This window comes from Ahaetulla prasina, chromosome 3 (assembly GCF_028640845.1).
Source record: "Ahaetulla prasina isolate Xishuangbanna chromosome 3, ASM2864084v1, whole genome shotgun sequence".
In the NCBI taxonomy this organism is placed as follows: domain Eukaryota; kingdom Metazoa; phylum Chordata; class Lepidosauria; order Squamata; family Colubridae; genus Ahaetulla; species Ahaetulla prasina.
In genome coordinates, this window is record NC_080541.1 from 104,436,016 (window position 1) to 104,504,306 (window position 68,291).

The following is a 68,291-nucleotide window of genomic DNA, read 5'->3' on the forward strand; positions in this document are numbered from 1 at the left end:
TAGGGATGTGACATCTTTTCTCTAAAGACTTTCAGGACAGATGGTAGAGCTATGAATTAATGCCTTTTTAGAAATATGGGTGAAACGTTTTTTAAAGTTCTAAATTACTGTGTTGTTTCCTTCTGATTCTTTCCACATAGTCTTTGACAAGTGTGTAGTAACAATACAAAGCAGTCTACAAAAGGATAGGCAACAGGTTGCATTTCCACCCGATTTCATGTATTTAGACTTCAAAATGTGCAAATAAGAAACTGGCACAATACAAAGTAAAATAACAGCTTCTTGCATTCTTTTCTATTTATAATAATAGCTCTCTGGAACACTTAGAAAGTAAATGTGGTAAATAGTTGTACTCCCATGCATTTCTGACAGTTTCTCCAGGGGGGAAAAAAAGGCAGAAGTGAGCCAGAATCATAGAAAGTAATGGGTGGGACAGCTAGAGAAATTTGTGGTAAAAAAAATAATAATCATCAATGCGTTTTCCAGTAAAGAGAAGTTTTGCAAATGGAAAGCCCCAATAACTAATGCATTGTGGTATTATTGCCAGTGTCTGTGGAATACCAGATTCCTAATTTTTTTCTCTTGGTTATTTTCTTTCATTCAGGGTCGCATCTGCAGAAAAGCTGGAAAATCTAAAAAGTCCTTTAGTCGTAAGGAAGCTGAAGCAACTTTTAAGAGCTTGGTGAAGACCCATGAAAAATATGGATGGGTCACTCCTCCCGTGTCTGACGGCTGATACAACTTGCAACCCACTCATCAGACGCTAAACAACACAACTCAACCACAAAAATGAAGTACTTTTTGACATTTTCTCGATGCTGTATACCACATCCATCCTTTTCTACTTCAGCTTCTGTTAAGTATCATGAATGTCATGGAGACATCCAAATTATTTATGAGCAGATCTGTTTACAAAGGAAAGGAAGGGAAATGCGTTAGAAGATTATATTTTGAAACTGGTGAATGATCGATGGATCATCTTACGTCACTTTAGTGCAGATGCTAAGATCACTTGCCCCTACAACCATGTCCCCCTTCTTCCATCTGAGCCACATTGTCACCTGCTTTTTCCCATGGCACAGCAACAGCAACTGGTGGTAGTGGAAATTCCATCCATTGATGCTTAATTCATTTAAATGTGAAATGAAGCCGTTAATATTTAATTAGGGAAGCAGTGCATTGAAGATCCATGTTTGCTGTGCTGTTTTTAATCTCTTTTTTCAAGCAGGTCAACCTACCTTGAAGATGTGTTTTCTGTGGAGCTGTGGTCTGCTGTGGCTGAATTTTAGACCTCATTTGTGCTCTGTAACATGACCTTATGTTCATTTTTTTTAAAAAAAAAGTCAGGATTCTAGCAAAGACACAGACCAGTATTTAAAACGAAAAACACTCCGTTGGTCAAAATGTGCTAGCTACGTGATATGTGGAGTGCAATTGTTCACCAGTAAAATCGGTCTGATCCCATGAAGGTCAGGTAGAAATTAGAGGAGCCCATAAGTGGGAGATTGCAAGGAACTGGTGGCCAAATAATTCTCATCTTCCCAGTAGGGTGAGCGTATTTTCCTGTTCACTTCTGCAATGGCCAAAAGTAGATTGCAGAAGGCTTAACCTTAAATGCATGGTATTCAGCTTGAAATGATAGACCTGTTACAAAAGCTAAGTCAGTTGTTTTTTTTTAAATGAGGCATCTTTAGAATTATTTGCATGCCTGGATTTCCTTTTGACAACATAAAAAACAAGTACATTTGAGTCCCGTGTCAGAAACGTATATAAATGTCCAGCAGGTACTAAGGATTCACATTCCTTCTTATATTAAACTGATTTTTAAGCCTTCCTATAGTGTTCTGAGGAATACAAAGGGTGAATCTGAAATGTGGAACCCAAATGGAAAATTGCATTGGACCCATTCTAAATAAAATCAGTTGAACCATTTGATTGTCTTGATATTTAAATCATTCTACCGTAAAGCATTATACTATAGTGTAATATTGGAAATGTTACAGCTATAATACTCCCTAATGAGTAAATTTCAGGCTGAGGCTTTTGTCTGCAAAAAACTGTTCATGTTACACAGTTTTTAGCAATGCGTATGTAAAAAAAGAAAGCTTATGGTTTAATACCATTGCTGCTGTTGATGATATTAATACTGAATATTATTTCTTTCTGCTTGAACACCTAATTTTTTTTTTATACTGGGAAAAGGTCTATAGCAAAGAAAAAAAAAATTTTTTTCACTGCTCTAAAAGATACGGAGAGTAATTTGCTGCCTGAAGGGAATTGTATCCACTTGGCTGATAGCCAGAAATCAAGAATTAACAAGCAAAGTGGGGGCAGGGAAACATCTGAAGAAATACTACCTCTCATCGAGCATGGAAGTAAACAGCATTGTGTGGTTGTGAAAGCTGGGTGACATACATACAAAAAACACTGCACATTACGGCATTTCAATTATACACTTTGATGTGAGCAACTTCAAAAGAAAAGAACAGAGTCTGCACATTATTGCACTCCTTTATATATCATAGGGTGGGCAATCTATAGCCTTCCCACGATGGTTTCCTCCAAACCCGTTAACCCAACATTTGACTTTAATTTGAAGTGGAGGATATGGCTCTGTGGGGCGGCATGTTTTGGGATAGGAATCAGAACATGAAACTTCTGTGAATTATAACACTCTCATCTCTGCTCTTAAATTCTCTCCATATCTCCAGACAAAGCCGTCTGTCAGGGCCGTGATAGCTCAGGCTGTAAGAAGCCTGTTATTAGAACACAGCAGCCTGCAATTACTGCAGGTTCAAGCCCGGCCCGAGGTTGACTCAGCCTTCCATCCTTTATAAGGTAGGTAAAATGAGGACCCAGATTGTTGGGGGGGCAATAAGTTGACTTTGTAAATATACAAATAGAATGAGACTATTGCCTTATACACTGTAAGCCGCCCTGAGTCTTCGGAGAAGGGTGGGATATAAATGTAAATTAAAAAAAAAAAGCAAACAATTATTCTGGAAATGTTCAACCTCACCTATTCAAGTGATAGTCCTGCATTGCATCACCAGAAAAATTGTTTCCAGTGATACTATGTGTCACCTGAAAATCTTTGGGTTGTCAACCAGACAAAAATCTATCTTGTGACCTCCAACACAGAATAAATGTAAATACCTAAAATAATAAAATCATATATTTTTTCAATGTATTATACACAGAAAATAAGGTATACAAAAACATACAGTATCAACTGTATTCCTCCACAGCACATTAGCTTTTTCATCCACACCACATTGGAGTCTGGGTTTGGATGAAATCCTATGGTTTTGGCTTGGCTCCAGCCTCGGATTCTGAGCCCTGAGGAAGCATTTCGTGTTCTTCTGAATAAATTCCTGACTTAGGAAGAGAGAAGGGGGGAATGTGTTGCTCCCTCCCCAGCTGATCCTCTTCAGATGCCCACAACCTCCTCTTTTGGTGCAGAAGATGAGGAGGAAAGGGAACAGCCTGGTAATAGCAAAGTTGCAATGCTGGGATGTGCTTGTTTAACAGGCAGCACTGCCGTCAGTAAGAAGAGCTACGCCAGATGTTTGTCCATTAACTCGTCTATCTCAGGCCAGCTGCTGCCAGGCAGAGTTACAAAGCAGCAGCTGAACATATTCATCTGCCTAACTATATGGAAAGACATGGGGAGGGAGGGGAGAGAGCATCAGCATAACCATTCTATAAGAGAGATGGAAGGGCCACAGTGGGTCAAACCATGTATGGGGGCAAGGGAACTGTATGTGCATAGATGGAGATCAATAGGGACTGTATATAGTTGGACTGGGGTAAGGTTTATGGATATTGATTGCTTTATTAAAGCAATACCCCGCTCCATCTGGTGTCTGTGGACAGGTTTGTAAGGATGCATTTGCATACAGTGAATAAATAATGGGAATAAATTTAAACACATATGGCTAAGATCAGGATGGCAAGCTTCAGTATAATTACAGAATTTACAGAAAAGGAGCTATTATGAACACAGCCTCTGGCTGTTTTTTGATTGAACTTTTTAATTGTAAGCTTCCCGGAATCATTCAGAAGTCAGGCAGCCTTGAAATTTGATAAATAAATTTGCATTTCGCTCAGTTATGTAAGAAATCCCCCCATGCATAACTTGCATAGATGTAGAATAAATGCAAAAAATAAGTTAAAGCAAAGTATTTAACTAAGAACTAATATGTGAAGCTTCATGTCCTACAAAAAAAAAAAAATCAAGTACAGGAAGCAGTTTTTTCCTATTCATACATACATCCCTGTTATGTACCGGTTTGTACAGCAAGAAATGAGAACGCTCCTTCTGAAGATATCTACGGCTGGGCAAAGGGAACTGGGGCAGAGGTGGGGCAAGCTAGTAGGGCCTTGCACATTTCACTTCATTGTGTGACCGGACGGATTCACAGAGCTAGTGTTGCTCATTTGTCATATGCTCCAGTTGGCTCTCTATTCTACTTCATTAAAAATATTTTGAATTGTTAAAGGCACTGACATTCGCCATGATTTTACTTCTTTAGCCTATGTTCCAGTAGTAGGAAGTCAAATCCTACTATAAAAAGCAGTGACTAATCTTGTTTCTGACCCACGGGCATACAAGTGACCACTACAGCATTGGGCCAGGAACAAGAAACTGCCCTTCCTCTACCTTCTCCCCTGCAGCACTTAAGACTTGGGGAAAACCTTTGCCTTGGAGCCAATGGGGAATTTTTTTTTCTTCATTTCTAATTACTGTTGAAGCTGATGGGGAGTCACAGCTGGAGAGGGTGGTACTCAACCTGCCAGTTTGCATACTGGCAAGGCTAATTTTGAACTGTTGATTATAAGTGTTGAGCCAAAAGTTTTCAGCAAATCTCAGTGGGCTGGAACAGAGAATAAAGGCAGAGAACCACCATCTCTTTAAAGGAGATCTTTTTACTCTTTAAAGGAGTAAAATGTAGCCATTTGAGCCCAGATGATGGAATTAATTTTTTTTATTGGTTTGTTAAAAGCTTTACTCTATATTCTGTGCAGGATAGATGACTTTGGAGACAAGCCTTTTTTTAATGTCTCTTTTTTATTCCTTGTGGAGCTGCATCTATATGCTATTTGTCCTTTTAAGTGTTTTATTTCAAATCAACCCACTATACCAGCCATCCTAGCTGGCAAAGCAATTTAGATGTTCTTTGATTTCTATATATTGGCTCTGCCCAATTTCTAATCCATGTTTCCCTCTTCGGTAAGCATTGCTTGCAGGTAATTCTGCAGTCCTCTGCTCATCCACTATCTCCTGCCTATTATAATATTGTGGTTTCTGGATCTTATGACAGTAAAAGAAGCTATCATTTGCCATAATATTTTAACAACAAGAATCCGTAAGGATATGAGGGTTCAAAGTTAATATGCTCAAAATTAGAGAATAGAGCCTCTCCCTTTTTCACCATCACCATACCAGCATAGAGGAATTCCCCCACCCCCTCAAATAGATGGATGTAGACATGTTCCAATGCCTCAAGGAATGCATCTATACTTTGCACTTCTGATATAAAGAGTTCTATTTCTATGGATTAGTCCCATTAGAACAAAAATAGAAATAGAAATTAAACAAGGGGTGATGACATTTGGATCTATCCCCTCCAGTCAAAATTAGCTGCATGGTCTATGCACACAATATTGTAGAAACAAAAAGAAGGAAGAAAAGCAAGAAAATTCAACGTGAGTGGCTTCCAGATAGGTGGGCTCTCAGAATTCTCAGTAGTGGCTCTGCATCTGGGAATTGTCAAGGTTGAGGAATCCTATTATAATTCTACAGTAGTATAATAAAGAGCCCTCCTTGGAATCCCAGTATTGTCTATTTCTTGACCCTGCCTACCTTGAAAGGCTGTCTTCAGTCTTGATAGCCTCTTTATGCATTTCTCTGCCTTATACTAAAGAAAATCAAGGTGGAATTATTTTGAGTTTCTTTTCCACACCGTACTCTTTCTCAGAACTGAGTAATTTTTTCTTAAAATTCCCTCTGAACAGTTCATTTGTTCCTTCTCTAGTCTGAAGTTAATGTACATTCTTTCACACCAGGACAAGACACACTAAGTTTAAGCAATAGCAGGCAGGTGCTATAATTGCCACTTGAACCAAATCACTTGGTCCCCTTGAAATCTGAAGTGTTGCACAGCTCTAGGAGAAGCATTATCAGTCACAAACTTTATTATCATTAAATATCAAAGAATTTGCAATTATCTCCCCAACTGTAAAACATAAGATCTGAAGGTTGTAAAAAGATTAAGTTATTGTATTCATACATATATAAACAACAATGGATTGTACCCTTGCAGAAGTATACATGCATACATCAATATTTACATTTTGAAATACTTTGATTTTTAATCATTTTCCACCTTGGAGAACAAGTTCTAAGTCAGCTCTTAAATAAAAATACAAACAAATAATATCAGCTAAATAAATTATTCATCAGCTATAATTGCCTTTTTATATTTGTCTTTTCCACAACAATTTAAGTGGAACTGGTACAGTTCATCAGTAACTAATTCACATTTAAAGCCAAATAATGGTTTGTTACATAAAACCCTTTGCTTGCTTCACTGGAAATCATTTCTGTAACAATAGCAGAGAAGGTATGGTGGATAGAAAAGATATTTTAAGTCCCCGTTTTCTGTTTTGTTTAGGATCCTCAGGGATGTTTTATCTAAATCAAAGTTAGTCATTAATCCACCTACATTTTAGGATTTTAAGAGAAGACAGCTTGGGGAGAAAAAACAATGGAAGAGACTTGCATTAAAAAGAAAGGCACAAATGAGTATTAATCCTAGGTTTAAAACGGTTTCTCCAATCTGCTGTGATTATTTCAGCTTGATCTGCTCCCTCACCTCTGCTGCCAACTGATCGATTCTGATGCTGTGTTCAGATAAAGGGCAAATGGAATAAATGGATTAGCCATTTATAATCGCAATTCCTCACATCAGTTCTGCAGATCTGAAGCTTTTAAATTAATAAGCTCCAATCCAGCCATTTTCTGTAGGGCAATTTTGAGATACATACATAGGAACCTCTGAATACAACTTCTTCTTGTCTTCATTCATGGTATGGCTCCACATGTTCTGCTTTTATCCATGTACAGGGAGGCTGTAGTTTAGAGAAATAATGCACACGTACACAGAATGTAGAAAGATTAGTCAACAAAAAAGCAAGTAGCACTGCCCAATAAGTACCTTTGCAGTAAACAACAGGGAAAGCTCTTTAAATCTCAGTTGATTTTGTCATCTGCCCTAGTACAATTCTATACTAACATTGCAATACATTTTATAATAATATGGTGTTCCCTCTCTCCCAAGTCTAAAAGAGATTGTTGGAGATTTTCAATTGTTGTTGTTCTTTTTGTGTGTCCAATCACACTTGGCCAATAAAAAAATTCTATTCTATTCTATTCTATTCTATTCTATTGCCACTACAGTTATATATGTCTTGTATGACTTAACCAGTGATAAGTCTTAAATTTAGAATGAGTGTGATAAAGGAATTTCATTCTTGTTGTCTATGTGACAGTGTAGAGCTGATTAATTCATTTTAAAAATGTAGATAAATATGTGTGCATTGCAAATATAAAATATTCTAGATGTCTTTCTAAAAATTATGGAAGAAATTGTACAAGTTCATTCAAAAAGATAAGCTTCAATACTTCATTTAGCCACTATAGCAGAACAAAAGGCAGAGTGAAGGGCCTTAATTCCTTATGCCCTTGAATTAAAATCACCTATCCTCATACTGAAAATTGGACGCCTACTGGTTAATTGATAGTAACTTTGGCTGATTAATTTATTAATTTAATCCTACGGCTAAACTCAATTAATTGTTGTATCTTAGAAGCATTAGAATCTGAAAGAACAGAATACAGAGAGATGCATTCGTATTTAGCTCTGAATGTCTAAATTTGTGTTTTAATCCCTGTGTGTGCAACCAGGCATATATACAACTCTTATTCAATAATACATTTTACTATTTGAAAGGAAGGGCAGGTTCACTTCCTTTTCCACAGTGGCACAAGATTTGATAAGTGAAATCTTATCTCAACACAGAGGAAAACACAACTTCCTCCTAAACTCTTGAGATCACCAAGTCCAGGGTACAGGGTAAGGAACAGGGTACATGGCAAATACAACTGAAAGAAAGACATCACAAAGCTTTACGTTTAGAAAGCTGTCTTTTATTTTAAAGGAGCTCAATTAGTATAGAAAAGTGTTAAACAGTTGATTGGTGTTTATTAGTCAGTCCTAAGGGTTATCACATCAGAGTTGCAAAAACCCAGGATGCAATTTTCATCTTCCTTTGCTGCTTCTTAAGGTTTGCAGGTTTACTATAGCCCTGGTATGCAACCAAGACAATCCTCTCAGTAATTGGATTTGATGGACCATTCCAATTCTATGATGTTATATAGTAATGGTTAAAAATATGCCGTACATTTTATGTTGAAGGCAACCTCTAAAACAAATATTGAATACTAATATGATCTCAGCCCCCTATGCATACTTAAGCCTTTTGTTCTTTTTTACTTATATAGCACCATGTTCAGCGATTATCCTTGTACTATTTCATTATACGGTAAAAAAAAATATGAATCCCCTGCTAAGGGAGTGAATTTTTGAGAGGAAGAACTTTCACAACAGCCAAGTGATGATTTACTTAGCAATGTATATTTTGCTTTACTTCTCCAAGGATTTCTGCAATTTTTCCTGTGCTGTACCATGATTAGCAATTTAATTTCAGCTTAGCCCCATGGAACATTTATGCAATCTTTGTTTGCAATAAAACATGTCACTGACATAAATTGCTGAAGCCCTACAAAAAAGATGAGAATGAGGTGATTATTAGTTGAGGGACTCAAAGAAGCTTTTAAATTAATAAGCTCCAATCCAGCCATTTTCTGTAGGGCAATTTTGAGATACATACATAGGAACCTCTGAATACAACTTCTTCTTGTCTTCATTCATGGTATGGCTCCACATGTTCTGCTTTTATCCATGTACAGGGAGGCTGTAGTTTAGAGAAATAATGCACACGTACACAGAATGTAGAAAGATTAGTCAACAAAAAAGCAAGTAGCACTGCCCAATAAGTACCTTTGCAGTAAACAACAGGGAAAGCTCTTTAAATCTCAGTTGATTTTGTCATCTGCCCTAGTACAATTCTATACTAACATTGCAATACATTTTATAATAATATGGTGTTCCCTCTCTCCCAAGTCTAAAAGAGATTGTTGGAGATTTTCAATTGTTGTTGTTCTTTTTGTGTGTCCAATCACACTTGGCCAATAAAAAAATTCTATTCTATTGCCACTACAGTTATATATGTCTTGTATGACTTAACCAGTGATAAGTCTTAAATTTAGAATGAGTGTGATAAAGGAATTTCATTCTTGTTGTCTATGTGACAGTGTAGAGCTGATTAATTCATTTTAAAAATGTAGATAAATATGTTAATACATTTTATAATAATATGGTGTTCCTCTCTCCCAAGTCTAAAAGAGATTGTTGGAGATTTTCAATTGTTGTTGTTCTTTTGTGTGTCCAATCACACTTGGCCAATAAAAATTCTATTCTATTGCCACTACAGTTATATATGTCTTGTATGACTTAACCAGTGATAAGTCTTAAATTTAGAATGAGTGTGATAAAGGAATTTCATTCTTGTTGTCTATGTGACAGTGTAGAGCTGATTAATTCATTTTAAAATGTAGATAAATATGTTAATACATTTTATAATAATATGGTGTTCCTCTCTCCCAAGTCTAAAAGAGATTGTTGGAGATTTTCAATTGTTGTTGTTCTTTTGTGTGTCCAATCACACTTGGCCAATAAAAATTCTATTCTATTGCCACTACAGTTATATATGTCTTGTATGACTTAACCAGTGATAAGTCTTAAATTTAGAATGAGTGTGATAAAGGAATTTCATTCTTGTTGTCTATGTGACAGTGTAGAGCTGATTAATTCATTTTAAAATGTAGATAAATATGTTAATACATTTTATAATAATATGGTGTTCCCTCTCTCCCAAGTCTAAAAGAGATTGTTGGAGATTTTCAATTGTTGTTGTTCTTTTTGTGTGTCCAATCACACTTGGCCAATAAAAAAATTCTATTCTATTCTATTCTATTCTATTCTATTCTATTCTATTGCCACTACAGTTATATATGTCTTGTATGACTTAACCAGTGATAAGTCTTAAATTTAGAATGAGTGTGATAAAGGAATTTCATTCTTGTTGTCTATGTGACAGTGTAGAGCTGATTAATTCATTTTAAAAATGTAGATAAATATGTTAATACATTTTACTATTTGAAAGAAAGGCACAAATGAGTATTAATCCTAGGTTTAAAACGGTTTCTCCAATCTGCTGTGATTATTTCAGCTTGATCTGCTCCCTCACCTCTGCTGCCAACTGATCGATTCTGATGCTGTGTTCAGATAAAGGGCAAATGGAATAAATGGATTAGCCATTTATAATCGCAATTCCTCACATCAGTTCTGCAGATCTGAAGCTTTTAATGAATTTTCCTGACCATTCACCAATTCTATGATGTTATATAGTAATGGTTAAAAATATGCCGTACATTTTATGTTGCAGGTCAGATATGTACACTTAAAAAATAATAATAAAGACATCTAAGTCTATGTATATCCTAACAGAACCAGCTACATTCTATTAACTTAAGCTTATATTCTTTTAGGACATTTAAGAAATCTTCCAAATACAATATAAGTGCATTAGAGAGAAAGCATGGATGTGGTTACACTTTGCTCAACTATAAACTATAAAGACATGAAGAATGAAATACAAGTTAGCCTCTTTAAGTTGAAAGTGAATCTATCATAGCAGGATATACAAAATGTGTCAAGGTGTTGGAGCACATGCATTCATAGGATTTGGTGGATTGGGGCCTTCAGACCCATTACAAGTCTCTAACCCTGTTACTTATTTTGATCTCTCTCTCTAGTTACTAAGTCTGCACTACTATTAATCTTCTCATCCTTCTTATCACCCATCGCCTCCCACTTATGACTGTATGACTGTAACCTTGTTTTTTTTTTGTTTACATTTATACCCCGCCCTTCTCCGAAGACTCAGGGCGGCTTACAATGTATAAGGCAATAGTCTCATTCTATTTGTATATTTTTTTTTACAAAGTCAACTTATTGCCCCCCCAACAATCTGGGTCCTCATTTTACCTACCTTATAAAGGGTGGAAGGCTGAGTCAACCTTGGGCCGGGCTCGAACCTGCAGTAATTGCAGGCTCTGTGTTCTAATAACAGGCTTCTCTATTGCCTGAGCTATCCCGGCCCTTGTTGCTGGTATCCTTAAGATTTATATTGACTGTTTCCCTGATTATCATTAAGTGTTGTACCTTATGATTCTTGATGAATGTATCTTTTCTTTTATGTAATCCGAGAGCATATGCACCAAGGCAAATTCCTTGTGTGTCCAGTCACACTTGGCCAATAAAAAATTCTATTCTATTCTATTCTATTCTATTCTATTCTATTCTATTCTATTCTATTCTATTGCCACTACAGTTATATATGTCTTGTATGACTTAACCAGTGATAAGTCTTAAATTTAGAATGAGTGTGATAAAGGAATTTCATTCTTGTTGTCTATGTGACAGTGTAGAGCTGATTAATTCATTTTAAAAATGTAGATAAATATGTTAATACATTTTACTATTTGAAAGAAAGGGCAGGTTCACTTCCTTTTCCACAGTGGCACAAGATTTGATAAGTGAAATCTTATCTCAACACAGAGGAAAACACAACTTCCTCCTAAACTCTTGAGATCACCAAGTCCAGGGTACAGGGTAAGGAACAGGGTACATGGCAAATACAACTGAAAGAAAGACATCACAAAGCTTTACGTTTAGAAAGCTGTCTTTTATTTTAAAGGAGCTCAATTAGTATAGAAAAGTGTTAAACAGTTGATTAGTGTTTATTAGTCAGTCCTAACGGTTATCACATCAGAGTTGCAAAAACCCAGGATGCAATTTTCATCTTCCTTTGCTGCTTCTTAAGGTTTGCAGGTTTACTATAGCCCTGGTATGCAACCAAGACAATCCTCTCAGTAATTGGATTTGATGGACCATTCCAATTCTATGATGTTATATAGTAATGGTTAAAAATATGCCGTACATTTTATGTTGAAGGCAACCTCTAAAACAAATATTGAATACTAATATGATCTAGGAATTATCTCCATTTTTAAGTGATGATTTACTTAGCAATGTATATTTTGCTTTACTTCTCCAAGGATTTCTGCAATTTTTCCTGTGCTGTGCCATGATTAGCAATTTAATTTCAGCTTAGCCCCATGGAACATTTATGCAATCTTTGTTTGCAATAAAACATGTCACTGACATAAATTGCTGAAGCCCTACAAAAAAGATGAGAATGAGGTGATTATTAGTTGAGGGACTCAAAGAAGCTTTTAATGAATTTTCCCTGACCATTCACCCTTACTCGTTTACTTACATATTATGCAGATTTATATGGATTCTGGGTGGCTAACAATACATAAAACAGAAACACACAGTAAATATCAAAACTATAGAAATAGATTTCTTGGAATGTCACTTTTATATCTTTAACTTCACCCATATTCCCTGGGTATGCTTCTGAAGCTCAAGGTCATTTGTTTGCAGGTTCGGGACAACTGAGCAGACAGCCAGTTTTCTTTGGTACATCCTGTGATGGAACACCAAAGCAATTATTTTTTTGGTCCAAAGCCTAGAAAGAGGGATTGTGGTTGCTGGAACTGGGGGTGAAATGGCTAAATTCTTGCAGGACACTAGACCAGAGCATTTCCCATGGATAAAGGTAAAGGTAAAGGTTCCCCTCGCACATATGTGCTAGTTGTTGCTGAATCTAGGGGGCGGTGCTCATCTCCGTTTCAAAGCCAAAGAGCCAGCGCTGTCCGAAGACGTCTCATGACGTGTCTCAAGACGTGGTCATGTGGCCGGCATGACTCAACGCCAAAGGCACACATTACACGTTACCTTCCCACCAAAGGTGGTCTCTATCTTTTCTACTTGCATTTTTACGTGCTTTCGAAACTGCTAGGTTGGCAGAAGCTGGGACAAGCAACGGGAGCTCACCCTGTTACACGGCAGCACTAGGGATTTGAACCGCTGAGCTGCCGACCTTTTGATCGACAAGCTCAATGTTTTAGCCCCTGAGCCACCACATCCCCTTTCCCACTACCAAAATATAAGTGCATTAGAGAGAAAGCATGGATGTGGTTACACTTTGCTCAACTATAAACTATAAAGACATGAAGAATGAAATACAAGTTAGCCTCTTTAAGTTGAAAGTGAATCTATCATAGCAGGATATACAAAATGTGTCAAGGTGTTGGGGCACATGCATTCATAGGATTTGGTGGATTGGGGCCTTCAGACCCATTACAAGTCTCTAACCCTGTTACTTATTTTGATCTCTCTCTCTAGTTACTAAGTCTGCACTACTATTAATCTTCTCATCCTTCTTATCACCCATCGCCTCCCACTTATGACTGTATGACTGTAACCTTGTTTTTTTTTTTGTTTACATTTATACCCCGCCCTTCTCTGAAGACTCAGGGCGGCTTACAGTGTATAAGGCAATAGTCTCATTCTATTTGTATATTTTTTTTTTTTTTACAAAGTCAACTTATTGCCCCCCCAACAATCTGGGTCCTCATTTTACCTACCTTATAAAGGGTGGAAGGCTGAGTCAACCTTGGGCCGGGCTCGAACCTGCAGTAATTGCAGGCTCTGTGTTCTAATAACAGGCTTCTCTATTGCCTGAGCTATCCCGGCCCTTGTTGCTGGTATCCTTAAGATTTATATTGACTGTTTCCCTGATTATCATTAAGTGTTGTACCTTATGATTCTTGATGAATGTATCTTTTCTTTTATGTAATCCGAGAGCATATGCACCAAGGCAAATTCCTTGTGTGTCCAGTCACACTTGGCCAATAAAAAATTCTATTCTATTCTATTCTATTCTATTCAATTCTGTTCTGTTCTATTCTATTCTATTCATCATGTACATTGTTTTCTCTATGTTCCTTAAGAAAATTGCATCAATAGCCCTAATTCCCAAATATGATCTAGGAATTATCTCCATTTTTTAAGGGATGTGCTAGACGATATTTTGTCTGATAATAATTTCTGTATCTGACAACAGATAAATTCAAATGGTTACATGAGTATTACTCATCAACTCAGTTACATGAATATTGCCCAGTTACACCCTATAGAACAGAGGTGTCAAACTCAAGGCCTGTGGGCTGGATCTGGCCTGCAGGATGCTTAGATCTGGCCCACGGAGCTGCCCTGGAAACAGTGAAGAACCAGCCCGCGGTGCCTCTGCCAGTGAAAACGGAGCTCAGGAGCTCTGCCAGTGTGTGCCCTCTCCACAAGCTCCAAATTCACTGGCAGGGGGCATACTGAGGCTGTCATGGCTGAAAATGGAGCTTGGGAGCCTATTTTTTTCTGGCAGAGCACTCAAACCAGGAGTTCAAACCAGATCCAATTCAAATTCCTACATCCTGTGGTGTCCATTGTATGCTATTGACGTGAAAGATGCAAAGAAAAGAAACATAAAAGCAAAATTTGTGCATGCTGGTGAGCACTGCAACTATCGCGCTATCCACATTTTTTTCCCCTTCGAATTACTCCCTAAACCTTTTTACCTGTAGCAAGCTTTGGACACCATTCCTCAGCACAGAAAGTGGGGAAACAGAAGCACTAGCAGTTTTATTATTCATTGTTCAAGCTAGATTGCCCCATCCATTTGGGCCCTAATTTGTACAGAGGAGGCAGGATCGGATAAAAATATGAAGAATTATGTTAGATATGTTAGTAAGCATGGATTGGCTTGCACGTCTCAAAATTACAGATGCCTATGGGCCAAAAACACTATAATAAACCTTCCATTTTGCCCCAAATGGCATCTGGTTCCTAAGATGTCATCACAACTTCAGGCCGATTTTTCCTTGGATCCCACTATTTTTTTCATTTAATTGCCATTTATAAATAGAATTTCTGTCAGTGTAAGACAAAAGATAATTAAAAGACTGTGCTATAATATTTCATGGCAAGACAGATTAAATCAGGGGTGTAAAAGTCAAGGTTCATGGGCCGGATCTGGCCCACGATGCTTAGATCTGGCCCATGGGGCCAGCCTGGAAACAGCAAAGTACAGGCCTGCAGTGTCTCTGATTTCAAGGGTGCGGGAGGCCCCACACTCACACCACCCGGAGCTCTATTTTTGCTGGCAGAGGGCTATCAAAACAAACTAAAAATAAAACAAAAGGAGAAATGTTTCCTCTTTTGCACTTGAGCATACAAGGGACAGGAAAGGGAAAGAGGAAAGACAAAGAAGGAAGGATGGGAAGAGAGTAAGGAAGGAAAAAGAAGGAAAGAGGGAAGGAAAAAGAAGGGAAGGAAGGAAGGAAGGAAAAAGAAGGGAGGGAGGAAGAGAGAGAGGGAAGAAGGAAGGATTATAATGAGAGTGAGGGAGTATCTCAGAGAAATCCTGCCTTAGCACTTGGCCACCACAGGTGCCCCTGACACGAGTCCCATGTCACACCCACCATGGCTACGCCCCATGCCCCCCCGGCCCTCCGAGGTCGAACATAACTCTGATGTGGCCCTCAATGAAATTGAGTTTGACACACATGGATTAGATAGATAGATAGACAGACAGACAGACAGATAATAGACTCTCTCACAAAGAAGACTAGGAAGGATGATCTATTGGGATGATTCATTTCCCTGTTTGTAAAAAAACTTGCATAACATTACACTGGAATACAGATATTCAATTAATCATACACTGGTCACATCTGGACAATGAAAATCCCAATTACTGCTACATGGCAGGAAACAGAACCTTCATTGGTGCCATCTTATGAGGCCTAGATTTTTTTACCCCTGATATTAGGATTATACTACATATTATTAAACATAGATATAATTTTGGCAAAAGACATTAGAGAAACCATCTTTCCATAAACAGCCACCGACTAACATACATTTCATTTTTGCATTTATTTCAGTTGTAAAATATATTGTATTTATGCATAACCAACTATCCAGTAAAGCCAGGGACGCTTTATATCAATACAGAATATGCTTCAAATGCAACAATTCCCAGTTTAAGCCCTCCCTGGTATTTTCAGGTAAAAAAGAATTCTTCACGGGCTTGTCAGAGATTTAGAGACTCTTAGTGGATTCAATAGCTGTCGCATGGCTTTGCTCTAAAGTGAGGTTTTTTATTTCTATGCTTTCTCCTCCATCACACTTAGTTTACTAATCAACATCTTGTATGTCATGGATTAATGATGTGAAGTTATAAGAAGGCTCATTCTAGTTGAATGGCTCATTTGGTTCATTTCTGTTTCATTTCCAAATAGTATAATAACAATGTAGGAAGATGATGAGCTTCATAAAAAGAGTGGAGTTAGGACAATCATTGTAGCAGCTACTTTTATGTGGATTTCAATCCTGTATGAAGCAACAAGAGGGCTGATACCCAGCAAAATCCCCTCCAATTCCGTGATTCTACAAAAAAACACAATTCTCTAAACTGAATACCATTTTCTCAGCCAAAATATTAAATGGCAAGATCAAAAGAACATACAGGCAAACTGTATGTTCTTGTTAATTACAACTTTCATCCCTAAAGTTGTGATTTGCGTGTTTCTCTCAATTCAGAGCAGCAGCTATACAGGACTTCATAATTTTTTTTTTTTTAAAAAAATCCTGACTTGTGTTATGCTGCCCTCTGCTGTCCTAATATATAATACTTTTAAGAATGATAAAAAAACCAAAGTTGTTTCTATATAGATGAAACAGCCTTCTGAAAAATCCCTGGATGTAGCCCACATTTCATTTCCAAGAGAAGGCTTGTTAGAACTAGAATTTTTAATCATGCTTTCCAATTATTATTTCTTGTAGTCCTAGATTACAAAAATTTATTAAAATTTTTATTAAATTTAATAAAAATATTTATTAAAAATTTAATAAATAAATAAATAAATAAATAAATAAATAAATAAATAAATAAATTACAAAAACTATTATAATTTGTACACTGAATTTACTGATTTGTCATTTTTAAATTATATCCAGATCTCTGATTCATCTATTTACTGTTGGGCAGATTGGCAATAGCAGATATAAATTAATTACAGTTTTCTTATTTTACCCTACCATCTTTTTACCCAATACGTATACCATCAAGTGGGCTGTAGGCAAAAAAAAAAAAAATAATCTGTCATAATAAAAATTCCAATCTTAGATTTTTATCTTATATTTACTTTTGTTTGCTTTGCTATAGCAAATAAGTTTGGTTCCCTTTTTGTAAATAAAAATCAACAGAAAGCAAGCAGTTTTATGAAAAATATTACATATCTTTTTCTTGATGCAATAGTGTTAAATTAGTCTACCAATTTAAACAAGTTAGCATAAACATTGATGGGTTTTATCAATGGCAGGATGATACTGGATTTTACCCACTAAAGCAAGGGTGTCAAACTCGATTTCATTGAGGGCTGCATCAGGGTTGTGTTTGACCTCGGAGGGGAGGGGCAGAGTGGGCTTGGCCAGGGTGGGCATGGCCAGCTCGACGTCACTCGAGTCGGGGGTCCTGTGTTGGCCCGAGCGCTCTGCCAGTGACAACAGGCTCCCAAGCTGTTTTCGGCTGCAACGGCCTCCGGCAACCCTCTGCCAGCAAAAACAGAGTTTGGGAGTACTGCCTGTGGCCCTCACAAGCTCAGTTTTCGGCTGCGATGGCCTCCTACAACTTCTGCCAGCGAAAATGGAGGGCCACACACAGCCCTCCTGAGCTCCGTTTTGCTGGCAGAGGCCCCGCAGGCCAGTCCTTCACTGTTTCCAGGGCGGACCTGCAGCCCAGATCTCAGCACCCCATGGGCCAGATCCGGCCTCCAGCCCTTGAGTTTGACACCCTTGCACTAGAGAATCATAACCCCTTCTCTTATATCTCCATTTTTCTCATGCCTAATTGCTGCCTAATCGGAGACTTCCCACTCCTCCCCATGAAAGAATAAACAATTAAGGCATTGACAGTCTCATGATGTTTGGGACATTCTGGGATGGGTACCTGTAAAAACCTTGGGGCAGTGTTACACATGGTCCCAGGTTCGACTTATGGTCTCTTACTCACAGCCCTGGTCAACAGTCACACTGAAATCACTTTCAACCAAACACTGAGGCACAACCTGTTCTTTGGAATACATGGGAGACCCAGTAAATTTAAAGTAACAGAAAAACTTTACTGGTTACTATGTACATTTGCTCTCTCTCGCACACACATGCATACACACAACACACACTCATCCAACTGTGAAGTCCTGATGAGCTATAAAATACCTCAAAACCAACATGGCCTGACCCCAAATAATCACCTACATTTCATTTGTAGTATTTTTTTTTTACCAAAGCCTTTTGTGTTTGATTCAACTACACTCCCAGAAAAGCTTATCACCAGTATAGAAATAATTTAATGCAGTGTAAATAGCACTTATTTGTTATCATTTACTTACTGGCAGTTTTGCTGTGATTGAGGATAAATGTGTGAATGGTTTTCCATTCAAATGAAGACACACAAAGAATTGATGACTGTTATTAAAATAAACCAGCAAACATTAAAACCTAAATGTCTAGAATGTTAATGTTAAGATACATAATTATTTGGAATGTACTTTAAACAACTACTTCCATTAACAATAGTGTAATGACATAGTGTAAGCCGCCCTGAGTCTTCGGAGAAGGGCGGGATATAAATAAATAATAATAATAATAATAAAAAAATATTCTAGAAGTCCAATCTGGAAAGAATGGATTTAGAAAATATGTCTGGTAATGTTGTTTCATTTAATGAACTAAATTGTTCAAGAAATGATATAATTCAAGATTTGGGGGGAGGTTATATTGTAGGCTGGAGGGGTTGAGGGGGAAGGAACCCTTAAATCCCAGAAATCAAAAGAACATGAAAAATAAGGTACCGTATATACTCGAGTATAAGCCGATCCGAATATAAGCCGAGGCACCTAATTTTACCACAAAAAACTGGGAAAAACTATTGACTCGAGTATAAGCCGAGGGTGGGAAATGAGGCAGCTACTGGTCAATGTAAAAAATAAAGATAGAGCCAAGTAAAATAACATGAATATTTATTTGAACGAAAAACAATAAAAGTGCAAAAGGGGGAAGGAGGATTCCCAGCTTTAGAAAATTTAGAACTACGCCGCCTTTGGTATGACCTGAGCATAGCTCATAAAATTATCTGCTACAATGTACTTCCTATCAATGACTACTTCAGCTTCAACCACAATACACGAGAACACAATAGATTCAAACTTAAAAGTGAACCTCTCCAATCTAGATTGCAGAAAATGTGACTTCAGTAACAGAGTTGTTAATGCCTGGAATGTGCTACCTGACTCTGTGGTCTCTTCCCAAAATCCCCAAAGCCTTAACCAAAGACTATCTAGTATTGACCTCACCCCATTCCTAAGAGGTCTGTAAGGCGTGCATAAGAGCACCAGCGTGCCTACCGTCCCTGTCCTAATGTTCCCTTTAGTTGTATTCCTTTTATGTATTCAATTCATGCTTATATTTATATAATTATTTAATATGTATTTGACAAAATAAAATGAATGAATGAATGAATAGAATAGAATAGAATAAATTTTTATTGGCTAAGTGTGATTGGACACCCAAGGAATGAATGAATGAATGAATGAATGAGTGAGTTACTTCAACAACATTGTCTCACAGAAATTGACAATACAACTGCAAGCATGAAAATGAGTCCTCCTTTAGCTTCCAAGGGACCAGGGTGCCTCTGAAGGTCAGTGCTCTAAGCACTAAGAACCCAACACAAATCTAAGCCTGTATGCACACCAATAGTGAAAATACCGTGCACAGTGTCTCTTGGCAGAAGGTTAATTTTCATAGGCGTTGGGGTGGCTCTTTTTTTTTTTGGCAGGGCAATAAGGGTCTCTAATATCATTAAACCCAAGTGTGAGGAAAAAGACAGCAGCTAAAATGTTAAGGCCAGTTGTGTGACCTTCTCCAATACAGTTGGCCTGGCTGTTTGCCAAAACTTAAAACACCCTCCATCCCCCTCCTGCTAAAGCTTCTTTCTTAAAACAATTGTGGTCTTTGCCTATCATGTCGCTCAACCTTTCACCTGCCAGGTTCCTAGCCCTTCACCCTTGACCCACTGCTGTGTTTGCTTAGCATTGTGCCAATCGACTTTAGAAGTCTGTGTGTGTGTGTGTGTGTGTGAGAGAGAGAGAGAGAGAGGAGGGAGGAGGGAGTGCAAAGGGAAGGAGGATTCCCAGCTCTAAACAAAGGAAATCCCGGAATGCCAGCCGAAAGGCGGTGCTCGCGTTCCTCCTCCCTTGCTCAAAAGCCCCAATAACCTTCACCAGCAAGGCAGACCCCCACGGGAAGGAAGGGGCAGGCTGACTCACGAGCATCTGGCTGAAGAGCAGCTGCTCCAGGTCGCCCAGCACGGTGACTACTAGCTGGGATCGACCTTCAGGAAAGCCTTCTCCTCCGTGGGGCCCCTTCGGCGGTTGAGTGGCCGTTTGGGGCGGCCGTTTGGGGCAGCGCCGCCGAAGAGAAGGAAGGGGACTAGGGCACACAGGCGCGCACACACACGCCCAGCTTCTGAAGCACGGAGGGAGAAGAAAGAATGAAAGAAGGGGAGGCGGCCCTCCTTTCTCTCTCTCTCTCTTCCAGCGCGGAAGAGAAGGGGACTAGGGCACGCACACACACGCCCAGCTTCTGAAGCACGGAGGGAGAAGAAAGAATGAAAGAAGGGGAGGAACGGCCCCTCCTTTCTCTCTCTCTCTCTCTTCCAGCGCCGCGGAAGAGAAGGGGACTAGGGCGCGCACACACACGCCCAGCTTCTGAAGCACGGAGGGAGAAGAAAGAATGAAAGAAGGGGAGGAACGGCCCCTCCTTTCTCTCTCTCTCTCTTCCAGCGCCCGAAGAGAAGGGACTAGGGCACACAGGCGCGCACACACGCCCAGCTTCTGAAGCACGGAGGAGAAGAAAGAATGAAAGAAGGAGGCGGCCCTCCTTTCTCTCTCTCTTTCTCTTCCAGCGCCGCGAAGAGAAGGAAGGGACTAGGGCACAGGCGCGCACACACGCCCAGCTTCTGAAGCACGGAGGGAGAAGAAAGAATGATAGAAGGGGAGGAACGGCCCCTCCTTTCTCTCTCTCTCTCTTCCAACGGGAAAACGCTCTTTTGCTTGCGGGGGAGAGGAGGGAGGGAGGGAGGGAGGTTGGCTTATTCAACCCTTCCCGGCTAGCCATCCAGCCCTTCCCAGGAGGCGAGGAGTTTTGGGCGGCGACCTTTTGCTAAGCGGCAGCGGCTGCCCGACACCACCAGTTGGGCGGGGCGGGTGAGCCGCAGTAACTCCCGCCAGGCTATGCATTGGCGCGGGAAGCCCTGGCGGTGCAGTCCTTCTCGGCTGAGGAGGAGGTTTCCCGACCCGAGCTTCGCCGCGCGAGAGCCACCCAAAGGCCAGAAGAAAGGTCATTCCATCGGAGTAATGGGCGAAGGCTCCTTCCTCTCCCGCCTTACCCATGCTGTGCGAGCCCGGCTGGGCTGCAACCCCGCCGCCGCGCTCCTTCCTCAGCCTCCGGGGCTCGCGCTCTAGCAGCCGCCAAGCTCAGGCGGACTCGGCAGCTCCCCATCAGCACTCGCCGCAGGCGCGATTCGGGCAGGAGGTCGGGCTCGCTCCGTGGCGGTGGCGGCGGCAGCGGCGGCGGCGGGCGCCACCGCCACAGGCGAGCCCGACTCCTCCTGCCGAATCGCGCCGTGCGAGTGCTGATGGGGAGCTGCGAGTCCGGCCTGAGCTTGGCGGCTGCTAGGCGAGCCGGGAGGCTGAGGAAGGGCGGCGGCGGGGTTGCAGCCCAGCCGGGCTCGCACAGCATGGGTAAGGCGAGGAAGGAGCCGCTCCATTACTCGATGGAATGACCTTTCTTCTGGCCTTTGGGTGGCTCGTGGCGGTGGCGGCGGCAGCGGCGGCGGGCGCCACCGCCACAGGCGAGCCCGGCTGGGCTGCAACCCCGCCGCCGCCGCTCCTTCCTCAGCCTCCCGGGGCTCGCGCTCTAGCAGCCGCCAAGTTTGCGCCGTCCGCCCACCAGACACGGGAATGGGGGCCGGCCTGGGGGCGACAAATCCCGCGAGACCTCGGCGGGCCCGCTCCCCGTCCCTCCCATGGGAGTCCGTTCGGTACCCCCTCCTGTGCGGGGTTCCCGAAGACGTAGACTCGAGTATAAGCCGAGGGGGCGCTTGTCAGCACAAAAAACGTGCTGAAAAACTCGGTTTATACTCGAGTATATACGGTAGTACAGCTATATTAATACAAAGAGGGATAAAAATACTATCAGATTAATCATTATTGTGGCTAAAAGAGGCCATTATTGTGGCTAGAAGAATTTGCCTGTATGGGCTAAAATCTGTATTTGATGGGACAATGCAATATTAAACTCTAGCTTAGGTTTTGGGGGAATATAGCAAGATTTGGGGTTTTAAGTACATCCCTCTGAACCGAGACATTTAATTGTAGTGGTACAAAATCCAGGCAATCATAGCATGAAGTGATACAAAACTAGTACACAACCTTAGCATTAATTTGGGTAAACAGAAAGATGTTATTTTAATATAAGTTGTATAACTCACTCTGGCAACCCAAAGTTAGTGGAAGAAATCTTTTTAAAAAATTGGCACAAATTTTGGATGAATATAGTGACATCAATTTTTCATATGTTTCTATGAATTCCAATCTAAAATCAATTATCAGGTGTAAAATCCAGATTTAGGGAAAAGAAAATGGTATAAAACTAATACATAAATTTTGAATGGAAACTGAAGTTTAGGACTTAAAATTACACAGCTCAAATCTAGGCTATTGTATACTGTCAACATAGTTCATTTTTATTGCAGGAATTCAGAGTAACAATAACAATTACTAAGAGTGTATGAAAGATAAAATTCTCTCCCAAAGATAGAAGAAAATCATAATCATATTTATAAATTATATCAATATATCAATAAAGCTATTTAATTTCTAGAATGACACATATCATTTTAGTGATTCAAAATCCATTGATAGAAACAATTTCACTGAAGTGATTGTAGTATGCTGTTCATTTAGTTAAAACAATTTATACTAAAAAGATTGGGGAAAAACTCTTATAAAATAATTGTGTACCACATTTCTCAATAACTGAAATACTTTCTTTATTAAAATTATTTTAAATGCTTTGCAGTACATAATTATAAAAAATGCACATAAAGTCAATGCAAATTGACTTTTTAGTCTTTTTTCCCCATAGGGAAAAAGCAACATTACTTTTGCTTTACATATTTTTGGTATTTTCATCTTTATCAGTGGAAGAAAGGTTTTCTGCTGTGCTGGCTTCCAATAATATTTTTTCATGCTGTCCATTCAATTCATCATCTACTATTGTTGGTAATTGATTGATGTTTTTGGTTTTACATTCAAGTTCCATTTCTTCTAGCATTTGCCCCGAAGTATCTATAGATGCTGCTTCCAACTGACCCTCTAAATTTTCTTCTTTCCTTTTTGCTTTGAATACCTCAAGTCCCATCATTCTCAGGTAATGCAATCTCTCATTCTTGGGCACGAAGGCACGAAGAGATGTCTTGCCAAGCCAACCACACAGCAAAACAGAGCATTGATGGGTATCTTGCTTGCTATAAATAGACAAATGCATACTCTGTTGATGCTTCAGTTTTACTTTCTTCAAAGGATTCATTAGTAATTTTAAACAATACTACTAGCTTGTTTGTTCTAAGATCCTAGAAATCAGTTTCTTGACAGCATTAAATTAATCCTTTTATGATTTCTGTTCAGTTTCTATTCAAAAGGATCTGTACATCTACATGCATATTTGCATAAAATGAACACAGAAGAGGTCACTTACCTTTGGTCTGGTTCATATTTCAAAACTATGCTCCCCATAGCTGAAACAAAGAGTGTAATGTTTTAAAGCAAGAGATTATTATAATACAAATGACATTAAGCTTTAGCAATCAAACCTATGACCCAGAGTTATTCTCCATAGAGTCTGCTGAACATTACCATCTTTTCAATCAAAGCAGATGTTGTTAGGAAATTATTAATATTCTTGAGCTGCTATTAAAAATGTTGGGATAGTGATCTTCACCAGATAGAGGAATCTTTAAATTTCACTAGCTCTTATTCATACGGTGAACTTGATTACTGGGTTATCTTTAGTCCCAAAAGTAAGTTTGGGCCAACATCAGTCTCTGAGGCATTTTTAGAAAATAAAAATTATGGATGGCAACAATCTACAAGTCATTTAGGTCAAGTGAAAACACAAACAGTAAAGATGGGATAGGAAAAAGGATTCCATAGAGGTTCAAGAGTTACCTTCTGACAAACGGGCATTTATAAATAGTGGCCATCAGCTTTGACCATTAATATAACAAAAGGTAACCAGCTGCAAATCAACTTCTCTAAAACTAAATAAACAATGTAAATCAAATCTTGAATCTCAAATAACTACTGGTACTAATTAGCAAGAATGCTCACTTACCCATTCCATTTAGTTGACTGCGTGATTCATTACTGAACCTGCTTAAGAATGGATTTTCTTCAGTTAACAAAATTTTAATATCTTCTATGCCAGCCTTAATAGTTCTGGCACTGATGAAAGGATGCAATGTATATATGCCCTGGAAGTGAAAGAAGTGATTTTTAAAATGCAGCCATTTCTTTCAAAATTCAAAACAGAAATCTATTTTTAAGGAAAGATTTTCAGCATCTGAATGGAATATAATAACAGACAAGAACTTTCAACACTTTCTGGCTGTGCAATACAATAGTATGAAACAAAATATACAGGCAATGTTGTGACCCAGGTTCCTGGACCCGGACTACTGGACTCGGAAGATTCAGAAAGTGAGGGAGAAGACCTGGCCAGCCCTGCTTCTCTTGAGCCCTTTCCCTCCCTGGCACCCACTCAAAGGGAGGAGGAGGGGCCGGCAAAGCCTGATTCCCTGGAGCCTTCTTCTGATTTGGCAACGCCCCAAGAACAGTTTTGGAGTGATGCAAGACTGCGCAGGCGTGACCAGCGTGCGCAGCAGCGGAAGAGTTGGGACAAAGCCAAGTCATAATTGTCATGCAGTGACATCTGCAGAAACTATAAATAGGAGGCGGGACTGCCTGGTTTTTTGTCTTGGACAAAGTAATGAATTTGCGCGGGCAAACTGTATCAACGGAGGGAAGAATATATTCGTGAGTAATTCTGGCCTTATCTGTAATTTCCTTGTTATCTCCAGAAACTTGGCAGGCCCGTGGGTAGACGTAGCCAGGACATTTATATATATGTAAATAAATCAGAAAAGGAGGCCTCTGACTGACTCTTTGCTGGGAGTATTGGGGGAAGGGAAACAGAACAGGCAATTAATTGAATACATCAACAGTACAGTCTTCTAACAAAACAGTGTGAATTAAAACATCAAACTTACTTTCATGTTAAACATATACATACATATATATATGCACGAACCTATGCAAAAATTTGCCTAGACAAGTCCCAGCAGTTTCCTGTCAAGATTTTTTTTCAGAAGCGTTTGGCACTGCTTTCTTCCTAGGGCTGAAATACAGTGATGGCCTAATGTCACCCAGTTAGCTTTACATCTAAATTAGGACTACAATTCACAGTCTTCTGGTTTCTAGCCTAATGTCATAAACACTGAAATGAAGATACTTTTAAAAATCTAATATAGAAACCTCAAGAGATTGCCATTCTATTCCAACAATCCTACTACCCCAATAAATATATACAGCAATTTAGGCAGAGATGGTATTCTCAATTAGCATGTACAGGTAATCCTCAATTTACAACAGTTCGTTTGATGACTGTTCAAACTTACAAAGGCACTAAAAAAAAATGACATACAACCATTGCAAACATCCCTAGGGCCACATGATCAAAATTAAACAGCTTAGCACCTGACTCATTTATGACAATTGCAGTGTCCCAGGATCATGTGATCATCTTTTGCAATCTGTGACAAGCAATGTCAATAGGGAAGCCAAATTCACTTAACAACCGTGTTACTAACTTAACAACTACAGTGATTCACTTAACAACTATGGCAAGAAAGATCATAAAACAGGGAAAATTCACTTAACAACAGCCTCGCTTGGCAACAGAAATTTTGGACCCAATTGTGATTGTAAACTGAGAGTATTTCTTCATGATGAAAGAAGCAATACTCTCCAGTGCCACTTAAACTTTAGTTCTGGTCTAACACTTTAAACAGAGAACTCAAGCATTGTTAACAGAGAGATCAATTCTACTACAAATCTATGTAAGATTTAACCCCATTGTATAGCACAAAACTGTTAATGCTGAAATAAATTTCCTAAATAAAATAAAAGAAAGAAATAAAACTTCTCTTTAAAAGGAAATCTTATTATGAAGTTCTCCTGCTATTTACTCCAAGGTACTGTTCCAGGAAACTTTTGATGGTTTCTAAAGTGGCATGGTGCAATAGTTAAGGAGGTGAACTAGCATAGTAGTAACTATATTTTAGGTCCATCCACACGAGCTCCCTGAGGAACTTTCACCCAGTTATTTTTTTCTCTGCCTAATTTACCCCACAGGATTGTTATTTTATATCTTTGACAAAAGGTATAATAATAAAATGAATGAACAAACGTTGCCATTTTTAAATCTTTAAATCTTAAGTCTATTCCATTTTTGTTTACTTATAAGTGTTTTTGTCTCAACCATTAATTTATTATAAGATAACTTAAAAAAAAAAAAACAACCCAGCACTTTGAAGCTGTTAAATAAAACTTCATCAGTAAACATGATAATATGTCTTTTAGGCCTAAAAATATTAAGAAGATTATGTTACTTATTTGTGACACTGTGAATGATTATTATACTTACCTTGAATACTTTTAAGTTTTACTTTAAATTGTTGAACTCCAAGGCTCTTTCATATGTGAGAAAAAGAAAGATATCTGCCAACTATCATGTGTTATGTTGCCCTAGGTTTCTTCAAAAGGGTGATGTACCAATAACGTAAGTAATAGTAAAAACAATCATAATGTAATGAAGTGAATATAAAAGCATATGCAGCAATAACACAGGACAAATCTAAATACTGCAAGTTGTTGATGTTGTTTCCAGGAGGAATATGGAAAAATAGAATGTAATAATAATACATTCATTCTTACCTCTTGTGCTAATCTGAAGGCACAACCATCTCCATCATTATTGCGGCACCACACTTTAATTCCTGTATTAATAACCTATATGGGGTTTTAAAAAGTAGGATATTTCAGCATACTTAAGCATTATTATACCAATTAGTAATTTGAAGCAGTTTGGCAGGAGTCAGCACCAATAATGATGGAACAATATACTAATATATATTGATAAAGTGAGATATGAGGTACAACCAGCATTTAATAGAGTTCCATTAATCACATAAGGATTATATTCAATTTGTATTCAATACTATATTAAATATAATAAATATTGAAATACACAGAGAAAGGTATGATGCCTCAAAGTAAAAACTCAAAGGAGCATAATTTACTGAAATATCTCATGAGGTAATTGGTACTAATGATCCATTTAGGGTCTAAATCTAGGAAGTTACTCAGAGCAAAAAGGACTCATTGAAGGCATGCAAACTAAATGCTAGCAGCTGCCCTCAAGAAATGTAAATCAAAAGCTCCATCAGGAGAAAGGGCTGCTGGGAGAAAAACTGCTCAAGTTTATTGCAAAGACTAGTTAGTCTGAGTGGAGTTCTGTAAATCTAAGAGAAGAACCTGATGTCATCTTCCATTTTACTGAGGAGGAAATGGACATTTTCAAATATTGTAAGCCTATTTTCCCACCTCCCACTGGTGGGATTCAGCCAGTTCTCACTGGTTGGGGAGAACCATTAGCTAACTTTCTGAGTAGTTTGGTGAACCAGCTGTTGGAAGAAACAGCCTTTTGTTTTTCCCACCTTACAGAGTTAATCCTGGAAGGAAGGAGACATTCTGGTGACTCTCTGTGTTGTTTCTAGCCTAATCCTCATCTTTATTGCCCTGCTTAAGTGTTTTCAGAAACTGCCTCTGTGGTTAAGCCTTGTTACATTGTAACAGCTAATAATTCTTGGCAGTACACCCAGTCTTTCTATAGCCTGAGCTGCTTCTCTGGAGTTGTTGTTGTTTTTTTTTTGCTGCTACTTTTATTAGGGGCTTGACTTTCTTAAAGGAGAAGGGTTGTTTTAAGCTTTTTACACTGCTTTACTGGTTCCTGGCATTGTCCTTTTGGGGTGTACTTCTAAGAGGCAGGATGCAAGCTTGGCATTCTGTCTGATTTTTTTACTGCCTTTCTGGGGGCATGTGATCTTTCCTTAAATGTGGATGATTTCCTTAATATATTTTGTGAGGTGAATGAGACAGCTGTTATCTTTAAGTGGTGCAAATGGATCTTGGGTAGGAAAGGGTGCTTTGTCAGTTCACTGAGAAAAGGAGACTCTTAGTCTATGGGGATTCGTCAGTCATCCAGATCATGGTTGTCAAAGGTGCTTTTTCCAAGAGGCAACTGGGCTTTCTTGGTTTCCAGAATTGTATCATTAAGTGTTAAAACTTTACCCTACGACTATCATTAAGTGTTGTAAGTGTTGTATCTTGATGAAGGTATCTTTTCTTTTATGTATACTGAGAGCATATGCACCAAGACAAATCCCTTGTGTGTGTCACACTTGGCTAATAAAATTCTGTTCTGTTCTGTTCCGTTCTGTTCTGTTCTATTCTATTCTATTCTATAGAATCTATCTGGGACTATTAGCAGTAGAGTGGGTGAAACTATTTCAAGATCGAAATTGTTGGTAAAAGTGCAACTGATGGCAGTGATTAATGAAAATTAATCAATTCAATGGCTGAAGTTATTATCACAATAGATATCAAAACCGTGCAATGATACGGCATTTATAGAGAACAATTGAAACTTGACAAAATACTATTAGAAACAGGGGAGAAAATGATTACCAAAATTTATAATTTTTTATTAAGATTTAAAATGGAAGAAGAAAATGTGAAAGACACAATGACCAGTTGGGTGAGAAATTTTGGACATTCTATTCAATTAGATCAATGGGATAAATTATGGGAGAGAAGCTACAAACTAACGATGTCAGCTCCTTAGAAGGAGAACCTCTATAAAATGTTTTACTGGTGGCATTTACCATCAGCCAGATTGGCCAAGATGTTCTCAAACCAATCGCCGGAGTGTTGGAAATGTCACTACAAGCAGGGAACGTTCTACCACATGTGGTGGACCTGCCCCAAGATTAAAAAATATTGGTGTAAGATAAGAAAGTGGCTGGAAGAGATAATCGAACAGAGGATCAAGTTGAGGCCGGAACTGTTTCTCCTGGGTATTTCGGATGGGAAAATGGGGAAATAATTGCAATATTTAATGTTACATATCTTAACCACAAATAGAATTGTTGTAGCACAGAATTGGAAACAGATATACCTCCAGACCAATTATAATAAGGAAAATTTATGAATGTGCAGAGATGGATAGACTGTCTATGGAAATGAAGGAGAGGGAAGAAACCGAGTACTATCAAATTTGGAATAGATGGTATTCCTGGCTTATTTATTTATTTATTTATTTTATTAGATTTTTATACCGCCCTTCTCCCAAAGGACTCAGGGCGGTGTACAGCCAAAATAGTAAAAACCCCATAATATACACATATTGAGAGTAAATGTAAAACTTAAGGTATAAGATGTAGAAGTATAATATATAAATGGTAAAATTTATAAGAAATATATGATATCGACTTGTGAAAAGATGTAACTATATCTTAAATAAGGATATAATTTAGGATAGTGATATATAGAAGTAGGATTTATGTAAATATGGCTGTTGCGAAAGCTATAAATACCAACATGGAAAAGCTGTTATAAGTGTAAATTTGTGTCTTGTGTTTTAAATGCTGGAAAATTCAATAAATATTATTTTTTTAAAAAGATATCAAAACTGTGGGAAAAATTAAATATCTAAAACATGCTACCTGAACATGCCTATGTACAGCCTTAACTGGTATTGATATTGCAACATCAGGTACTTGAAGAGCCTATTCCCAAACCAGAAATCAAAGCTGAGAGGAACTGAAGTGTGTCTATATGTGATAACATTTTAATAATAACAATACAACCTCCAAAGCACAAAAGACACAGCATCTGATTCAAAGGGGAAATTTATTCCTGCATTTGACACATTTTTCTAGCCTTCAAAATCATGACTATATGCCCAAAGTGTCTGAATGCTTTCGAACTGCTTAGCTGACAGGAGCTGGGGCAGGAATGGGAGCTCACCCCATCACACAATACTTGGGTCTCAAACCCAGGCTTTCAGTGTTGCAGCTGACATGCTCAGCATCTTTAACTGCTGAGCCATCACACCTCCCAAAATACCCAAAGGCATGCTAAATATGTAGCACTAAGATAACAGCATAGTTTTTATTGTAAACTCTAGCACAAAACAAAACAATGAAATATGCATTCAAATATAGACTCTATCTCAACAGAGAATGTTGTCTGAGATTCTATGCCACTTTACTGATAAAATAACATTTGACATAAATCGCATTAAGTCCTACTTATTTAATGTACCTATAACCTACTCCAAACCCAAACAACTGGATAACATATAAGAGTAAATAAAAATAAATATGCAAAAATGACTAAATACAAATCAATATTGAAATAAAAAATTAACATAAAAAGAAAGGCTAAGGTAAGTGCCCACATTCAGTCAGCTGGGACTGACAAGTTAGAATAAAGCAGATTTAACCTGATTATGAAATTCCAGCCAGGTGGGGTTACACACACTTCTCTGGAAAGTTTATAGTTTATAGGTGGAGAAACTGAGAAGACCTGCCCTCTGTTGAACATGCAGAGCAGAGAAGGCATTCTCTGTGCTCATTAATAAGCAACTCAGCCCTAAAAAAATATAGAGATGCCTGCAGATACACATACAAAAACTGTATGAGTAGTGTACACAAGAAAAAATTGTCAGGGCATGCCTAGTTTTGAGAAAAACCTTTCTACTCAACAGCACTAAAATTGATAGGGAAAGTGCACCTTTGGAATCAAGTTGTAACAAAAGACAGCAAATTTCAAGAGAAGATTCTAAAGTCCTCTTAATAGCATTTTGAATAAGAATTTTTACTGAAAACAAATACAAATCAAACCTTTAGCTTTTCACTGTTGTTCAACAGTACATCCCGTATCTCCTTGGAAACCATATACACCTGTCTTTTCTTTCCTTCTTGAGTACGAGTTAACAAATTCATCTTAGGGAATGAAGGATCCAGTGCGTAAAAGTTCCTGAAAATAGTTACAAGTATTAAATACAATCATCCTATTGTAATTTTACATAACACGAATAATTCTGTGGGGGTTTTTTTTTCAGAAAAGATTTTAATGGAACTTACTCAACTGTAATTGAATGAGTAAATGCAGTATATTTAAAATAAGCTCTAAAATACATTCTACTTTATTGGAACTCATTTTTTCTTTTCAAAATCACTTGATTTGGATTCAGTGAACACAAAGTACAGCATCCTATTATAAGAAACAAACGTGCATTACCATGAAAATTGGAGGTGATGGGAGATTACAATACAGTGTAAAAATATGGAGACCAAATCATCATGAAAGTTGCATAACAGATGTTGCAGTCTTACATACATGGAATGCAATAGAGAAAGAGTACTTTTGCTAGCTAGAGAAATCTAACAATAGGTTTCTCCAAATAGAAGCTTTTATCTGATACATATTCTCCATGTTTTTTCTCAGAACAAATAATGCTTTTTTATTAGCAGAAAGGCATCTCTGGACACAGAGCTATGATCAAATAAAAAAAAAATCCTTTCGGAAATAGACGTAGATATTTAAAATTCTGTATCATCCTTTAGGATTAAAAGCACAAATTATGCATTTTAAAAATATTGGCTTATGGCATTTCATTTGTATATTTGTCCTTTATTATGTTTTTTACTTTCAATGTTTTATTGATACTGTTTATTTTTTTAAAAAATCCTCCTAGGAATCACTCAGTCAACAGGCTGAATCTTATATGAAATAATTAAAAACAATACGACTATGGGGAGATTTTCATTTAATATATATTAAAAGACAGTCAAGCCATCTTTATATTTCAATTATATCCCCACAGCATGTATCTTTAGAATTTATTTTCAGTTTCTAGCAGACTATCCACCTATTTATTAGATTTCATTCAAGGAGTTCAAGAATTTCCAGAATAGGAACCTATCTTGTGATATAGGTTTGACTGGTCCAACATTACCCAATTAACACATTTCATATAGAAATAGTTACCGTATTTTTCAGAGCATAAGACGCACCAGAGTATGAGATGCAGCTTAATTTTGGGGGAAGAAAATGGGGGGGGGGGGGAATCTGCCCACCAGGTATTCATCTGGCTAGCGTCCTTAGTCTTGTCAGCTTCAGCACATTAGTTTGCTGGTTTTTATCCCCTGCTTGGGGATAAAAAACAGCTTCTAAAGCACAACTAATCTTTGGAGAGAGAAGCAATGAGAAAAGCAGGCAAACCATGGAAATCGCTTTACATTAGGGCTGAAAAAAAGCTTCAAAAAATTACATTCAGAGTATAAGACGCACCCAAATTTTCAGCCTCTTTTAGGAGGGAAAAAAGTGTGTCTTATACTCCGAAAAATATGGTATGTTCCATTCCACTTTATTTTCTTCAATATGTTAAATGACATTCATAAGCCCCAGAAATTAAGTAAGTGAACTATTATACAGAAAATAAAAATACATCTTACTGAATGGGAGGAAACAAAGGATCTTCTTCGGGAAGAAAAACAAATGGATCTTCTTTGTATCCAAAAAGCTTCATTTTTTTAGATGGTGGAGGTCTGCAAGAAAAAACAGAAATGTCCATAGCTTACCATTGTTCTGGTATTGTTAAATAACTTTCTTCCCCACCTCTGCAATTTCCAAACATTATCACTTATTTTAATCAATAGAGGATAGCCTGTATACTCCATAGTAAACATACATGGAAAAGCCTTAATATATTGAAGTTGCTTGATTCAGCAGATTTAATTGTAACATTTTTGGTATTTCTATTCCGAGTGGTACCTGCCAATAATATATAGTTTCAACAACGTTAACTACATCTTTTTTCATGCTCAGCAGTCTATTACCATGGAATTTCCTAGGAATTCCAGGGAAATGCAGAAGAAAACAGTCTTTTAACATAGAGATTAGTTAGTATTGCTATAGATTTTCCTATTATAACATGGTTTTCCCATAATACTGAGTATTTAAATACATTACACAAGATCTATTTATTCAATTTGTGTGAGTCACTTCATCCAAAGTTCTTTGAACTATATGGTCAAAATACTATATTTGTATTTTCCAAGAGTACAATACAACAGATTATTTGCAGAAATTGGAGGATATATATTTTAGTCTTATAAACATATTTTTAGTAGAAGGCAGTAAAGGTAGTCCTTGCTTAACAACTACTTGTTCAGTTACCCCTCAAAGTTACAATGGCGCCAAACAAGGAGACTTATGGATGGTCCTTGTAGTTGCAGCCATTGCAGCATTCCTAGTCACATGATCACAATTTGGAGGCTTGACAAACTACTTGCAATTACAACAGATATATCCTGCAGTCACGTGATGGCCATTTACCAGCTTCTGACATGCAAAGTAAATAGGGAAGCCATTAGGATGTCGAAAATGGCAATCACATAACATCATACCTACCAACTATGTGGGATTTGCTTACAAACTGGAACTTCTGTTATAAGTTACTGCAGTCACATGACATCACATTTTACAATTGATTCTACCAGCAATGGAGTTGCCAATCCTAATTAGCATTAGCAATAGCATTTAGCCTTATATACTGCTTCACAGTACTTTACAGCTCTCTCTTAATGTTTACAGAGCCAGAATATTGCCAACAATCTGGGTCCTCATTTTACCAACCTCCAAAGGATGGAAGGCTGAGTCAGCTTTGAGCCGGTGACAATCAAACTGCTGAACTGCTGGCAGCCGGTAGAAGTAGCCGGTAGAATACATTCTAACCACGGCACCACCACAGCTCTTTAACGATTACTATCGTTAAACATGGACTGCCTGTACTGAAATGTTCTGAGGATTCCATTTTAGACTATGGCCATGTTCATATATAAGTAATCATCATTTAATGACTACCTTGGATATTTCTAGTTATAACGGTGATAAAAAAGTAACTCCGTGACCAATGCCTATATTTATAACCATCACAGCTTAATTGAAACTCCAGAAACTTTCAATGACATGTTCACTATTACCATCTGTTATATGGATTGGCCTGCGCCTGGCCCATTTTTACACAGGGTGTATGTTTACTATGGTAGCACATATATTACTGATACTATAAATTTATATAACAATATTACTGATGATTATAAATATAAGCAAACTGTTGACTTTTTGATATGTAGTTTAATGTTTGATGTTTGGAGATTCAGAGAGTTTCACCTTTACCTTATGCTATGGAGTAGTTAGTGGTGGAAAGAGGATGGTTGCCAGGGTAACTAAAGAGAAGGGTTTTAGACTGAAGAATGGTGATTTTCTTAATTCCTCTTGTTCTGCATTATTTTGGAATGGGCAAGAGACTAACAAATAAGTAATCAGCCAGAATATGGTTCAGACATGCAAGCAAAATAAATCGTGGTTCAATGTGGCAAGTAAAGTGTATTCATTGTTTGTTTGGCTAAATCATTCCAATTATTACGGTATGTGTTTTGTACATACTTCTCGTGATTTTAATGCCATTATTCTCAGGCATATAGCATGTATTGCACCATCAAGGGAATTTAAAATATGCTTCATTTTCTTAGCAGGAAATCACACTCTTTTCACAAGGCTAGACATTAAGAATGTATCAATAATTCTATGAAATCTATTGTGATCTTGAGTTTTCCTTAGAAGTCTCAGATATTCAACAGTTTTCCTACCCCGAAGGGTTAGAGTACCAGTACAGATCAGCACACTTCTGTTAATAACAACAGCTTTAGTTTCCAATTTCTTACCCACAAACTCCATCCTTCTTATTCTCCACACTCTTGGTTACTGATGTCTCTCCATCTTTTGCATCTTGCACTATAGGACCTTCACTTTCTAAAGGATCCTGTTCTGCATCTATAGGCATTACATTTCCAGTCTTCTGAGGCTTATTCTGAACCTGTTCCAAAAAGGAACAATGTTTCAATTCCAGAAAAATCATCTTATTTGTTATCTCCAAAATACATTGGAAAATTAATACAAACTCAGAAAGGGTAAAAATAAATGAACTTATAAATACTGTTAAAAAAATCAGAACCTACTTCTTTATGGGTTTTTTTTTTGCTTTATTTCTTTTTCACTTTATTATTACTTTTCCCTATTCTTATTTTCAGTTCAAAATTTATATTTTTATTCTACTGAAAACTTTTTAAATAAAGACAAAAGCCATTTGAAAATTAATAGCAACTGACAGCATTGGTAAATGTTTACCTGCCAATTTAACGCTAAGAACATCATTCAAGTAGGAATAATAATAATAACTTGAAAATGATCACACTAATGCTATATTCTAGGGTTTGCTTGCTTTGCTTCAATCATCTATTCTTAGTGAAAACAATCTAGTCTCTAGTGTAAATACTAGAATAGAGTTTGTTAAAAATCTCAATGACTTAAAAGAATTACTATAGGAATAGCTTTCAGATTACATTCCACTTCACTGAATGCATTGTGCTTTTTATTTGCAATATGGTATAAAAAGTGCATCTGAAAGTTTCTTGTAGTTGCTTGGTGCCACCTGTTTTATTGGATCTTCCATTATCAGGCAACTTTTGCTAGATGTTAACCAATCTCCAACTTCATCTCCTTGAACTATATTGCTAAAGTGCTTGGCAACCAGTCAGACGTTTCAACCAAAAACCATGCAGTTCATTTTTACCCGATGCTGACCAGTTCTTAATCTTCCTTGTTGTTGTTGTTTTTAGCCAGGCTGCATTCTATTTGAATTTCTTTGGATTGCCCCATTAATGCGCCCACAGATGCACTGTTTCTTCTTTATCAGAACAGTCTCTCCACTGATGGAATGCTAGAAACAGTTCTGATTTGACTGAAATTGGAGATTCTGCCTATAATAAGCAATTTGAATTTTTTATCTGTTGATCTTCTTGAATATAGCTGTTATTTATGATTCTAGGATTATTATTATAATATAACAATAATGTAAAATACTATAGCTGCCTACACCCATCGATTCTGGCATGAGTTCTGCTGCTTGATTTGGTTTATTTTCCATATATTTATCATATTTAGAAACTGCCCATCTCACTTTTCTAAGGAAAGATTCAATTCTCTAAATAAACATTCTTGTTTATTTATTTATTAATCAAATGTATATATAAATTTATATTTATATAGCCTCCCATTACACTGAAAATAACTCTGGGCAGGATGCTTAAAGGGTAAAACCACACATAAAAAGAACAAATATATAAGATATAAAAATTGCATTAACAGTGAAGAGGGGAAAGAGGGAATAAATCTAGCCATCTGATCAAAGGAGCTTTCTAAACATGTCTTGAGTTCGTTGAAAGCCCAAGATCGGATAACATAACTAAGTTTTGAGGCCCCTCTGAAATATCAAGTGATGGAGCTAATCTAATTTTGGGGCAGAAGAATGCTTCATACAGCAGATGCCATAGCAGAGAAGGCATATCTCCTGGGAATCAGCAAATGTAGGTCCATAGCTGATGGCACCTGCAGCATTTTTTTTTTTTTGCCAGATCTAATTGGGTGGGCTGATGTAACCAGGGAGTCAGTCAATCCTATGCCATGTAGGACTTAACAGTTAAAACCAGCATCTTGAATTGGAGTTGGAAGCAAACTGGTAACCAATGCAGTTTACAGATGGGTAACGTGCTATTCTAGACATTCCTGTCCATGCTGCTGCACTGTACCAGCTGAAGCTTCCAGATACTTTTCAAGGACGGCCTCATGTAAAGTGTACTGCAATAGTCCACTCTGAAGGAAACTAAGGCGTGAGTAATTGTAAGCAGGACATGCTGATCCAAGAATGGGCCCACATTCTTGCTTTCTTGTTTCTTATGCCCAAAGAAATTTGAGTTGAGCAAAGATTCAGTCAACACATCAAAGTTAGTAGCAAAGACTGACTTTTTCTATGTGTGAAGACAAATTATTCCTACATCTATTCCCAACACACAGTAGGCCACACATTTCTGCAACATTTACATCTGCTTTCTTTTCCTATTGTACACATCAAGGGCACCTGTCCCAACTACTATCAGGAAGAATGATAATTTCTGTTTGGTACCCTCTTTATGGCATCCAGTTGCTCTCAAGCACAGAAGAAATGCTTTGCTGAAAGAGCTGCCTTTGGCCTTCCACAGTGCCAGTTATGCTTCTGTTCTGATGGAAGCTTCAAAGCAGCCTTTCTCTGCAGCTGTCACTAGTCAGCTAACACCAAAGAGGCATATTCTCTAAGGGTAGCTTAGTACTACTACAATTGACTTGTGGTTTGACTGTGCAGTAATAGTTAGATGTACTTCTTTTAATAAGCTAACAGAAGAGTTTTGTTTTGGAGGGTCAAATCTGAGTCTCTAGCGTATCATGACTACTGCACAGAAATTCAGATTCACATCTAACACTATGTGTTGTTCACTTATGGAGAGCCAGTATCAGAAGAGAAGACCTGACTATAATTATTAAGATCACATTAAACTTAACTCTGACCTGTAACAAAAAAGTATTTGGCATACAACTTTTGCAGTATTTGCAAAGACCAGACCATTTCTCCCCCTAACATAGGTAAGCTTCCACTTTTGATATATAGCAATGTCTTCATACTAAACAATGATTTAATTATGGTGAAATATATGCAAAACTCGTACAATAAATCCTTCTAAACAACTGTTTAGAAGCGACTGTTGATAAGACAATAATCAGCACTGCTATTGTGAAGACATATTCTGCACTCATTCAAGCCTGCAATTGTCTGGGTATTGTTTTTTTTTCAAACTTAAGACCATTTCCATTTCCTTGTTACTTTACTGTTTACATTGCAACTTCAACCTTTCCCCAAATCCAATTTTTTTCTGAAATTGACAACTATCTGATGAAATGAACTCAGTCTAGGTTGTAATTAGCCTCTTAGCCTTTAAAATGCCATAGATTCCTTTGCTCTTTTGCTGCAACACAAGCGCTCCCCCCCCCAAAAAAAAACCTTGACAAATTATTGTTTAGAAATAGCATTTACAGATAAAGCATCACATGCAGTGATGGGATTCAGCCAGTTCGCACCACTTCGGGAGAACCGGTTGTTAACTTTCTGAGCAGTTTGGTAAACTAGTTGTTGGAAGAAATAATTAGGGCAGAGAACTGGTTGTTAAATTACTTGAATCCCACCACTGATTACATGTATGTTACAATAAAACCCTCCATGAGGAAAAATACTCTACATAGGGCAATGTTTTTTCTGCGTGATGGAAAAAAACAATATGAAGTACTAGTTTCGTTTCTGGAAACAGAATCCCCATTTTTAAAGCCCTATTTCTTGCATAAGGCTTAAAAATCTAGCCTAAGTAGACAAGGAAATCGTATTTGGTCTGGATTAAATCTGTCTATTTTTGCTTAAATATATATCCAAGGGCTCAGAATGCCCAATTTGAGGTTAATTTTCTGTAGATGGTTTTTCATCTCTCTCCATCACAAACTTCAATATTCAGCTGTGATCCAGTTTCCAAGCAGTTTCCTGTGAAACATGCTATTTGAAATTCATAATTATTTCATGGTATTTCTAAACTCTTATTCTTTTAAAACATACTAGAAAATGTTTTTAATAATACCAAACATTACCTTGGGCTGACGCCTGTTCCATGGCATAGGTGATTTTTTAATTAATACAGCAATGAAGAAACCTCCAGTATTCTGATGATGTGGTAAAATTCTAAAACTAGATAAGCAACATGGATTTTGTATCAATAGGCATATTCTTGAGCTCTACTTAAATCTGCGATCAGAAAATGGTTTATTTTTTTAAAAAAAACACTTTAAATTTCAATCAATCAGTTTATTACAGTCTTAGACCAGAGACCAGAACAATAAAAACGCTCAGTAAATATACAATTAAAATTTTTAGTATAAAATAATAAATAAAAACTAAAATCTATAATAAAATCTAGTCTGTTGATTATGAATGGTCTAAGTATACTAAAATTACAATCCATAAACTGTGTGACCCATTGTAGGTTCAATGCTAAAAGGGAAAAGACTAAGCAATGCAAAGGGTTTGCCATATTTGTTATATAACATAACTATGGTGGAGAAGACATGTGTTTGCAATGAATGCCCAGTGCTGCTGCACAGAATCTGGCCACCTGCACTGTGGTTATGGATGTTCATCCTTAAGCAGCCATTGAACAAAGGTAGTGTTTGAATGGCCAGGATTCCAAGCAGTTATTGGCAGAATATGTTTTTTTCCTAATCTCTGTGTAAAAGGAACATCTAAGAAGCATGTGACCCACAGTATCCACTTCTCCTGAGCCGCAGGAACAGAGTCTTTCCATCAATGGTATCCTTTTATACTTGCAGTACAGGACAGTTGATGGAAGCACATGGCACTGTGCAAGTGAAAATGCTTTCCAGTGGTTTGCTGGCTCCAACTGACTAAGATAACTGGCAGGAGCACCAACACATCTAATGGCATCTGGAACTAGAAACAGTGGAGCTTTCCCTAGATCCGCCTGCCTCCCGCTTCTTGGCCTTTTGGCTAAGATCAAGTGTAGTGTAGTTCAATTAAATATAATTTTTTTGGCATGATTTGCTTGCTTTAGCTATGTATCTTATTAAAGAGGACTCAGGATCTGGAACTTAGTAATTACAGCTGACCTGTGGCCTCTTCCATCCCAGAACAGCTTCATTCACTAAGTATGGCCCCTGTATTTCCTTGGAATAGCGCAACCTAGGTTTCAAGGGCACTGTGAGTACTGATCAAATAATTAAACATCTCTCATTTATCCTAAACCGACGAAGGACCTTTGGGTATGGTATAATGAATTACCATCAATTCTACTGAGGAGATATCTCAAAATTCCCTGATCTGAATGAGTTTGCTCTTATGGTTCAGAGGAGACAGAATCAACTGATCATGCACAACTGTATGGTATTCTTGTATTTTGCTTCAATCAGAGAGACTAGGAGACCAAGCTACTATTATATCAACCTTTTTACCAATTTTAACATTATTAGTATTATTGTTAAATTCTGTATTGTCAAGGCCAAAATATGCTATCAAGTATTGTATCTTTAATTATCGGTTTGTTAAGCAGTTTAATGTGGGTAATTGTTTGCAGTACTAATAAAGAATTTGGAAATTGCTTGGAGAAAAGTAGTATATAAAATATTGCATTCTACTCCACCCAACTTGTAAAAAGAATTCGCACTCTTTTTGGCGAAACATCTCAGTGCATATCTTTGAAGGAGGATGGGAAGTAGGTGTTCCTGATACTGCAGGACTTCATTAAACCCTTAAAATGTATCTCTAGATCTTAATTTTTTAAACTGTATGTCTCCCAGTTGGACACATACCTGGCAACGTTAAAGTGAACGTTTATTCAGAATTCAACACCATCTTACAAATATGATGATGACTTTACATACCAGTGCTCCAAATGTAATGCTTTAAGTTTTTGTTCATCTTTTAAAGGGAACATTGTGGGGCGGATCTGTGTATGTCTGCTAGGAGGTACTTCTTTCCAGTCTTCAAACCAATTACCATCTTTGGTCATTACCTAGGTGGGAAAATACAATGTCTTTCAAATCTTACTATTAATATGCTCACCATCTTCCCTTTCTCTCATGAAATTTAATACTGAAATGTAACAAGGGCCAAGTGACTACCCTAACATCAATAAATTATACAGAAATTGGTTGCCTTGTAATATGGTTAAACTGGTCTGTGAAAAGATATCTTGAGAAAATATACCTTCTTGGTGGTATTATTGCTAAAAATCTCCAGCCAACAGGTGTTTCCCACTCACTTCTCCCACCACAGTATTTATATAAATGACCAAAGGCCTTTCCTATACCCACTCCTTTTTGGGGGCAATTCACGATTTTTTAAAAAAAATTGGTTCTCATCTATATCATTTTCACAAATATCTCAAGGCAGCTAGCATGTCCAACACATCTTCCTCCTCTTATTTTCCTCACATCAACCTTGTGAGGTAAGTTTGGCTGAGAGGGAATGACTAGCCCAGCTGGCTTTCATGACCAAGGCAGGACTTGAATTCATGGTGTCCTGCTTTTTAGCCTGCTGCCTTATCCACTAGACCAAACTGGCTCCCCTAAGTAGAAGCATTAATGAATCACTGTTTACAGCATGTTTAAGTAGCAAAGAAACCTCGATGAGACTTGAAAAGGGCAATTTCATACCAATGATTTCATTCTGGATAACTAATGAACCCATTTACTTTTGGAAATTTAATTTGTTCACAACTGATATGAATCCCTAAATACAATACATATTTCTATAAAATTACCTTCCATTTTGTAATGCCTGGTAACCTTTTCAACCCTGGCAACTCAGAAGAGACATCAGCAAGTTCTAAGGCACCTTCAAAAAAATAAAACAAACAAAACAAAAACCACAAATTAACATTATATGCATTTTACTGGAAAAGTCATTTGACTGGAATAATGGCTAACCAAGCTGTGAAAGTTATTTTTTCACTATCTAGAATAACTTCATACCTTAAAAGTACCGTAAATCTCATATGAATTTAATTTGTATTGTAAATAATTCCTAAGTTACAATTTTTTTATCGAGTTTTATTGAATTTTAACAATTAAACAATTTTTATTCAACTCTTGTGCATGACTGTGACAATTTACATATCATCCCATTAGTGTTCTCCTATACTTTATATAATTTTACTAAATTATATTACTAATTCTAATTAGAATTACTAATTCTTACTAATTCTACTATCTGTTATTTTCCCTTTTTTTCTAGGCTACAATTTAATACATGGATTGAGATTAAGATTAGCCATAATCCTACCAGTTGGTCAACTCAAGAGAGAGCTGCATGTAAGAGCCCCCAAAAGCATATTTTGTCACTGTTAAATTTGTAAGTAAGTTTGAAAATAACTACGCCCTGGCAGTCATTATCTTAATTAAAGTTAAAGTTCTGATCATGATTATGGTTGCACATCTATTAAGACCTTAGAAGTCATTCAATCAACATTTTAAAAAATTATAACATTTGTCCATCATTCAAATTTTTATGCTTTAATAAAAGCATAAACCCCTTTGGGGCTCAATTAAGATTCTGTTGACCCAATTCTGCAAGAAGCAAGTCTTTTGGGAAACTTCCCTTCTTCACTTCACCTTGCTGAACAGGCATGGTTCTTTCCTAAAGCGATAAATTAACAATGACTTAACATATTGAGGCCTTTCCTCAATGCCATTTTCTCCCTTGGTTAGATAAACTGGCTGAACTGAAATAGAGAATTGGGTCTTAATTGTTCAGGCTAAGAGAATTAGGACTTCTCATGATTTCTATAGCGCAATTGCCCCACCACCCCGAAACCCAATCCACCGGCAGCTATTCATATCCTACATGCTCCTTGTAGAAGGCTCTTTACTCTGACACAAACAGGGAACTATCTATTAGAAGAAAAATTAGCAGAGGCACTAACATTCTATAAAAGCCACACTTTCCTGTGCAAAGATGAAGGAGGATGACTCTGCAGCAATGTGCTGTTAAAATGCCTACTAACTACTCAATGATCAACATTTATAACTGTAATTGTCAGTAATTTTAACAGCTCTTGTGGGTATGAGATTACTGCTCTTCTTTTATGTGATCAAGTCTCATAAGGTGAGCTGCAAAATTCCCATCAATACCTAGGGCTTTTAGAAGCCACTGGTGCTTCCTCTACTTTATTTTATCAGGGATTTTTCTTTTTTTCTTTTTTATTCACCATATTTGCTGAATTTTGCTTTTACGATTGGTCTTTAATCACCCATGGATTGTACCATGTACAATATTTGTACTGTTTATACTTAGACTCAGTTTCAATTTTACAGATTTTTAAAATCAGAATCTATCTTTAATAATATGGATAGAATTTACTATAGCTCATAATCTCCTTCAGTGATTCATACTGTTTTGATCCTGGTTGCTGAAAGGCATACTTTGTCTAGATATTGTAGTGATTTTTTGTCTTTTAAAATGATATAATACATTCAGTTAGAGTTAACAATACATTGGAAAATTAAAACCTCTGTGGATTTATAAATCCCTTGCTGATTTGAACTTTCTTATACCCCTTCTTTCCTGATTCTTTTTCTTGATTGTTCATATGTCCGGTTCAAATCTTTAGTATGCCTTGAAAAGTTAAACACTTCTAACCAAGTTGTCAAGAAGAGAACATATTGAAATTATTAAGGTTCCTCAAACACACCCATGAAGCAAACAAGCACTGTGGACTGGCAACTAACCTTGGTACATATGTTATCTCAACATAGGGTGAGGCAGAAACTGAATATGATGTAAGGTTTTCACACCTAATCTGTATGGCTTCTTTAATAACACATTTGAATAGCATTCAAACAGTGAAGACCAGCTATCAACTATGATAGGTTATGTTCTGACATTTAAAAGCATCTGTGATGAAAAAAATCAAGTAAATCACTTCCTACAAAGGCACCATGGTTCATTTGTGATTAGAATCAGAAAAGAAACATCATGCTGCCTGTATTAATTTCTAGAAAGATGAGCTAGCAGCAGCTAGATTAAAATTAGAATTCCAACATAATAAATATTAAACAAACCCAGATTTCCAATCAACACTGCCTTATAAGTTCAGGCAAAAGAGTAAGCTTTACTTTCTTTTTGACCTAACTAAAATATCATTTCCCCCCCTTTAAATTACACACACCTTCACTTTTTTCCAGCAGAGAACAAATGACAGCTTCATTTTCAATAGGATTCAATGAACAGGTAGAGTACACCATTCTACCTCCTTCCGCCAGCTGTTCAGCTCCACGAGTTGCAATCCTCAGCTGTAGTCTGCATAGAAAATATTGTTCAAAACTTAATTATCCAGAGCATGAAATCAGTAATCAGAAATTAATTATATTGTTTGTGTCCTTGGAGCTACAGATGTCTTGTTAATTCTCTGCGGCAGGTAAAAAAAACCTATCAGGGTGTAAGTACATTGAACACACTGTCTTAACTACAAGAAAAAAATAGAGACTTATCAGGAAACAAACCTTGCTAAAATGATCTCATTTTTAACTGTGGGTAGCTTCTGTAGTAAGTATAAATATAATTGTATGTGTTGATTTCAATAAAGCATTTCACAAAATAAAATTATGAAATTGTAATCAAGTAAATAACTGCTGTTGGATAGCATGAACATTTGAATACACAGCATTGTCAATAATTTTATTTGAAGAATGCTCATAAAACAGTTCCTTAACAAACTAGAAAGAGCAGATGCCACAAGGCTTAGTTCTAGCCCTGTTCTTTCCAGTACAGAATGTTAATGACCTTAATAGAATATCTACCAAATCTGAAAGTGACCTGTAATTGGTAAGAGAGCTAATACCATACAAGATAGAAATAATCTTACTAGATTACAGCATAGTTAACAAATGATTGAGTGGTTAGAGCCCACAACTTTGTCCTCCTGACCTTTTGGAGTTTCAGGAATCTATCTGGCTTGATTTTTCTATCTTTTTCTGTTGGATGGGGCGATTAAAAGGGTGGGAATAGAAGAGGGAGGTTTCTTGGATGGAAGCCACATTCATTCCACTCATGACTCCAAATCACGCCACTAAAATTTAATCAATTTGTTAAACTGCTGCTGAAATTAAACCACTTTTTTGCAACACAATATAAGGGTTACATACAGCCATTCAGAATGGCCATCCTACACTTAGACAAAGGGGTAGGAATATCAAAATTAAAAATATGAAACATAATGGATGCATAAAATTATCCACTTAGGAAACAGAAATCAATTTCCATTTTCAATGCACAAGTAAACAGTGGAGAATACCTGTAAAGCATGTAAAAAATCTTGGAACAACATATTACAAACTGAATCTAAGTGTAATATGGCTAGACAGAATAAGACAAAAGTAGTTTTAGATGTATCAATAGAAGCAGAGTTATAAATAATCAGAAGTAAAATGTTCCACTTTGGGTTGGTCAGTAATCTGTCCAGTTCCTGGCACCATACTAAGAAGAGTTCAGCCAAAGTGGAAGAAATAAGAGGCTGAAAATTTGGGTGTGTCTTATACTCTGAATGTAGCTTTTTCAAAGCTTTTTTTCATCCCTAAGGAACCACACGGTTTGCCTGCTCCCTCCGACTCTCAACTGTGTTTTAGAAGCTTTTTTCAGCCCTAACGAGGCGCTAGCTAGTGAGTGAAGGAATTTCCATGCTTTGTTTACTTTTCTCATTGCTGCTCCCTCTCAGCTGTGCTTTAGAAGCTGTTTTTTTATCCCCAAGCATGGGATAAAAACCAGCAAACTAATGTGCTGAAGCTGACCAAACTAAGAATGCTAGCCAGATGAATAGGCAGATTTTTTTCCTTATTTTCCTCCCAAAAAACTAAGCTTCATCTTATACTCCAGTGCGTCTTATACTCTGAAAAATACAGTATGCCATGCAGAAAATGATCAAGAGTATGGGACATTTTGTACTGGATTTAAATTTAAAAAAACCAAAACTTCTAGCAATAAGGCAAGTTTGGGAGCACAACTAATTAACTAGAGAATAGCAATAGCACTTCGACTTATATACCGCTTCACGGTGTTTTACAGCTCTCTCTAAGAGGTTTACAGTCAGCATATTGCCCCCAATAATCTGGGTCCTCATTTTACCCACCTCGGAAGAATGGAAGGCTGAGTCAACCTTGAGCTGGTGAGACTTGAACTGCCAAACTGCAGCCAGCAGTCAACAGAAGTAGCTTGCAGTAGTGCATTCTAACCACTGCGCCACCACAGCTCAATAGAAGTGGCAGCCTTCCCTTAGCTGGATACATCAAAGCAAAGGCTGGAGAGTAATCTGCCAAAAATACAAATAGGCTCTAATTTGGATCGCCGCACTGAGCAGCAGACTGGATTCAATAGCTTAAATGGCCATTTCCCACATTAGAAATATTAGAATAAACTGTCTGGCTTTTGGGGTAGAATGGGGAATCAGAAAAAGAAATTGAAATCTATCCAAAATACCGGTATATACTTTGGAATATATATATTTTTAAAGGGGGTCTGGCAATTCATACAAATAAGGCATATTTTTATGTCAACTTACTTATGGAGACAAGAACATTAAAAATTTCTATACATGGGAAGAACTGGGCACAATGCAGTCTGTAGGCTGGAGTTTTCCAAACAGACTAGAGTGGTAATATCAAAAACCCAAGTTTTTATTCTTGTATATAGAAAAACAGTCAAAACATTAATCAAATTCTTAATTTCATTCCACAAGTTGAAAGAAATATATAATATTTTCCTACCCATGTAGTTGCAAACTATTATGTGTACTCCACTTTTTCCATATATCAATGTTTTTTCTCAGGGTTCCATCTCCACTAAAAGAAACATCTCCACATTAGTTCCAGGACAGTATGAAAGTTATGTGTTCTAAGCAAGTTGCAATATAACATTTTTACACAAATAGGTTGAAATTACAGTAATTTTTAAGTAGTTGCATTTTTCAAAGTTAGTATTATTTTATTGTATTAGTGTAAAACACAAGTGATATTGTGTACAGCAGTATTTATACAGTAACGATTAGGGTTATTAAAACTCTGATGATATATAACTTACTTTTAAAGAGAAAGAGATAAAATTCATGTCAATATTAACTGTAATTTCTAAAATGTTTAGAATATCATTCTCAATGACGTAAAAGTTAAGCAACCTTATGCTTATCAAGATTTCTATCTTTCCCCTTCTTCATTCCTCAAGCAGAGTTTGTAGTGTATATAAGTGTTTAGGCTTCCTTGGAAACATACGTGCATTTTAATTGACACAACATAAATGAAACAGAACAATTAGCCCTAGTGTTAATTAACTAACTTGTTTATAACTTGGATTTCAATGGCCAGCGCGCTATGCAATTCTGGGTGGCTTACAGAGTTAAAAACAGTGATATAAGAAAGCTTTTTTGAAGGCAAGCGGGTTCAGGGGAAAAATATTACTAAGAAGTAAATCTAATCCAACAAGATGACATTGTTAACAGAAGAGATGCCAAACCCTGTCACAATCTTACTATACAGGCAAAGAAGACAGGCAGTCCTACAACCATTTGTAGATGATAACTAGCATCTTGATTAAAGCATTTAGCATCTTAATTGTATAGATTAAAAGACTTAACAGACTCAAGTCATAATTATTTGTGCAGCTGCAGTTTGGACTATCTATAGCTATAGCTATGTAGGGTAGTCCTACATAGAATATACAGCTGTGATACTCATCCGTTTGGTGTAGTCGCTATCTTCTTTTTATTCATGAGTATATTTTTTCCCAGTCACTTCAGCACAAAAAAAGTCCTGCTAAACAACTTGTTTAATGATGGCAACTGAGGCTGCCAGAACTGCCATTGCTAAGTAAGAAGATCATGACACATCACATTTTATGACTGCATCAGTTACTGCATTTCCCCAGAAATAAGACCGGGCCTTATATTATTTTTTGCAACCAAAAGACGCATTAGATCTTATTTTTAGGTGAGGTCTTATTTTTTTCATGTACAACAAATATGTCGAACACAAGGCCCACAGGTCAGATTGGTCCATATCTGGCCCACAGAGCCATCCCGGAGATGAAGAGGTACCAGCCCCCACCGCCCTGGCCCCAGCCCAGCCTGGCACCCTATCCCCACCCCGCGTGTGTACAGGAGGCAGAGCATGAATGAGGGCTGACAGTGTCCAGCAGCAGCTGCAACCCAAGGCCCTTTGGCCGCTGCACTCTGGGGCTGCACAATCTGCACAGTGCAGGTGAGTCCAAGCGCTGCGACCTCGGGGCCAGCCCTCTAAGCAGCAGGCAGAGGCAACAGCGTAAGGCTAGGCACACAATCCAGCCTGTTGGACGCACTGCATGGTTGGTCGCCCACTCCATCCTGTCTTTGTTTGTCCGCAGCTGCAACAGGGCAGGCAGCTACATTGTGCATCCGGTGGGTCGGATCACATGCCTCCTTGTGCTTCTGCTTTTTGGTGCCGCCACAAGGGAAGACAAGGCAGGTAGCAGGGCGGGGGTAGCGCTACGTCACAGTCTCTGTATGCTCAGCCCTCACTGTCCAACCTCATCCTCCAGCTCTGCTGCACACACAGGATAAGCCTCCCGGCGGCCGCCCCACCCACAACAGCCCCTGCAAACTTGTGTGTTGCAACAGAGGTACTAAATGTGTCCAACTGGCTGATGATCAGCTGATGACTGGCTGATGGGGCTTATTTTGGGGGGAGGGTTTATATTACGAGTATCCTGAAAAATCGTGCAAGGGCTTGATTTTCTGGTTGGGTCGTATTTTGGGGGAAGCACAGTAGCAACAGAAATTTCAGTTCCAATTACTGTATTTTTCAGCGTATAAGACACACCTTAGTTTTTGGGGAGGAAAATAAGAAAAAAGCTGATTGGCAGGTGGATTGGCCTTCCGGAATACCCCCAATCAGCTGTTCCCAGAGGTGAATTTTAGCAACCCATTCCTTAGTTGTGAGCTCTGTGCCTTGCTTTTTTTGCCTTTGTTTTCCTGCCTTTGAAAGCCTCCAAAGCAGAACTTCAGAATAAAAGCCTCTGAAGCTCTGTTTGGAGCTTTTTTCCTAATCTCTGTGAAGTTCCGTTTGGGGCTTTTTTTCTAAGCTCTGTTTCTGATGCTTTTTTCAGCCTCTGAAACCTCCGTTTGAGAAGCTGGGCAGAGGTACATTCAGAGTATAAAACGCACCCAGATTTTCACCCTCTTTTTGGTGGGGAAAAGGGTGCGTCTTATACTCCAAAAAATACGGTACCTCATTAAGCTGACTACTTGTAGTAGCTGAGTTGCTGGTTCCAATAAGGGTTGTTAAATGAGGATTGCTTGTATAATCTGTAGAACATTTTGTACCAATTTTCTTTTAAATTATAACTTGATGTAAATTTTATATATTCCATAATTCTTCCTATTGTTGTGTTGCAACAGTTTATTTATAGTTTTTATTTGTTCGTATTTGCTGTCTTAACAACTAGCATTAGTAAAGTATGCCACAAACAGCATATTGGCTTAAAATTTAATATAGTTTAACTTACCTGCAAGGAACATCACATAATATTCTGTCATAGAAGAGGATCTCTTTTTTCCCATTTGTATTGATCTGTATATTAGGAATACTTGAGGCATCATGATTTATAACCATAATACAAGGACTGTTCAACCGCTTTGCCTGATGAACTAGCAGATAACAACGCTTGTTATCTACATCATTTGCAATTACAAATCCCTCTAAGAAAAAAAATAGAAAATCTTCTGGTTAAAAGAGAATTATCACTTGGGACGTGGGAGAATTACTTTTTTCAATTACTATTAGTCCAAATAAGATCAAAATATTAACTACATGGAATCAAGAAAACATAGTTATTTTACAGAGTTACCTTTAATTTATAACATTTATATTATCTGTTCAGAGGATCTAGGATACAAAATAATTAGCACAGAATAAAATTTGGCAACTTCAGTTATGAAACAAATTTAAAGCACAACTGATTCTCATCCAATATTCAAGATGTGAAACACCAGGTTAAAAAGTATAGTTTCTAATGTTTTCCTGAAAGCCAGCCAAGTTAAGGCCAAACACACCTAAATGTAAAACGTATCTCACAGAATAGGATATGTTTGACCACATCCAAACATTTAGGACCATTTTATTCCATAGGATATATGAGTGCAGGCAGTGATACAGCTGCCATTTTTCCCTGTTCTGTAAACTGCCTTCAATCCAAAGAAATAGACAGTATACAAACATGGTATAACTGGTAAAATGTGAATATAGTAGTATGGATAGAAAAAATGGATGGGACCCTAATCATAAAAGGAATTTACACTCACAATTTACAGAAACGTTTGTATGTACAGAAAATGGTGACAAATTTGAGAATACCAAAAAATTATCAACAAAAATTCTAAATCTTGTCCTTTCATGCGGACAAACCATCCATTAAAAAAGACATTCTCTCAAATGACAAATTAGATCTAGCACAAACAAGTAATGAAAACAATGAACACATGCACACACTCTTATCTTATTAAAATGTATATGACAGGATGCCCATTATAGGTATGAATAGCAGGTTAATTCCATGAAAAAATAGCAACTGGATGGTGATCTCATAAGCAAGTCTTTTATTACAGAAAAAGACAGCCACATTTATCATCCAACATTATGTGATTTTTAAGTCTCCCTTTATGTCACCCTAACACAAACCTGGCTTTAGTAGCGTTAGTAAACATTATTAAAGTGTTGTTTACTTACATTAGTGGTGAGTAAACCACCTACTCACATTATGATAAGTTTACTGGGGGACCAAAAGCTCTAGTGCAAGATCAATGTTGAAATACAAAGGGATTTTAAGAGAAAGTCAATAGTCAATTCAGTAAGCCTGACTGTATTTCATCAAAACACCATAATTAAAATTTGTTTATTACAGCTACTTTTATGTTGCTTCAATCTGGATTACTGAATTAAATTTTTCCTTCACTTACCTGGAAAAGGAACACTCATGTCTGCATGAAGCATCTCAATAAGTTGGGCAGTCTTGGACCCAGGTGCAGCACACATATCTAGAATCTATCAAGATTAAGATGTTTAACAGAAAGAGAGATTGATATTATTTAATAAACTTAAAGCATATGTGTTTATATGTAACAATATTTGTAGAGAGATTGGGAAAGAAACTTACAGAATTAAGGGTCTTATATCCAGCAAGTCAGTATTAAATTTGTCAAGACATTATCATTTTTCAGTTACAGTACAGGCATTCTAATTCTGATTAGTCACTACAGCTGAAAATAATTATCTCCAAGAAAAAAACCCCACAGAAATTCAAGTATGTTTTAAAAGGCACCTATTGTACCTACATGTTTGTGGAATCCACAATTATCTATTTTCAAATTTAAAATTAATAAATACTGTGAGACCACCTAATAATTTGACCAAATAAAATTATAAGTGTCTGAACCTCCTGGTTTAGAAACTAAATGGAACACTGCTTTTTTTCTTCTATGATCTCATCCTAATCCTAACTCAGAAAAAGCCAACAATAAGAAAGAATGTGAGAAGAACGGGAGAAAATCTGGGGCACATTTTTTCTGTCTTTTGGAACATAAAGCAAAATAGGAAGGTAGCAATAGATGTACTGGAAAACTCCAGCCCTCTAAGGCATTATATTTTAAAAAATATTGAATGTGAAATAGTGCTTTACCTTAAAGGTTTACATTAAAGGTTGGAGAAAAGACAGATGGAAGGTGTTACAACATATGGATAATACAAACATAAAAATGAAACATATCAATGAACTGTTAAATCAGGGAAAAGATAAGACAAGTGTAAAATTTTAGATATTTAAAGCACAGAGAAGGCTATATTGCATTCTATTCTTTTACAACGAATTTTGATTAACCAAATTAGAAAAAATATTCAATACTAATGTGTAGTTAAGTATCAATGTGTTTGTTTCTTTATGCTTTTTCCACAAAATAATTTCAGAGATCATAATACAAGAATACCTTATGATGAGGCTGAATATTAAGAAGCAATGGAGGGATCATACTGACAGCTTCCTGACGACTAATATTTCCCTAAAACAAAATAAATACAGTGTACAATTCCACTTTTATCTTACATTAATATACATGGAAGAAAACATAAACCATATCTACCCAAAAGACATCTTTATTTACTTAATTATCTTAAATTTAGATAATCCCCTGAATGAGGAACTTTCAGAAAATTCCAAAATTATAGACTAGTCAATTTAAAAAAATCTCTAAGAGGTTAAAACTTCCATATACTTCTAAGAAAACTATACAGATGTTTCCACAAAATGACTAAGAGATGAGTTCGACTTGTTGAGATGATAAAATGAGCAGAAATGAAATTTTATGCAAATATTTTAGATACAATATGATTTTTTTTCATTGTAATATCCATACATAACAACCCCCATAAACAATTTATTTATAAGGTCTTCAATCCACTGAGTAACTGGTGCCATTAATTTGTATTTTCAATGCTGAAAGGCTAGCCTTTGAATAATACGAAGGGTGTGGAAAATTCATTTCTAATGCCTCAATTTGCATGTAATACATATTTTTGTTCATTTCTTATTTATTTATATTGCACCTTTTATTATTTTTACAAATAACTCAAGGTGGTAAACATTCCCAACACATCTTCCTCCTATTTTTCTCACAACATCCTATGAGGTGAATTGGGCTGATCAGAGTAACTAGCCCAAGGTCACCCAGCTGGCTTTCATGGTTAAGGTGGGACTTGAACTCATGCTCTCCCACTTTCTAGTCTGATGCCTTAACCACTACACCAAACTGGCTCTATATAGTATGTAGAGATAGTAGTTCAAAAGACTATGCATGTTCTCAATATTAAACCCTATCTCAAAGTCAAATTATTGTTATAATTACTTCTCAAAATAAAACTTTGACATCTCAAAAAAATTTTTTAATAAAGCATTATTTACAACAAGGCTATCTCCTATTATGAACGAGGTATATTACTATATATTCTGGTAGTCAGAAATGTAAGATATTGAAGTACTATGAAAAAAATCTTTTTCTTTTCAAATTTGAAAAAAATTCAAGGGTTATTTAAAAATAATATGCAGGCTTTTTTACTGTTTCTAAAGAAATGATACTTCAATAGTGTTCCTATTCTAAACTTATTAGAAATATGAAAGGTAGCTTGCCCACAAACTCTGAATAAAAAGTTTCTTGAATGCAAGAAGTCATATGAAGCCCATAATGAAAGGCAAAAACAGAAGGTCAGGTAATACTTACACATTCAGTTTCACTAACAAGAAAATGATGAAATTTTTCCAACTGTGGAGATTTCCGCAAGATTTTTCGGTTTAGGTTTGTATGCCATGCCAACTCCTCAGGATACCTAATAAAATAAAGCATCTTGAATAAAGTATCCACAGAATCTCTGAAGTGGCATAAGAGATTGCAACTGCATTTTAAATTGAATGCATAAAACTTCCTTCAATGTACTTAATTGCTTAATTTTCTCTACAGATGGGAAAATGAAAAAAAATTAAGGCAAGCAAATGCTTGTAGCAAAGTAGAAGGTAAGTGCATAGATTGCTGCAAAGAATCAATTTTTTTTTAATAATAATTTTACCAACTTAATTTTATGTTTGAGAGATTAGTCTCAGGAGAAGCATAAAAGTTGAATAAAGTCAGAACAAGTTACCTAAAAGTATGTATGGTACATTACACATATTCTGCCCCACGCCAAGTCCTGCTGTGCAGCCTAAGCATGATAGATGAGTGCAGGTGTTTATGCCTAGAATATGCATTCTCAGCAGGGTCACTCAAGGAGTTACAGTCATACTAGTTGCCTAGGTAAAACAAGCAGGCATCTACTGATATGTTTAGCAGCACCAATATAGGAGGATGCTGGAGGCAGATTTTATGACTTTAATGCCAATGCCAAAGACAACCATTCACACAATAAATATTAATTTATTAAAAAGTGTAGGCTACCCAACTCGCAACAACAGCAATAAAAAAATTACAATATTTATAATAAAACTCTTTTACAATCCTGTAATGTCTTAATTTGGAGTAGAGTTGGAGCAACTAGATGGAGCTGAGCGTTTACTGGTCAGATGCCCTTCCTGATACCATGCAGCGTTCACAGATTTTTTTCTTTGCACCCAGAGAGAGAAGTATCTGCCTCTAAGACTGAGCTCTCAACCTTCCGAGTGGGAGGTGAGCATCTTCCCCACTAGACCACCATGCTGTTCTATGTATATAACTTAATATACAATGATTAACAATATTCTACCAGATGAAGGACCCCTCAGTTGGATGGCACTTAACATGAGTGAGGAAAATGTGAGGATTTTTCAGAGTATTTTCTGGGAAAGTTGGCAGTAAAGGTTGCTGATGATGACCAAACAATCATGGACTGCTTGGCAACTGGTCATAAGTGCAAATAGTTTGTCAAGCACCAGATTGTGATCACATGACTGTGGGGGCATTGCAATAGTGATAACTTCAGTGACCAGTCATACGTCGCTTCATTCAGCCCCATCGAACTTTGAAGAGTTACTGAACAAATAGTGGTAAGTACCTATATTCCAAAGAAAGTGGAACTTAATTATAGCATTAAAGACATGGCCAAGTGCTAACTAGAGTATGAACAAATTCCAAGTTAAACTAAATAAGAAAAAGAAAGCCAATCAGTTTCCATATGATCTTGAACATAAACTATTATCAAAGAGAACATGAGGTATCACTTTAAAGTCCTAAACCTCATTGATAGAAAACCACAGGAACTTTGCAATGAATTTAAGAAGATACTAAGTACAATTGTGAAAAGAAACTGCCAAAGATGAAGAAACAGAAAAACATAAACTAGATATCAGAACAAACTGTGAACATTGTCAAGAAGACAAGAGATGCCAAAATCAAGAAAGGTTAAAAATTTCAAGGAGGAACTTAGCAAAGCTTTTCAGAAAGCTTTTAGAAGAGACAAGAAAAGCAGTATTACATTTGCAAACACAATGATGGAAACAGCACAGAAAATCAATGGAAGTTTTTCAAAAGATTTCTAAATTCAGGAGGAGGTTCCAACCTCAAATTAGTATGTTAAAGATCACCAATGGACAAATAACTGAATCAAATAGGATCAAATAAAGATAAACAGACTATACTGAGCTACAGTATATCTAAGAGTCCAATACCTTACAAGATATTCCTTAATTACTAGAGTTTCTAGTACAGGAATAGAATACTCACAAAAAATATGGCAACAGAAGCAAAATCAGCAAAGGTTCTAATCAAGAATGCTAGCAAATCTGAAGAACAACCTAATGGCCATCATTCAAATACCAACAAAAGAGACTTAATAAAATGTGCAAACTATTGCACAATATCCTTAATTTTATATACTACCAAAATACAGATTAGAGCCCTACATGGAAAAACAGATGTCAGCTGTTCAAGCTGGCTTTAGAAAAGGCCAAGGAACATGAGATAGTATTGAAGATGCTTGCTGTGTAATTGAGAAATCAAAGAATACCAAAAAGAAGCCACTATGTGCTTGTAAGGTGATGAGTGCAAAGATGGTTTGCAAGATTACAAAGTATCAAAATATAGTAAACAATATCAACTAGATCTAGTTAGATTCCCTGTCTTTTTTCTTAATTATTGTCTTTAATGCATTTTGTTTACTCCTTAATTCTTTTTCTGAGCTTGATACGATCTTTTTTAACGTGATGTGAAGAAGTACAAGGACTATGCATACATGTATATTAAAGTCGGATTTTTTTCTACCATAGAATGGGAATTGGCATTGTACTTGTCATTAGTTAATGATCGGTTTTTCATGTAATTTGGTTTTGATTGTAATAATAATTGATTAAATTTGGGACATTTCATCTTGTGGATAATTGTAGATACATTCTTTCTTTGTTAATATTCCTAAAGAACTTAAAACTATCCACAAATTAAAAAAAAACTGTTCAAGAAAACAATAAAGTAGAAATAGGGAAATTTGGAAATCTTTCATTATTCATTTGTCAAGCAGAGAAACCTGTAAGGATAAACCAGCATTTTGCCCATGAATGATTGTCCAGAAATGTCATTATTTTTAATATTTGCTACTTCCAAATACCGTATATGCAATCTATACAAAATTAATACTCAAACCATATTACTAATAAGTATTATGCTAGTCAATAATTATATATACAAACTTACCAGCTTAATGGCTGCGGCATTTCAATTTTCTGACCATCTACCACCAGATTCTCTATTTCCTTGAAATACTTCTCTTTTAAACAACGGAGAATTTCATTGGCATGGCTGCACAATAAAAAGAAACCCAATCAGAACAAGGTGAATCACAATCTAACCAAATTACTTTACCAAATTCTTAATCTTATCTAGTTTCAGCTACAATATTATGAAAAGCACACCATACATTTCAGTGGCTGCCCAAAATTCAACTTGAATTCCAAATTACCACAACATTTAATAATCACCAAATTTCTTAATTTTGTTACAATTCTCTGCTATTGATCTCTGGATTTGAGGTCCTTTCCCTGCATATACAGTAGGCTCTTCCAGCTGCCTGTTGTTTTCTGTGATGATCACAATCTCGTAAAATTGTCAAGTGCAGTTTGCTTCAGCTAACCTAAACCCTTAAATAATAAGTTCCCTTTTATATTTTTCAAAACAAGGGTACTCATCCCCCCCAAAAAACAGATCTTACTTTGTAAAATCATGTTTTTATTTACTTTACAATTTTGAAACACACAACTGTATTTTTTAAAAATACCTGTACATATAACAGTATGGTTGAAAGTTCTTTCTGCTTTTGAATCTACATACTGCATAAAGAGATATAAACTAACAAAGTACACTTTTAGATAAAAGGCCAAGTTACAGTCTAGGAAAAAAAATCACACCCCAATTCCCTTTAATAGAATTTTTTTAAAAAACCTCCTAAAATATTTTAAATATTTAAAACACGTGCACGCACACACACACATACATGGCATCTCCCCAAATCTGCAAGGTGAGAGCTAATCTCATTCCAGTTGAACTGAAATTATGTATGTATTTCATTTTTATCTCCAGCCATCTCATGGGAACCCCCTCCCTCCCAAAACATAGGAAAACAATCTGCCATTGGTTTCTTCAGAGGCGTTTCAACTTTCCATGCTGGAAAGTCTTACAGCCTTTTTATGTCCCAGGGGTGCCCCGGCTAGATGTCAACCAGGTCTCGCCCATCAACCGAGCTTAGTGACGGATTCCTTACCGGTAAGAGACCGCACATAAAGGCTGCTCACCTCTTATAGCCTGTGATCCGCAGAGTGGCTGGCAGAGGCTCCCGCAGAGTAGCCAGGAAGCTCTCCCATTCCTCCTGAGGCACGATGCCAAGCTGCCCATAGTAGTGTTCAAACGACTCATTCTCCTTCACGATGTCCGGATACCCACCATCGGACCAGCCCTGGGGAGGGAAAGCAAGCGAGGAAGGAAGCCTCAATCCGAGTCCCATTCTCACGACCGGGATTCCTCATCGGCGCAGAGCGGTCGTACCCGCAGGTGTCGGCCCCGCAGAACCGGAGAAAACAAGGGGGCCGGATGCTCAACTTAGCCTTTCCTGGCCAAAACCATCAGAATCAGAGCTGTGAGGAAAAACCGTGCACTTTTACCCGCCGGGAAGGGCCAAAAAGACCGCAACTCACCCGGGAGCCTCCCTCGCGGCTCTGCTGCTGTCTTCGGCGTTGCCTGCGGCCCATCACAAGCCCCGGACGCTGCCGCCACAAGGCTTGGGGCCGAAACAGGCCCAAGCCCGAAGTCAGAATTCTCACCGCGCGCCCAATGTGCTGAAACCGTCGCTTCAGCAAACTCCCCATTCAGTGATCGGCCGCGCGCGTGTGCGCGTGCGTGTGTAGATCCCACGCAGGCGCTTAGCCGTTTCCTGTTCCTCAAACTACTAGTAGACATATGCACAATCCAACGTCCTCCAGGTTCCGAGTTTCCTTTCAGAAATTAATCTTGTGATCCTAAATCAAACCAATCCAATCCGATTTTGCGCGTATCGGTAAATTAATGTCTATATAAATATTCTCAATCCTTCAAGTTATGGTTGTCCCAAAGGTCCTTTTCCAAAAGGCAACGTGGGTTTTCTGGATTTTTTTCTTCTTGAAAAAAACTCTCTCTTCTCACCCAAGAACTTTCTTCTGTTCTGACTGACTGGTAGGGAAAAGGAGGCGTCGGTGGGTGACTTTTCCTTGTTCGACCTTGTACTTTTTCTATGTAAGTTTGCAGAGGGAAAATCGTGGTCACGGAACTAAATGTTGATTTTTGAGGCGCAGGTGATGAATGTTGTTTAACTATCCTGATAGTTGTTTTAACGTTCCGATTTTTATGTTAATGTCGGTGTATTTTATGTATATAAAATGTTATATGGCTTGTCCTGCACGCCGAGATTAAATAAATAATATCCTGCTATTATTATAGGGCAAGCGAACCGTGGTCTTTTTGAAGTAATCCAAGTTAAAGTATTGTCAATGTAATCTTTCGGAGTAATACATTCCATTGCCACCTTTTTGTTAGAAGGATGTTTGTTAGGTTTTTTGCTATCATTTTAGGGATATTTTGCGTCTTATAACATAAAACATGGTTTTGTTTCCTGAACTTTGGGATGATACAAAACTTTCTTTAGCATGACAATCCTTCAATTTATCTGAAGGGTGTGGAAGACAAAAAGAATAAGTACATGAATGAGATTATAATAATTATAAAACATTTTTCATCAGTATTTGCCAAAAGATGGCATGGAACTATGTATTGAAATTATATTAAATAATAAAGGCACTATTAATCAGTATGCTGGATACATGTCAACGTGCTTGTATTAAATATATAATTAAAAATAGTTATATTGCTATACATTATATTTCTTTTAGGAGCATTGCTCTGGAATGACTTGCACCATTTATAAACAACTAATCAGTCTGGAAATAGATCTTGCAATTAAAGAATATACGAATCACTAGACTTATGTCTTAGCCTAGCAATTTTCTCATGTTTGTATCAATTATTGATTAGAATGCTATCTTTCCTTACTGGATCTTCTTCCCCTCCCACAATTCCCAATAGTCAAAGGATCTTTGGAGAATATATCTGTCACTGTAATCATCCCATCTTGGCTGTATTTAATGCTATTTCTGTAGGACAAGACTCCAGCACACAAATTTCTTGTATTGGATTTTTTGGACAGTAGTGATTTCAACACCGCAAGATCTACAAGATTCTATTGTTACTCCACAGATAATGTCATAGTGAGTTTCTTGGCCATATCAAAACTGTTTCAACACCTACCCTCAAACGACGCTATAGAGCACTGCACACCAGAACAACTAGACACAAGAACAGTTTTTTCGAAGGCCATCACTTGCTAAACAAATAATTCCCTCAACACTGTCAGACTATTTACTGAATCTGCACTACTATTAATCGTTTCATAGTTCCCATCACCAATCTCTTTCCACTTATGACTGTATGACTATAACTTGTTGCTGGCAATCCTTATGATTTATATTGATATATTGATCATCAATTGTGTTGTAAATGTTGTACCTTGATGAACGTATCTTTTCTTTTATGTACACTGAGAGCATATGCACCAAGACAAATTCCTTGTGTGTCCAATCACACTTGGCCAATAAAAATTCTATTCTATTCTATTCTATCTACAAGATTCTATTGTTACTCCACAGATAATGTCATAGTGAGTTTCTTGGCCATATCAAAACTGTTTCAACACCACACACTTGGTCAGGAACACTATCTTGGTTGATGCTACTTCTATTAAATCTGTTCTAATGCCCCTATCTGAGACATCACTAAATGAACATACATAGTTGTTCAAAAAGCCAGCAACCCTAGAAATTTGTTAAGAGCTTTTTTCAATTGTTCAAGTGCATTTGGCACTCATTCATTCATACCACCACAATGGAGTTGTTCATCCAAGTTAGAGTTGACAAAGATTCTGCAATTTGTCTGTATTTAGGCATGAACATCTGGTAGTAATAGGTTAGTGTTTATTTAGTAGTGATGGGCCAAGCTTTGGAAGAAATGTAGCTTGCCTTCTAAAGGTAATAGTTCTATAATCCATCTAATGTCCAGATAAATTACCATGTTCAAGTCAATATAAGATTTTTTTTACCTTGATAGTGAGTCTAGCACCCCAAATGGATTGAAATCCAATTTCAGATGTTCCAGGTTCTTCTCTCAAATGATTAAAAAAAAATGGCCATGTCATTCACTCATCCATCCAATTTAGAAGCCATACAACTTCAGAATGATCCTGGGCAGCTTACACTCAAAAGAGAAAATTAATAATACAGCATCTGGATAAACTACAACAACAACCATCAAGGGTTACACAAATAACAACCCAAAACGTGGAAGAACAGCCAGTTATTTAAAGACCTTTAGAACATCAATAGGTAAAGATAAAGGTTCCCCCATACATGCGTGCTAGGGGCGGTGCTCATCTCCATTTCAAAGTCGAAGAACCAGCGCTGTCCGAAGATGTCTCCCTGGTCATGTGGCTGGCATGACTCAACGCCAAAGGCGCACAGAGCACTGTTACCTTCCCACCAAAGTGGTCCCTATTTTTCTACTTGCATTTTTTATTTTAGTCTTGCAAGTTTTGAATAGAGATATTAGGAAAGATGAAAAAATAGTATTAAAAAAATTAAAAATGAAATATATAAACTGATTTTGCTGATGAATTGGAACCCTAGCTGATTTTAAAATAAATTAACAAAAAAGATGCTAGTTAAGAATATGACTATTTAAGACCATGAAACTTTGGTGAGAAAATCATTCAAGGATTCAAGGATTCAAGGATTCAAGGATTCAAGGATTCAAGGATTCAAGTAGATTTATATATCTCAGCAAATGGAGCCTCTGGTGGCTCAGACTTAGAAAGAAGCTAATATTGTTTCATTGTTAAAGGAAGGTCAAGATACTAATTTGACAAAAAAAATATAGGCCAATTTCATCGTTAAATAATGATTATAAATGATTCACTGCCATTTTGGCTAAAAGACTGAAGAAGATCTTACTATAAGATCAATCCAGGCTTCTGCCAAAAAGATAGTTGAAAGAAAATGTGAAAATTATCTTGAATGTCATTGAATATGTACAATACCATAATGAAAAACAAGGAGCCTTAATGATGTTGGTTGCAGAGAAAGCCTTCAACGATTTAAACCAGGTCTTTATGTTTAAAGCTCTGGAAGATAGGGACTTTGGTGAGAAAATCATGTTTTTATTTTCTTCTGATGTTCTCCAAAGTCTGTGCAGAAACATTATTTTCCCCTAGGCATATGAATCTGGACAATTGGGAAGGTCTAATACCCTCACTGCATGCATCTCCTCTGCTTTTCTTGGCAATATTTTTGGAAATTGTTTGCTATTGCCTTCTTCCTAGGGATGAGAAAGAGTTACTGGCCCAAAGTCTCTGGTCCAATGTCTAAAGTAGGATCAGAATTCACAGCCTCTAGCTTGGTGCCTTAACCATTACACCAAAGCAGTTCTCTTAATTAGATATTTCATAGAAAAATTATTTAAATTCCTGAGCAGTTCATTGGCCAGGTTTTGGAAGCTTGTGGGAATATGAGCCATTGAAGGATGTAATGAATTCTATATTGTAAGGATCCATGATGGCTCAGACTTAGAAAGAAGCTAATATTGTTTCATTGTTAAAGGAAGGTCAAGATACTAATTTGACAAAAAAAAATAAATAAATAAATAAATAAATAAATAAATAAATAAATATATAAAAAGATGGTTGTTCAAATACTGTTGTTAATGTGCAAGAAAGCAGAATGACTAATTTGAATTGGAAATCTTTTCCCGATTTCTGTTCTGATGTTTCTTGAATAACAAGTTCTGCACATTTTCCATGCTATGTTTTTAGCTGGTCTGACATCCTACTGCTCTTGTAGTCAAGGGAGCATCCTGATAAGTCATGAATAACCTGTACTGAATATCAAATTTACTGTGCTTTTTTTTTAAATCTAAAAACCTCCTATTATACCTTTTGGATGAGAAAGTTGTCAGCTAGGTGTGTCAGGAACCTGTTTGATATTCCAGTAATCTTGGGAATGGGGTACTTTAATAGGTCCTTCAATGTTATAGTTTACTATGATAGTAATTCACTTATCAACTGCAATAAGTTGCATTAGGTATCCAGGAAATCTTTTGTATACTACCATCTGTATATTTTTAACTCACTAAGTTAAGCAACTTTACTGTGCCTACTGTATGTTTTTAATTTTGGTTTTTAATAGGTTGCAACAGCTATATTTTCAATTCGCAATGTGCAACAATGTGTTCATTGTTGTTGTTAGTTGCAAAGTCATGTCTGACCCATCGTGACCCCCATGGACAATGTTCCTCCAGGAAATAAAAAAAAGTGTACGTTGGTAATAGGTGACTTGCTTTTCAGAGGAGCAGAATCAACAATTTGTAGATCAGACAATCTACCAAGGGAGGTACCGTATTTTTCAAAGTATAAGATGCACCTTTTTCCCCAAAAAAGAGGGTGAAAATCTGGGTGCATCTTATACTCCGAAAAATACTGTATATTGTCTCCAATATGCAAAGGTGAAAGATGTGATAGAGAGACTTACCAAAATAATCAAACCCACAGATTATAATCCCTTTCTCCTCTTTCACGTTAGGACAAAGAGCGTGAAAACAATAGCAAAGGACTATGAAGCAGTTAGACAGGAAAGCTATACTCATAGATTATTCAAGCTCATGACCACCAGTGCAATGGTGGGTTGCCCCCAGTTTGGACTGGTCCTTGTGAGCTGGTAGTAAAGGTAAGTAGAACCCACCCTTGCATCTCTACATCATATGGCCTGCTATGGATCCTGTCAGTCAAAGAACTCTGATTGTTTGGATGAAGAAGAGACTTCTGTGCCTTACCTAAATATATGCAACCAGACTTCTGGTATGGCTCCGCTTGTTGAGAAGCAGCTTTGATTAGGCTGCTAACTCCCTAGTCTGTAGAGCTGTCAGGACATCGTAAATCTGGTCCAACAGCTTGGAAATCTCTCCCCCTCGGGCAAAGAGGGAGAGATGAGCATTCAGGCTGAAGTTGAGACACCCAAATATAGCCACAGAAAAAGCTTCTGTGGCTTGCGGGGAGCTCTCCTTCTATTTGTAGCTGGGTCAAGGTTGTTATTTATTGGCAAGTCTACCCTGCAGAACCTGGGGGAAAGGCTCAAATGGGAGGGAAAGAAAGAAAGTGCTTGCAATTTCCACAATAGACTGTATCTTGGAGTTGTGGGCCCAACTGGATGGGCCATTGAACTAAAAAATCTCTAAGGTCCCATTTAAATGTGAATATGTTTAAAATACAAATGTCAAAATATTAAATTTGCTCCTTAAAATGCTGAAATGTCAAAGTTCTGCATCTGAGGCTTTTTTAAATAAAAAGATGCTTGTTCAAACACTGTTGTTAATGTGCACGAAAGCAAGAATGACTAATTTGAATTGGAAATCTTTTCCCAATTTCTCTTCTGATGTTTCTTGAATAGCAAATTCTGCACTTTTTCCATGCTATGTTTTTAGCTGGTCTGAAATCCTACTGCTCTTGTAGTCAGTGGAGCATCCTGAAAAGTCATGAATAACCTGTACTGAATATCAAATTTACTGTGCTTTTTTTTTTTAATCTAAAAACCTCCTATTATACCTTTTGGATGAGAAAATTGTTAGCTAGGCGTGTCAGGAACCTGTTTGATATTCCAGTAATCTTGGGAATCGGGTACTTTGATAGATCCTTCAATTTTATAGTTTACTATGTTAGTAATTCCCTTATCAATTGCAATAAGATGCATTAGGTATACTACCATCTGTATATTTTTAACTCACTAAGTTAAGCAACTTTACTGTGCCTACTGTATGTTTTTAATTTTGGTTTTTAATAGGTTGCAACAGCAATCTTTTCAATTTGCAATGTGCAACAATGTGTTCATTGTTGTTGTTGTTGTTGTTAGTTGCAAAGTCATGTCTGACCCATCGTGACCCCCATGGACAATGTTCCTCCAGGAAATAAAAAAAAGGGTGCATTGGTAATAGGTGACTCGCTTTTCAGAGGAACAGAATCAGCAATTTTTAGATCAAACAATCTACCAAGGAAGGTACCGTATTTTTCAGAGTATAAGATGCACCTTTTCCCCCAAAAAAGAGGGTGAAAATCTGGGTGCATCTTATACTCCGAAAAATGCTGTATATTGTCTCCAATATGCAAAGATGAAAGACGTGACAGAGAGACTTACCAAAATAATCAAAACAATTGGAACTTAGATAATAAGATGGAAGATGATCTTGCAGAAATTAATAAAGCTAATTTAGAGTTGCAAAGGAAAATAGAGGAAATTCAAAAGAATCAAAACAATTGGAACTTAGATAATAAGATGGAAGATGATCTTGCAGAAATTAATAAAGCTAATTTAGAGTTGCAAAGGAAAATAGAGGAAATTCAAAAGAATCAAAACAATTGGAACTTAGATAATAAGATGGAAGATGATCTTGCAGAAATTAATAAAGCTAATTTAGAGTTGCAAAGGAAAATAGAGGAAATTCAAAAGAATCAAAACAATTGGAACTTAGATAATAAGATGGAAGATGATCTTGCAGAAATTAATAAAGCTAATTTAGAGTTGCAAAGGAAAATAGAGGAAATTCAAAAGAAACAAAACAATTGGAACTTAGATAATAAGATGGAAGATATACAGGCAAAGGTAGATAGGGCAGATGAAGAAGAGACTTCTGTGCCTTACCTAAATATATGCAACCAGACTTCTGGTATGGCTCCGCTTGTTGAGAAGCAGCTTTGATTAGGCTGCTAACTCCCTAGTCTGTAGAGCTGTCAGGACATCGTAAATCTGGTCCAACAGCTTGGAAATCTCTCCCCCTCGGGCAAAGAGGGAGAGATGAGCATTCAGGCTGAAGTTGAGACACCCAAATATAGCCACAGAAAAAGCTTCTGTGGCTTGCGGGGAGCTCTCCTTCCATAGCCTGATAAGCTCCTGGCTGGGGGAGGGTATCTGCCTTTCATGGCAGACAAAACGTAGCGTCCAATTTCCATGGCAGGAATTGATTTGTTTAGGATATAAATTATAGGATTTTTGTTATTTGCTATTTGTATGGTATAAATCTATGGGATGATATTATTTAATTGTGAAGGATGGAAAGTGAAATTTATGAATTTTAGATAATAAGATGGAAGATGATCTTGCAGAAATTAATAAAGCTAATTTAGAGTTGCAAAGGAAAATAGAGGAAATTCAAAAGAATCAAAACAATTGGAACTTAGATAATAAGATGGAAGATGATCTTGCAGAAATTAATAAAGCTAATTTAGAGTTGCAAAGGAAAATAGAGGAAATTCAAAAGAATCAAAACAATTGGAACTTAGATAATAAGATGGAAGATGATCTTGCAGAAATTAATAAAGCTAATTTAGAGTTGCAAAGGAAAATAGAGGAAATTCAAAAGAATCAAAACAATTGGAACTTAGATAATAAGATGGAAGATGATCTTGCAGAAATTAATAAAGCTAATTTAGAGTTGCAAAGGAAAATAGAGGAAATTCAAAAGAATCAAAACAATTGGAACTTAGATAATAAGATGGAAGATGATCTTGCAGAAATTAATAAAGCTAATTTAGAGTTGCAAAGGAAAATAGAGGAAATTCAAAAGAATCAAAACAATTGGAACTTAGATAATAAGATGGAAGATGATCTTGCAGAAATTAATAAAGCTAATTTAGAGTTGCAAAGGAAAATAGAATGGGAGAGATGAGCATTCAGGCTGAAGTTGAGACACCCAAATATAGCCACAGAAAAAGCTTCTGTGGCTTGCGGGGAGCTCTCCTTCCATAGCCTGATAAGCTCCTGGCTGGGGGAGGGTATCTGCCTTTCATGGCAGACAAAACGTAGCGTCCAATTTCCATGGCAGGAATTGATTTATGATGGATTGTAACGTGGACGGAGCAGAAACTGGAGTTCTAGCACTTGTTTGTAAGAAGACTGCAAGCCCCTGAGGATATATTTGCTGCGAAGATAGGAGAGAAGAAAGCAAATAGCGGTTTTGTGGAATGTGTGTACTGGAAACGAAAGTTAAAGAAATGCTTACTAATAGCTAGTGTCAAATTAGAAGATATATAGGAAGATACTGATTAAATGGAAGAAACGAGAATTTTATGATTTATATTTTTTCTTCTTCTTTGGGATTATAGTGATTTAGAAGAAAAGTTTTTTGAATTTTTCTTTTTTAATTTTTTTTTTGGTCCGTTATTAGGTTATATTTTTAAAAAATGGCTTTTAAGCATTAGTACCAAAAGTCATTAAAAACTTTGAAATTTCTTCAGTTCAGATTCAAAAATTAAAAGAAGAAATCAAAAAGGAATTAAGAAATTCTTTACAGGAGTTTTTAGAGAGTCATTTTTTAGAAATAGATCAAAAATTTGATGAAACAGAGAAAGAGATGTTGGATTTTAAGGAAGTGGTGGAAGAGCAGAAGAGGGAAATGAAAATGGTAAAGGATGCAATTGCGCAAATATTAAGCTCTTGTATTCAGATGGAAGATGATCTTGCAGAAATTAATAAAGCTAATTTAGAGTTGCAAAGGAAAATAGAGGAAATTCAAAAGAATCAAAACAATTGGAACTTAGATAATAAGATGGAAGATATACAGGCAAAGGTAGATAGGGCAGATGAAGAAAGAGTAATATTACAATATAGATTAATGGAATATGCTATAAGGGTGAGGGGTTTGAAGCAAAATAGGAAGGAAAATTTAAAGAGATTTTACGCAAGCCTTTGCTCAGATAAAGGTGTAGAGCCGGAAGATTTTGAGATTAATATTGAAAGAATTTATCGTGTTAATTCTTGGTGGGCAAGACAAAATAGAGTACCGAGGGATGTGGTTATTTATTTTACAACTAAAAAGGTTAGGTATGAAATTTTGCAAGCCTTTTATAAAAATAAATTTCAAATATTGGGACAAGATATAAAAATGATGAAGGAAATTCCTCCTAAAATGTTAAGAAAGAGAAGAGAATTTGCTTTTTTAGTGGATGAGTTTAAGAAACATCAGATATATTTTAGATGGGAAGTTCCAATGGGTTTGTCAGTGAATTTTAGAGGCAGAAAGTATTTTCTTAATTCAGTTATGAAAGCGAGACATTTTTATATTAATGTTTTAAAGAGTGGGAATCCTTTGTTGTTAGATGCTAAGTTAATTGGTTTGGAAATGATGGAAAATAGAATGGGAGAGGGGAGGAATGTTTAAGATGTGAATATGATGATTATGGTTAATTTTCAGAATTGATTTGTTTAGGATATAAATTATAGGATTTTGTTATTTGCTATTTGTATGGTATAAATCTATGGGATGATATTATTTAATTGTGAAGGATGGAAAGTGAAATTTAAGATTTTAGATAATGTGGTTGTATTGTTTTTATTTGTTTACTGTTATATTGTGGATGTAGTTTAAATGATTATTTGTTTTAATTGACACGTTTATAGATAGTAAAAGTTATGAAGTTAAGCTGGAAATATTATATTTGAGAGATTTTATTCAAATGATATTTGATTGGGAGTAGTATTGGAAGATTGGATATTAAATGTTATGACAATTGAAGAAATATATAAGTGATGAAAATTGAATTTGAGAAGCTGGATTGTAATTTAAGAAATGGACTTATGAAATTTGAAGGAATATACAAGTGGGTGAAAAAATTGAATTTTAGAAGATGGACTAATTTTAAAATGGACTGTAAGAAGAACGGACATTAAATGTTATGGCAATTGAAGAAATATATAAGTGATGAAAATTTGAGTTCGAGAAGATGGACTGTAATTTGAGAAATGGACTTATGAAATTTGAAGGAATATACAAGTGGAAAAATTGAATTTGAGAAGATGGATTAATTTTAAAATGGACTGTAAGAAGAAGTAATATGTGAAGTTGGTATTGCTTCTTTTCTTTTCTTTTATTATTCTTTCCTATCTCTTTATTTTTATTGTGAGGGATCTAAAGTTTTAAATTTTTAAAGGTGGGAGGTTATGTATATTTTGTATACTTTAGCTTGTGATTGTTGGTCATAATACCGGTATTTGCTCTGGGAAGTCTGGAGGGGAAGGGGAGGGAAGAAGGGAAATGATACATGGATTGATTATTAATGTACAGTAATTTTTGAAGATATGAAA

The 68,291-nt window shown here is 36.8% G+C and overlaps 2 protein-coding genes and 1 pseudogene across 3 annotated transcripts in view; 2 read left to right on the forward strand and 1 right to left on the reverse strand.

The window, feature by feature from the left end:
• Positions 1–1,932, forward strand: part of UBE2QL1 (ubiquitin conjugating enzyme E2 Q family like 1) — a 20,083-nt gene extending 18,151 nt beyond the window's left edge. For both annotated transcript variants that reach the window (XM_058178680.1, XM_058178681.1), the window contains one exon: positions 605–1,932. In XM_058178680.1, the coding sequence (XP_058034663.1) occupies positions 605–736 (132 nt within the window). In that variant the 3' untranslated portion in view covers positions 737–1,932. The remainder of the gene's footprint in view (positions 1–604) is intronic.
• A 21,382-nt stretch (positions 1,933–23,314) lies between these two features.
• On the reverse strand, positions 23,315–57,937 carry NSUN2 (NOP2/Sun RNA methyltransferase 2). The gene is made up of 19 exons (XM_058178676.1): positions 57,726–57,937; positions 57,327–57,487; positions 56,233–56,337; positions 53,302–53,407; positions 52,015–52,086; positions 50,992–51,076; positions 49,542–49,734; positions 46,775–46,849; positions 44,185–44,315; positions 41,779–41,852; positions 40,898–41,028; positions 39,095–39,191; positions 35,257–35,408; positions 32,983–33,075; positions 31,366–31,501; positions 27,335–27,409; positions 24,675–24,813; positions 24,039–24,078; positions 23,315–23,808 (listed from the first exon to the last, which is right to left on the reverse strand). Exons 1-19 carry the CDS (start codon positions 57,894–57,896, stop codon positions 23,451–23,453), a joined length of 2,394 nt encoding a protein of 797 aa, XP_058034659.1. The 5' UTR covers positions 57,897–57,937; the 3' UTR covers positions 23,315–23,450.
• Positions 39,988–40,145, forward strand: LOC131196456 (U2 spliceosomal RNA; annotated as a pseudogene).
• Positions 57,938–68,291: the final 10,354 nt, after the last annotated feature.

Coding starts and splice junctions, on each gene's coding strand:
- NSUN2 (XM_058178676.1), bottom strand. CDS start 57,896: ATGGGGAGTTTGCTGAAGCGACGGTTTCAGCACATTGGGCGCGCGGTG. Junction 41,853..44,184: donor TCTGCTGGAAAAAAGTGAAG/GTGTGTGTAATT, acceptor ATTTTTTTGAAG/GTGCCTTAGAACTTGCTGAT. Junction 24,079..24,674: donor CAGTCAACTAAATGGAATGG/GTAAGTGAGCAT, acceptor TCTTTGTTTCAG/CTATGGGGAGCATAGTTTTG.